Source organism: Salvelinus alpinus, chromosome 29, assembly GCF_045679555.1.
Source record: "Salvelinus alpinus chromosome 29, SLU_Salpinus.1, whole genome shotgun sequence".
NCBI lineage: Eukaryota > Metazoa > Chordata > Actinopteri > Salmoniformes > Salmonidae > Salvelinus > Salvelinus alpinus.
This window is the reverse complement of record NC_092114.1, coordinates 24,011,804-24,078,171: the sequence shown is the minus strand read 5'-3', so window position 1 is coordinate 24,078,171 and position 66,368 is coordinate 24,011,804. Positions and strand designations below refer to the sequence as shown.

The window sequence follows — 66,368 nt, the reverse complement described above, 5'->3', positions numbered from 1 at the left end:
CTAATCTGAAAACAAAACTCCCTAAATTCTATCAGCATATCGATTGTGCTACCAGGGCTGGTAAAACCCTAGATCATTGTTATTCTAACTTCCGCGACGCATATAAGGCCCTCCCCCGCCCTCCTTTCGGAAAAGCTGACCACGACTCCATTTTGTTGCTTCCAGCCTACAAACAGAAACTAAATCAAGAAGTTCCCGCGCTCAGGTCTGTTCAACGCTGGTCCGACCAATCTGATTCCACGCTTCAAGACTGCTTCGATCACGTGGATTGGGACATGTTCCGCATTGCGTCCAACAACAACATTGACGAATACGCTGATTCGGTGAGCGAGTTCATTAGAAAGTGCATCAGTGACATAATACCCACAGCAAAGATTAAAACATTCCCAAACCAGAAACCGTAGATTGATGGCAGCATTCGCACGAAACTGAAAGCGCAAACCACTGCTTTTAACCAGGGCAAGGTGACCGGAAACATGACCGAATACAAACAGTGTAGCTATTCCCTCCGCAAGGCAATCAAACAAGCTAAGTGCCAGTATAGAGACAAAGTAGAATCGCAATTCAACAGCTCAGACACAAGAGGTATGTGGCAGGGTCTACAGTCAATCACGGATTACAAAAAGAAAACCAGCCCTGTCGCGGACCAGGATGTCTTGCTCCCAGACAGACTAAATAACTTTTTTGCTCGCTTTGAGGACAATACAGTGCCACTGACACGGCCCGCTACCAAACCCTCCTTCACTGGAGCCGAGGTGAGTAAAACATTTAAACGTGTTAACCCTCGCAAGGCTGCAGGCCCAGACGGCATTCCCAGCCGCGTCCTCAGAGCATGTGCAGACCAGCTGGCTGGTGTGTTTACGGACATATTCAATCAATCCTTATCCCAGTCTGCTGTTCTCACATGCTTCAAGAGGGCCACCATTGTTCCTGTTCCCAAGAAAGCTAAGGTAACTGAGCTAAAAGACTACCGCCCTGTAGCACTCACTTCCGTCATCATGAAGTGCTTTGAGAGACTAGTCAAGGACCATATCACCTCCACCCTACCTGACACCCTAGACCCACTCACATTTGCTTACCGACCCAATAGGTCCACAGACGACGCAATCGCAACCACACTGCACACTGCCCTAAACCCTCTGGACAAGATGAATACCTATGTGAGAATGCTGTTCATCGACTACAGCTCAGCATTTAACACCATAGTACCCTCCAAACTCGTCATTAAGCTCGAGACCCTGGGTCTCGACCCCGCCCTGTGCAACTGGGTACTGGACTTCCTGACGGGCCGCCCCCAGGTGGTGAGGGTAGGTAACAACATCTCCACCCCGCTGATCCTCAACACTGGGGCCCCACAAGGGTGCGTTCTGAGCCCTCTCCTGTACTCCCTGTTCACCCACGACTGCGTGGCCATGCACGCCTCCAACTCAATCATCAAGTTTGCGGACGACACTACAGTGGTAGGCTTGATTACCAACAACGACGAGACGGCCTACAGGGAGGAGGTGAGGGCCCTCGGAGTGTGGTGTCAGGAAAATAACCTCACACTCAACGTCAACAAAACAAAGGAGATGATTGTGGACTTCAGGAAACAGCAGAGGGAGCACCCCCCTATCCACATCGACGGGACAGTAGTGGAGAGGGTAGTAAGTTTTAAGTTCCTCGGCGTACACATCATGGACAAACTGAATTGGTCCACCCACACAGACAGCGTGGTGAAGAAGGCGCAGCAGCGCCTCTTCAACCTCAGGAGGCTGAAGAAATTCAGCTTGTCACCAAAAGCACTCACAAACTTCTACAGATGCACAATCGAGAGCATCCTGTCAGGCTGTATCACCGCCTGGTACGGCAACTGCTCCGCCCACAACCGTAAGGCTCTCCAAAGGGTAGTGAGGTCTGCACAACGCATCACCGGGGGCAAACTACCTGCCCTCCAGGACACCTACACCACCCGATGTCACAGGAAGGCCATAAAGATCATCAAGGACAACAACCACCCGAGCCACTGCCTGTTCACTCCGCTATCATCCAGAAGGCGAGGTCAGTACAGGTGCATCAAAGCAGGGACCGAGAGACTGAAAAACAGCTTCTATCTCAAGGCCATCAGACTGTTAAACAGCCACCACTAACATTTAGTGGCTGCTGCCAACATACTGACTCAACTCCAGCCACTTTAATAATGGGAATTGATGGAAATGTATGTAAAAATATATCACTAGCCACTTTAAACAATGCCACTTAAAATAATGTTTACATACCCTACATTACTCATCTCATATGTATATGTATATACTGTACTCTATATCATCTACTGCATCTTGCCATCTTGATGTAATACATGTATCACTAGCCACTTTAAACTATGCCACTTTATGTTTATATACCCTACATTACTCATCTCATATGTATATACTGTACTCTATACCATCTACTGCATCTTGCCTATGCCGTTCTGTACCATCACTCATTCATATATCTTTATGTACATATTCTTTATCCCTTTACACTTGTGTGTATAAGGTAGTAATTGTGGAATTGTTAGGTTAGATTACTCGTTGGTTATTACTGCATTGTTGGAACTAGAAGCACAAGCATTTCGCTACACTCGCATTAACATCTGCTAACCATGTGTATGTGACAAATACATTTTTATTTTATTTTATTTTATTTTAAAAGTTGATATTGTCAGTCAGTAAAGTTGCCAATGCAGTTGAAGCAAAGCAAGACTGCAAAATATAGGTCGGTCATTCCTGTTATGTGGTGCCTTTTCTGTCCCCAGGAAATAACACCTTATTTATTGTAAAATGTGGATCCCAAAGGTCTTAAAATATAAACTTAGATGCCCCTTACCATAAAAACACAAAGATATGGATCTCAAAGGGAATTTGATGCATTTTTACCATGTAGCCGGGTGCTATTCATCGACTACGAGAAATAAGCCATTAATTAATACAATTTTCAAAATATTTATTCATTATTTTATAGTCCTACTTAAAATATCTGTCATCAATACTTTTTTTCATGATTATTGTATTTATTGTTACTGTATTTAAGATTTTCTGTGTTTCCCTGATTTCACTTTCCACCCTGTTAGTTTGTAGTAATACCCCTTCAAAAAACAGCCCCTGTCAATCATTTTTTTGGAGAGATAACAACCGTTTTAAAAAATGTAACCTTTATAGGCAAGTTAGTTAAAAACGAATTTTTATTTTACAATGACGGCCTACGCCAGCCAAACCTTCCCCAAACCAGGACGACGCTGGGCCAATTGTGCACCGCCCTATGGGACTATGAAATAACACATATGGAATCATGTAGTAACCCAAAAAGTTTTAAAGAAATGAAAATATATTTTAGATTCTTCAAAGTAGCCACCCTTTGCCTTGATGACAGCTTTGCACACTCAAATCAAATCCATTTTTATTTGTCACATGCGCCAAATACAACAGCTGTAGACCTTTACAGTGAAATGCTTACAAGCCCTTAACCAACAATGCCGTTTTAAGAAAATACAAAAAAACAAAAAAAAGTAAGTCTCTTCTTCTTATTGGTGTCCTTTAGTAGTGGTTTCTTTGCAGCAATTTGACCATGAAGGCCTGATTCACGCAGTCTCCTCTGATCAGTTGATGTTGAGATGTGTCTGTTACTTGAACTCTGTGAAGCATTTATTTGGGCTGCAATCTGAGGTGCAGTTAACTCTAATGAACTTATCCTCTGCAGCAGAGGTAACTCTGGGTCTTCCATTCCTGTGGCGGTCCTCATGATAGCCAGTTTCATGATAGCGCTTGATGGTTTTTGCGACTGCACTTGAAGAAACTTTCAAAGTTCTTGAAATTTTCCGCATTGACTGACCTTCATGTCTTAAAGTAATGATGGACTATTGTTTCTCTTTGCTTATTTGAGCTGTTCTTGCCATAATATGGGCTTTTTTTAACAAATAGGGCTATCTTCTGTTTACCACCCCTACCTTGTCACAACACAACTGATTGACTCAAACGCATTAATAAGGAAAGAAAATCTACAAATGAACAAGGCACACCTGTTAATTGAAATGCATTCCAGGTGACTACCTCATGAAGCTGGTTGAGAGAATGCCAAGAGTGTGTAAAGTTGTTATCAAGGTAAAGGGTGGCTACTTTTGAAGAATCTCAAATATAAAATATATTTTGATTTGTTTAACACTTTTTTTGGTTACTACATGATTCCATATGTTTTATTTAATAGTTTTGATGTCTTCACTATTATTCTACAATGTGGAAAATAGTCTAAATAAAGAAAAACCCTGAAATGAGTAGGTGTGTCCAAACTTTTGACTGGTACTGTATATATCTATAAATGTCCTCTCACTGTCAACTGCATTTATTTTCAGCAAACTTAACATGTGTAAATATTTTTATGAACATAACAAGATTCAAGAGACATAAACTGAACAAGTTCCACCGACGTGACTAACAAAAATGGAGTAATCGGTCCCTGAACAAAGGGGGGGGTCAAAATCAAAAGTAACAGTCAGTATCTGGTGTGGCCACCAGCTGCATTAAGTACTGCAGTGCATCTCCTTCTCATGGACTGCACCAGATATGCCAGTTCTTGCTGTGAGATGTTACCCCACTCTTCCACCAAGGCACCTGCAAGTTCCCGGACATTTCTGGGGGGAATGGCCCTAACCCTCACCCTCCGATCCAACAGGTCCCAGATGTGCTCAATGGGATTGAAATCCGGGCTCTTCGCTGGTCATGGCAGAACACTGACATTCCTGTCTTGCAGGAAATCACGCACAGAACGAACAGTATGGCTGGTGGCATTGTCATGCTGGAGGGTCATGTCAGGTGGAGCCTGCAGGAAGGGTACCACATGAGGGAGGAGGATGTCTTCCCTGTAACGCACAGCGTTGAGATTGCCTGCAATGACAACAAGCTTAGACCGAAGATGCTGTGACACACCGCCCCAGACCATGACGGACCCTCCACCTCCAAATCGATCCCGCTCCAGAGTACAGGCCTCGGTGTAACGCTCATTCCTTCGACGATAAACGTAATCCGACCATCACCCCTGGTGAGACAAAACCGCGACTTGTCAGTGAAGAGCACTTTTTGCCAGTCCTTTGTGGTCCGGCGACGTTGTTGCTGGTGATGTCTGGTGAGGACCTGCCTAACAACAGGCCTACAAGCCCTCAGTCCAGCCTCTCTCAGCCTATTGCGGACAGTCTGAGCACTGATGGAGGGATTGTGCGTTCCTGGTGTAACTCGGGCAGTTGTTGTTGCCATCCTGTACCTGTCCCGCAGGTGTGATGTTCGGATGTACCGATCCTGTGCAGGTGTTGTTACACGTGGTCTGCCACTGCGAGGACGATCAGCTGTCCGTCCTGTCTCCCTGTAGCGCTGTCTTAGGCGTCTCACAGTACGGACATTGGAATTTATTGCCCTGGCCACATCTGCAGTCCTCATGCCTTCTTTCAGCATGCCTAAGGCATGTTCACTCAGTTGAGCAGGGACCCTGGGCATCTTTCTTTTGTTGTTTTTCAGAGTCAGTAGAAAGGCCTCTTTAGTATCTTCAGTTTTTATAACTGTGACCTTAATTGCCTACCGTCTGTAAGCTGTTAGTGTCGACCATTCGGGAAACAGTGTTTAAACCCTTTACAAAGAAGATCTGTGAAGTTATTTGGATTTTTACAAATTATCTTTGAAAGACAGGGTCCTGAAAAAGGGACATTTCTTTTTTTGCTGAGTTTATGTCTAAGTTATTAAAACGGTTACATGCATTTGTTAGGGAATGGCACCATCACTCAATGCTCCTGAAATGCAGCGGTGTTACCGAGCACGTAGTGATGCAGACCCAGAGGGACGACAAAAGTACCTTGAGACAGAGATGACAGAGAGACAGCGAAAAAGAGGATAGCAGATATCAGTGAGAGAGAAAAGTGTGTTCTAAGGGAAAAATGGAGAGAGACGAAGAAAGAAGAAAAGACCAGCGCAACAGCCAGGGCATCTTTTCCCCCTCCCCCACACCTCCCCCACTTCCTGAACATGACCCAATGCCAGGGCCCTCAAGGTTAGAGCAAACTTGAAGCTGGGCACTTTAATACTTTATTAGTCAGGATCTATTTGAGCTGTGTTCACAATATTTGTGCTCTATTCTATATTACCAAACATACCCATGTTTTTATTGATTGGTTTATTGGTTCATTCTTTGAATAATTGATTGATTAACTGATTGGTCAATTTGATTTATTTATTAGTTTACTGATTACAATACTAATAGTGCTTACTGTGTTTTAGGCAAAGACATCAAGGTCAAAGAAAGTGTCACAGTCGTGTGTATAGGTGGCAGGGAAGTCAGGCGCAGGAGAATCAAAACTTAGTGGAATGGAGTAGTTTAATAACTAAAACACATAACTCCAAAACCATGAAATACAAATGAAACAAAGTGGGTACGAGGACCCGTCGAGCACCAAAACACGAAAACTGAACATAAAACAATCTCTGACAAAGACATGAGGGGAAACAGGGGGTTAAATACACAACAGGTAATGAATGGGATTGAAACCAGGTGTGTAGTAAGACAAGACAAAACCAATGGAAAATGAAAAATGGATCAATGATGGCTAGAAGACCGGTGACGTCGACCGCCGAGCACCGCCCGAACAAGGAGAGGCTTCGACTTCGGCAGAAGTCGTGACAGAAAAGGCTTATGAAAGAGATCAAAAGAACTTCAAGCCAACTTGGAAAAATAAAAATACGAGACATTCCAATGTGTTAAGGGAAATTCCAAATCTCCTCGCTCAAAACTGATGCCATGCTGAGGCATCATCCTGTCCATCCAACCATTAGAAGAAACCTTCTGTTACACTCATCATTGCTTGAAGACATTAGAACTAAATATCGCAACACCAGAAAAGGAGAGGCAGATGATTGCAAGAGTAACTATTGGGAACATGGTGAATAAGAACCGACTAGGTTTTTCAAAGGAGAGGGCTGGATTGGATGGATATATTTGTACCTTTTGTGTGGATGAAGAGAAACTGGGCAACTGCTGAATCCAAGAAGGGATGATGTGAGTCACATGACTACAGGGAGGAAACAAAATGTCACACGAAACAAACAGAAGATGCAAAAAAGGTCGCTGGCAGACAATGAAGAATCTACCCAGGAAGTTCCTGTCAGAAAGTCAAGATTCCTTCTTCTGCACCTTTAGGCCATTTTGGGTTGTGGCACCAATGTAAACCCACAAGAATCTCCAATTCATGGCTAACGGCCTTTACAGCCGTGGGATTTTCTTGTCCAAAAACTGCAGTGAAAAGCACAATGAAGATGCATCAAGTGAAAAGTGTGTTGACAGGTCAAATCAAAGTTTACTTGTCACGTGCGCCGAATACAACAGGTGTAGACCTTACAGTGAAATGCTTACTTACAGGCTCTAACCAATGGTGCGGGAAAAAAAGGTGTGTGTGTGTGTGTGTGTGTGTGTGTGTGTGTGTGTGTGTGTGTGTGTGTGTGTGTGTGTGTGTGTGTGTGTGTGTGTGTGTGTGTGTGTGTGTGTGTGTGTGTGTGTGTGTGTGTGTGTGTGTGTGTGTGTGTGTGTGTGTAAGTAAAGAAATAAAACAACAGTAAAAAGACATTTGAAAAAAGAGTAGTAAGGCTATATACAGACACCTGTTTGTCAGGCTTATTGAGGTAGTATGTACATGTAGGTATCATTAAAGTGACTATGCATATATGATGAACAGAGAGTAGCAGAAGCGTAAAAAGAGGGGTTAGCGGGTGGTGGGACACAATGCAGATAGCCCGGTTAGCCAATGTGCGGGAGCACTGGTTGGTCGGGCCAATTTTGGTAGTATGTACATGAATGTATAGTTAAAGTGACTATGCATATAAGATAAACAGAGAGTAGCAGCAGTGTAAAAGAGGGGTTGGGGGGGCACACAATGCAAATAGTCTGGGTAACCATTTGGTCACCTGTTCAGGAGTCTTATGGCTTGGCGGTAAAAACTGTTGAGAAGCTTTTTTGTCCTAGACTTGGCACTCCGGTACCGCTTGCCATGCGGTAGTAGAGAGAACAGCCTATGACTGGGGTGGCTGGGGTCTTTGACAATTTTTAGGGCCTTCCTCTGACACCGCCTGGTGTAGAGGTCCTGGATGGCAGGCAGCTTAGCCAAAGTGATGTACTGGGCCGTACGCACTACCCTCTGTAGTGCCTTGCGGTCGGACGCCGAGCAATTGCAGTACCAGGCAGTGATGCAACCGGTCAGGATGCTCTCGATGTTGCGGCTGTAGAACCTTTTGAGGATCTCAGGACCCATGCCAAATCTTTTTAGTTTCCTGAGGGGGAATAGACTTTGTCGTGCCCTCTTCACAACTGTCTTGGTGTGTTTGGACCAATCTAGTTTGTTGTTGATGTGGACACCAAGGAATTTGAAGCTCTCAACCTGCTCCACTACAGCCCCGTCGATGAGAATGGGGACGTGCTCGGTCCTCCTTTTCCTGTAGTCCACAATCATCTCCTTAGTCTTGGTTACGTTGAGGGATAGGTTGTTATTCTGGCACCACCCGGCCAGGTCTCTGACCTCCTCCCTATAGTCTCGTCATTGTCGGTGATCAGGCCTACTACTGTTGTGTCGTCAGCAAACTTAATGATGGTGTTGGAGTCGTGCCTGGCCATGCAGTCGTGGGTGAACAGGGAGTACAGGAGGGGACTGAGCACGCACCCCTGGGGAGCTCCAGTGTTGAGGATAAGCATGGCGGATGTGTTGCTACCTACCCTCACCACCTGGGGGCGGCCTGTCAGGAAGTCCAGGATCCAGTTGCAGAGGGAGGTGTTTAGTCCCAGGTTCCTTAGCTTGGTGATGAGCTTTGAGGGTACTATGGTGTTGAACGCTGAGCTGTAGTCAATGAACAGCATTCTCACATAGGTGTTCCTTTTGTCCAGGTGGGAAAGGGCAGTGTGGAGTGCAATAGAGATTGCATCATCTGTCGATCTGTTTGGGCGGTATGCAAATTGGAGTGGGTTTAGGGTTTCTGGGATAATGGTGTTGATGTGAGCCATTACCGACCTTTCAAAGCACTTCATGGCTATGGATGTAGTCTGTAGTCATTTAGGCAGGTTGCCTTTGTGTTCTTGGGCACAGGGACTATGGTGGTCTGCTTGAAGCATGTTGGTATTACATACTCAATCAGGGACATGTTGAAAATGTCAGTGAAGACACCTGCCAGTTGGTCAGCACATGCCCGGAGCACACGTCCTGGTAATCCGTCTGGCCCCGCAGCCATGTGAATGTTGACCTGTTTAAAGGTCTTACTCACGTCGGCTATGGAGAGCGTGATCACACAGTCGTCCGGAGCAGCTGATGCTCTCATGCATGCCTCAGTGTTGCTTGCCTCGAAGTGATTTAGCTCGTCTGGTAGGCTCGTGTCACTGTGCAGCTCGCGGCTGTGCTTCCCTTTGTAGTCTGTAATAGTTTGCAAGCCCTGCCACATCCGATGAGCATCGGAGCCAGTGTAGTATGATTCAATCTTAGCCCTGTATTGACGCTTTGCCTGTTTGATGGTTCGTCGCAGGACATAGCGGAATTTCTTGTAAGCTTCCGGGTTAGAGTCCCGCACCTTGAAAGCGGAAGCTCTACCCTTTAGCTCAGTGCGAATGTTGCCTGTAATCCATGGCTTCTGGTTGGGATATGTACATACAGTCACTGTGGGGACGACGTCCTCAATGCACTTATTGATAAAGCCAGTGACTGATGTGGTGTATTCCTCAATGTCATCGGAAGAATCCCGGAACATGTTCCAGTCTGTGATAGCAAAGCAGTCCTGTAGTTTAGCGTCTGCTTCATCTGACCATTTTTTTTATAGACTGAGTCACTGGTGCTTCCTGCTTTAATTTTTGCTTGTAAGCAGGAATCAGGAGGATCGAGTTGTGGTCGGATTTTTTACCAAATGGAGGGCGAGGGAGAGCTTTGTACACGTCTCTGTGTGTGGAGTACAGGTGATCTAGAATTTTTTTTTCCCTCTCGTTGCACATTTAACATGTTGATAGAGATTTGGTAGAACTGATTTAAGTTTCCCTGCATTAAAGTCTCCGGCCACTAGGAGCGCCGCCTCTGGGTGAGTGGTTTCCTGTTTGCTTATTTCCTTATACAGCTGACTGAGTGCGGTCTTAGTGCCAGCATCTGTCTGTGGTGGTAAATAAACATCCACGAAAAGTATAGCTGAGAACTCTCTAGGCAGGTAGTGTGGTCTGCAATTTATCACAATATACTCTACTTCAGGCGAGCAAAATCTAGAGACTTCCTTAGATTTCGTGCACCAGCTGTTGTTTACAAATATGCACAGACCGCCCCCCCTCGTCTTACCGGAGTGTGCTGTTCTATCCTGCCGGTGCAGAGTGTAACCCGCTAGCTGAATATCCATGTCATCATTCAGCCACGATTCCATGAAGCATAATATATTACAGTTTTTGATGTTCCGTTGGTAGGATATTCGTTATCGTACCTTGTCTAGTTTATTGTCCAATGATTGCACTTTGGCGAGTAATATTGACGGTAATGGCAGCTTTCCTAGTTGCCTTCTGCGGGTCTGGACGAGGCATCCGGCTCTTCGTCCTCTGCGTCGCTTCCTTTTGCGAATAATTGGGATATCTGCGGGGTGTTTGGAGTGGGGTGTTTGGAGAATATCGTGTGAGTCCTGCCTGTTGTTGTTGTTGTTGAAGAAATCTTTGTCTAATCCGAGGTGAGTGATCGCTGTCCTGATATCCAGAAACTCTTTTCTTCCGTAAGATACGGTTGCAGAAACATAATGTACAAAATAATTTACAAATATCGCGGGGGAAAAACACATAATAGCACAGAGACATAACCTGTCTCTGCCAAAGAGATGAGGGGGTCATGGCCTGTCCCTGCTTTGAGTTTATATTTTATTTATTTAACTAGGCAAGTCAGTTAAGAACACATTTTTATTTACAATGACAGCCTATCCCGGCCAAACCCGGACGACGCTGGGCCAATTGTGCGCCGCCCTATGGGACTCCCAATCACAGCCGGATGTGATACAGCCTGGATACAAACCAGGGACTGTAGTGATGCCTCTTGCACTGCAGTGCCTTAGACCGCTGCGCCACTTGGGAGCCCACAGAAGCAACTCTAGAAGCTCATGATGCTCCAAGATCTGTGTGCAGCATTGAAACCCCGTGGTGACCAGAGGCCATTCACTCTCACCATATTGGTCAGTGGTGTGTGGTGTCCTATGACAATGAGCCATACCCAGGAATCTTAACAGATGTACATGAGGATAACATCCAGGTCAAGTGCATGCACTGTAATGGAATAAACAAATTATTCAGGCCAAGCCCACGCAAAGTACGCTGACCACCAGGTAGTATGCCTGAGCCCAGAGCTTGGAGGTACATAAAAGGTACATAAAAGATCACTTTGGAAACCATTTAGCTACAACTGGAGCAAAGGGACTTGCAGTGGAGGGGGGATGGAGTAGAGTGGAGAAAAGGCGATAGGGGTGGAGTGGGAAGGGTTTTGGAAGGGAGTGAAGTGGAGGAGAGGTGAGAGGGAAGAAGGGGAGGGGGGGGACTTTTTAAAGGTTCATGTATCTTTCTATGTATCAGATATTTTATAAATGCTGTTAAGCTTTTTGAATAACCATTTTATTAAGCTTGAACCGTGAGCCCAGAATTGATAGGAGCAAAATGTGTAGGGCTGTTTATCATAAAATGCCTGATTAGTGTTAATAAAGTTGAACTAACAGTGATTTTCAAATGCAATCCAATTGTTTTACATGTAGCTATGTTGTTCTAATGGAATACTTGTGTTTTAATAATATGTTTTTGTTGTTTTACAAACTTAGGTTGACAATGTTTTTAAAAAGACAAAAGTAAATTGAAAATTAAATAAAAAGAAAGTGGTTCTAATTATAAATGTAATGTTTTTTTTAACCATTTCACAGATTTCAAAGTTCATAAAATATCTTTAATTGTTTCAATATTTTGTTCATTATTGTTGTTAGTTCCACCCTGTTATTGCTTTCCACCCTGTTATGCTTCATTCCACCCTGTTAGGTCAGTGTAAAAAAAAAATCATAATTGAATAATATCATCAAATGTTATGTATATCTTTGTGGTAACTTGTAGAAATAGAAGGGGTCAAATACATATGCAAAAATGTTAACCAAATTCTGTTGTTATTCACTCTTATTAGGAAAAATGTGGTGCAAATGAAGCGTTGGTTCCGAAAATAACACACGTTTCGCTCAATAATCATTGATGTATAATTATTTGAAGAAAATAAATTAACGTAATAGAGTAAGGGACTTTGAATGTCTTAAATCTAAATCTAGATATGTACATGCATTGTTAACACTTTCAGACAGTTAGGTGTATGTCCCTAACAGGGTGGAAATATCCCATGGTCCATGTGTGAACAATAAATCCTAATATATATGGCGATAAGTGCCTGAGCTTGACCAATATGTTTTTCTAAAAGTCAAACATGTCATTTTTCTGATAGAATACAAAACAAATTTTAAAAAATATACTTTTTTTCACAAAAGTTATGTGGTCCAAAACGCACCGCATAGTAGGAATGACCCAGGTGGGATACTAATATTTACTAGCTATGTGCCACATTGTAAATTAGTAACAGTAGAATGTGTGAAAGTACACACTTTTAACTTGCACAATTTACATTGAATAGCATTTTGCGGAAGGAATTGAGTAACAAAAAGTGATATCAACCTACAGTACCAGCACAGACAAGACCTTGCTTGCATTGGTACTCTGGTGTTATCTTATCATCCAAGAAAACCCTGTCCACAGTCAAGACCGTATTGCTATCTGAACAACATGTATAATCTCTGTAGATCCTCCAGGCCCTAAACAGTGACCCGGTGGACATTGAGACCCTGCGGAGGGCGGCCATCAGCGAGGGAGGCCTTCTAACAGACGAGATCAGGAGGGAAGTCTGGTCCAAGCTGGGCGTCAACGTCTACAAGTTGCCTGCTAAACCTAGTGAGTGAGATGTTTCAATGTGAGGTCCTGGATGTCCATCGTTGCGTTTGGCCATTGCCCTGAGACGTGGCTGTAGACTACTACGACCATTACACTGTGTCAGTATGCCTCTAGCTGTCTATAGTCTGTTGATGTATGTTGATTGAATGTAGCCTACTGTAACTTCATCAAATTCAGGTGACTTTTGTCAACATTGATTCATTCTGTATTCTTCAATACTGTGCAACAACGGAATGTAAACGAGCAACATTCAGGGCCTTTGGCAGCAGCACTGTTTAAATATGTTCAACTGAAAACAATGGTTGAGGGGGGGGGGGGGGGGGGGGTTGTTGTTTTGATTCTAGCTAAGGATGTCAGAGAGAACCACAAGCAGGTGCTGCTTGACTTCAGGGGGTCCTTGAAACGTTTCCCAAGAGGTAACTCACTCACTGTGCCATTGATCTAATTTACTCATTGTGTCATTGATATAATAGAATAGAGTTAACTCAGTCTGTCATTGATAGAAAAGAGTTAACTCACTCACTGTGTCATGAATAGAATAGAGTTAACTCACTCACTGTTGTCACGTTCTGACCTTAGTTCCTTTGTTTTGTCTTTTGTTTTAGTTGGTCAGGGCGTGAGTTGGGTGGGTAATCTATGTTTTCTATTTCTGTGTTGGTTTTCTGTGTTTGGCCTGATATGGTTCTCAGAGGCAGCTGTCAATCGTTGTCCCTGATTGGGAACCATATTTAGGTAGCCTGTTTTCTGTTGGGTTTTGTGGGTGGTTGTCTTCAGTCTTTGTGTGTCTGCACCAGATAGAACTGTTTCGGTTTTCACTTTGTTGTTTTTGTATTTTGAGTTGTTCACTTTCATTAAATAAGATGAACAATTACCACGCTGCGCATTGGTCCTCCGATCCTTCAAACTTCTCCTCCTCAGACGAGGAGGAAGACGACAGCCGTTACAACTGTGTCATTGATAGGATAGAGTTAACTCATGCACTGTCATGAATAGAATAGATTTAACTCACTCACTGTGTCATTGATAGTTTAATGGCACAGGCGGGGAGCCCAGCCAACAGCGAGTTGCAGTAATCCAGACGGGAGATGACAAGTGCCTGGATTAGGACCTGCGCCGCTTCCTGTGTGAGGCAGGGTCGTACTCTGCGAATGTTGTAGAGCATGAACCTACAGGAACGGGTCACCGCCTTGATGTTAGTTGAGAACGACAGGGTGTTGTCCAGGATCACGCCAAGGTTCTTAGCACTCTGGGAGGTGACACAATGGAGTTGTCAACCGTGATGGCGAGATCATGGAACGGGCAGTCCTTCCCCGGGAGGAAGAGCAGCTCCGTCTTGCCGAGGTTCAGCTTGAGGTGGTGATCCGTCATCCACACTGATATGTCTGCCAGACATGCAGAGATGCGATTCGCCACCTGGTTATCAGAAGGGGGAAAGGAGAAGATTAATTGTGTGTCGTCTGCATAGCAATGATAGGAGAGACCATGTGAGGATATGACAGAGCCAAGTGACTTGGTGTATAGCGAGAATAGGAGAGGGCCTAGAACAGAGCCCTGGGGGACACCAGTGGTGAGAGCACGTGGTGCGGAGACAGATTCTCGCCACGCCACCTGGTAGGAGCGACCTGTCAGGTAGGACGCAATCCAAGCGTGGGCCGCGCCGGAGATGCCCAACTCGGAGAGGGTGGAGAGGAGGATCTGATGGTTCACAGTATCAAAGGCAGCCGATAGGTCTAGAAGGATGAGAGCAGAGGAGAGAGAGTTAGCTTTAGCAGTGCGGAGCGCCTCCGTGACACAGAGAAGAGCAGTCTCAGTTGAATGACTAGTCTTGAAACCTGACTGATTTGGATCAAGAAGGTCATTCTGAGAGAGATAGCAGGAGAGCTGGCCAAGGACGGCACGTTCAAGAGAAAAGAAAGAAGTTTTGGAGAGAAAAGAAAGAAGGGATACTGGTCTGTAGTTGTTGACATCAGAGGGATCGAGTGTAGGTTTTTTCAGAAGGGGTGCAACTCTCGCTCTCTTGAAGACGGAAGGGACGTAGCCAGCGGTCAAGGATGAGTTGATGAGCGAGGTGAGGTAAGGGAGAAGGTCTCCGGAAATGGTCTGGAAAAGAGAGGAGGGGATAGGGTCAAGCGGGCAGGTTGTTGGGCGGCCGGCCGTCACAAGATGTGAGATTTCATCTGGAGAGAGAGGGGAGAAAGAGGTCAAAGCACAGGGTAGGGCAGTGTGAGCAGAACCAGCGGTGTCGTTTGACTTAGCAAACGAGGATCGGATGTCGTCGACCTTCTTTTCAAAATGGTTGACGAAGTCATCCGCAGAGAGGGAGGAGGGGGGAGGGGGAGGAGGATTCAGGAGGGAGGAGAAGGTGGCAAAGAGCTTCCTAGGGTTAGAGGCAGATGCTTGGAATTTAGAGTGGTAGAAAGTGGCTTTAGCAGCAGAGACAGAAGAGGAGAATGTAGAGAGGAGGGAGTGAAAGGATGCCAGGTCCGCAGGGAGGCGAGTTTTCCTCCATTTCCGCTCGGCTGCCCGGAGCCCTGTTCTGTGAGCTCGCAATGAGTCGCCGAGCCACGGAGCAGGAGGGGAGGACCGAGCCGGCCTGGAGGATAGGGGACATAGAGAGTCAAAGGATGCAGAAAGGGAGGAGAGGAGGGTTGAGGAGGCAGAATCAGGAGATAGGTTGGAGAAGGTTTGAGCAGAGGGAAGAGATGATAGGATGGAAGAGGAGAGAGTAGCGGGGGAGAGAGAGCGAAGGTTGGGACGGCGCGATACCATCCGAGTAGGGGCAGTGTGGGAAGTGTTGGATGAGAGCGAGAGGGAAAAGGATACAAGGTAGTGGTCGGAGACTTGGAGGGGAGTTGCAATGAGATTAGTGGAAGAACAGCATCTAGTAAAGATGAGGTCAAGCGTATTGCCTGCCTTGTGAGCAGGGGGGGAAGGTGAGAGGGTGAGGTCAAAAGAGGAGAGGAGTGGAAAGAAGGAGGCAGAGAGGAATGAGTCAAAGGTAGACGTGGGGAGGTTAAAGTCACCCAGAACTGTGAGAGGTGAGCCATCCTCAGGAAAGGAACTTATCAAGGCGTCAAGCTCATTGATGAACTCTCCAAGGGAACCTGGAGGCCGATAAATGATAAGGATGTTAAGCTTGAAAGGGCTGGTAACTGTGACAGCATGGAATTCAAAGGAGGCGATAGACAGATGGGTCAGGGGAGAAAGAGAGAATGTCCACTTGGGAGAGATGAGGATCCCAGTGCCACCACCCCGCTGACCAGAAGCTCTCGGGGTGTGCGAGAACACGTGGGCAGACGAGGAGAGAGCAGTAGGAGTAGCAGTGTTATCTGTGGTAATCCATGTTTCCGTCAGTGCCAAGAAGTCGAGGGACTGGAGGGAAGCATAGGCTGAGATGAACTCTGCCTTGTTGGCCGCAGATCGGCAGTTCCAGAGGCTGCCGGAGACCTGGAACTCCACGTGGGTCGTGCGCGCTGGGACCACCAGGTTAGAGTGGCAGCGGCCACGCGGTGTGAAGCGTTTGTATGGCCTGTGCAGAGAGGAGAGAAGAGGGATAGACAGACACATAGTTGACAGGTTACAGAAGAGGCTACGCTAATGCAAAGGAGATTGGAATGACAAGTGGACTACACGTCTCGAATGTTCAGCAAGTTAAGCTTACGTTGCAAAAAATCTTATTGACTAAAATGATACAGTACTGCTGGCTGGCTGGTGAAGTAGGCTAGCTAGCAGTGTGACTACGTTACTACCTAGCAAGCTCACTACTCGCCCAACCCGGATCCTCGCGGCACGAAATAGCTGGCTAGCTAACCTCGATAATTACTCTAAACTACACAATTATCTTAGATACAAAGACAGCAAAGACAACTATATAGCTAGCTAACACTACACTAATCAAGTCGTTCCGTTGTAATGTAATAGTTTCTACAGTGCTGCTATTCGGTAGGAGTTGGCTGCTAGCTAGCTGGCTAGCTGGCTAGCTAGCAGTGTTGACTACGTTAGAAGGACGAAAATAGCTGGCTAGCTAACCTCGATAATTACTCTAAACTACACAATTATCTTTGATACAAAGACGGCTATGTAGCTAGCTAAGAAAAAAATGCTAAGATCAAACAAATCAAACCGTTGTACTGTAATGAAATGAAATGAAATGAAATGTAATACTACCTGTGGAGCGAAGCGAAATGCGACTACTCGCTCCAACCCGGAAGTAACTAACTGGGTTCTAGGACAAGTAGAATGCTTCTAGGACAGGTAGAATGCTTCTAGGACAGGTAGAATGCTTCTAGGACAAGTAGAATAGATTTATCTCACTCACTGTGTCATTGATAGAATAGAGGTAAAATGGCTCCGGGAGAAATGCGGCAGTATATATAAAATGGCGCCGGAAGAAAATGGCAGCAGTTTTACGGGGGCCCAACCAATTGTGCTATTATGTGTTTATTTTCGCGTTATTTGTAACTTATGTTGTACATAATGTTTCTGCAACCGTATCTTACAGCAAAAAAAAGATTCTGGATATCAGGACAGTGATCACTCACAATTATTTTTTTCTTCAACAAGCAGGACGCACAGGACATTCTCCGAACACCGACAAGGCCAACATCCCAGTTATTTGCAAGAGGAAGAGACGCAGGTACAGAGGACACAGAGCGGGATGCTTCGTAAGGATCCGCAGAAGGCGAGTGGGAAAGCTGCCATTACCGTCAATATTACTCGCCAACGTGCAATCATTGGACAATAAATTAGACGAGGTACGATCACAAATATCCTACCGATGGGACATCAAAAACTGTAATATCTTATGTTTCACGGAATCGTGGCTGAATGATGACATGGATATTCAGCTGGATATACGCTGCACCGGCAAGATAGAACAGCACACTCCGGTAAGACGAAGGGGGGCGGTCTGTGCATATTTGTAAACAACAGCTGGTGCACGAAATCTAAGGAAGTCTCTAGATTTTGCTCGCCTGAGGTAGAGTATCTTGTGATAAATTGCAGACCACACTACTTGCCTAAAGAGTTCTCAGCTATACTTTTCGTGGCTGTTTATTTACCACCACAGACGGATGCTGGCACTAAGACCACACTCAGTCAGCTGTATAAGGAAATAAGCAAACAGGAAACCACTCACCCAGAGGCGGCGCTCCTAGTGGCCAGATACTTTAATGCAGGGAAACTTAACACAGTTCTACCTAATTTCCATCAACATGTTAAATGTGCAACCAGAGGGAAAAAAATCTATATCACCTGTACTCCACACACAGGGACGCGTACAAAGCTCTCCCTCGCCCTCCATTTGGTAAATCCGACCACAACTCTATCCTCCTGATTCCTGCTTACAAGCAACAATTAAAGCAGGAAGCACCAGTGACCCGGTCTATAAAAAAGTGGTCAGATGAAGTAGAGTAAACTGCAGGACTGTTCTGCTGTCACACACTGGAACATGTTCTGGGATTCTTCCGATGGAATTGAGGAGTACACCACATCAGTCACTGGCTTTATCAATAAGTGCATCGAGGACATCATCCCCACAGTGACTGTACGTACATACCCCAACCAGAAGCCATGGATTACAGGCAATATTCACACTGAACTAAAGGGTAGAGCTTCCGCTTTCAAGGTGTGGGACTCTAACCCGGAAGCTTATAAGAAATCCTGCTATGCCCTCCGACGAACCATCAGACAGGCAAAGCGTCAATACAGGGCTAAGATTGAATCATACTACACTGGCTCCGACGCTCGTCTTATGTGGCAGGGCTTGCAAACTATTACAGACTACAAAGGGAAGCACAGCCGCGAGCTGCCCAGTGACACAAGCCTACCAGACGAGCTAAATCACTTCTATGCTTGCTTTGAGGCAAGCAACACTGAGGCATGCATGAGAGCATCAGCTGTTCCGGATGAATGTGTGATCACGCTCACCGTAGCCGATGTGAGTAAGACCTTTAAACAGGTCAACATTCACATGGCTGCGGGGCCAGATGGATTACCAGGACATGTGCTCTGGGCATGTGCTGACCAACTGGCAGGTGTCTTCACTGACATTTTCAACATGTCCCTGATTGAGTCTGTAATACCAACATGTTTCAAGCAGACCACCATAGTCCTTGTGCCCAAGAACACAAAGGCAACCTGCCTAAATGACTACATACCCGTAGCACTCACGTCCGTAGCCATGAAGTGCTTTGAAAGGTCGGTAATGGCTAACATCAACACCATTATCCCAGAAACCCTAGACCCACACCAATTTGCATACCGCCCAAACAGATCCACAGATGATGCAATCTCTATTGCACTCCACACTGCCCTTTCCCACCTGGACAAAAGGAACACCTATGTGAGAATGCTATTCATTGACTACAGCTCAGCGTTCAACACCATAGGACACTCAAAGCTCATCACCAAGCTAAGGATCCTGGGACTAAACACTTCCCTCTGCAACTGGATTCTGGACTTCCTGACGGGCCGCCCCCAGGTGGTGAGGCTAGGTAGCAACATATCTGCCATGCTGATCCTCAACACTGGAGCCCCCCAGGGGTGCGTGCTCAGTCCTCTCCTGTACTCCCTGTTCACCCACAACTGCATGGCCAGGCATGACTCCAACATTATCATTAAGTTTGCAGATGACACAACAGTGGTAGGCCTGATCACCGACAACGACAAGCCTATAGGGAGGAGGTCAGAGACCTGGCCGGGTGGTGCCAGAATAACAACCTATCTCTCAACGTAATTAAGACTAAGGAGATGATTGTGGACTACAGGAAAAGGAGGACCGAGCACGCCCCCCATTCTCATCGACTGGGCTGTAGTGGAGCAGGTTGAGAGCTTCAAGTTCTTTGGTGTCCACATCACCAACAAACTAGAATGGTCCAAACATAGCAAGACAGTCATGAAGAGGGCACGACAAAGCCTATTCACCCTCAGGAAACTAAAAGATTTGGCATGGGTCCTGAGATCCTCAAAAGGTTCTACAGCTGCAACATTGAGAGCATCCTGACTGGTTGCATCACTGCCTCGTACGGCAATTGCTCGGCCTCCGACCGCAAGGCACTACAGAGGGTAGTGCGTACGGCCCAGTACATCACTTTGGCTAAGCTGCCTGCCATCCAGGACCTCTACAGCAGGCGGTGTCAGAGGAAAGCCCTAAAAATTGTCAAAGACCCCAGCCACCGCAGTCATAGACTGTTCTCTCTACTACCGCATGGCAAGCGGTACCGGAGTGCCAAGTCTAGGACAAAAAGGCTTCTCAACAGTTTTTACCCCCAATCCATAAGACTCTTGAACAGGTAACCAAATGGTTACCCGGACTATTTGCATTGTGTGCCCCCCCCCAACCCCTCTTTTACGCTGTGCCCCCGCACATTGGCTAACCGGGCTATCTTCACTGTGTCCCGCCACCCGCCAACCCCTCTTTTACACTACTGCTACTCTCTGTTTATCATATATGCATAGTCACTTTAACTATACATTCATGTACATACTACCTCAATTGGCCCGACCAACCAGTGCCCCCGCACATTGGCTAACCGGGCTATCTTCACTGTGTCCCGCCACCCACCACCCGCCAACCCCTCTTTTACGCTACTGCTACTCTCTGTTTATCATATATGCATAGTCACTTTAACCATATCTACATGTACATACTACCTCAATCAGCCTGACTAACCGGTCCCTGTATGTAGCCTCGCTACTGTTATAGCCCCGCTACTGTATATAGCCTCGCTACTGCTATTTTTCACTGTCTTTTTACTGTTGTTTTTATTTCTTTACTTACCTATTGTTCACCTAATACCTTTTTTTCACTGTTGGTTAGAGCCTGTAAGTAAGCCTTTCACTGTAAGGTCTACACCTGTTGTATTCGGAGCACGTGACAAATCAACTTTGATTTGAATTGAACTCACTCACTGTGTCATTGATATAATAGAGGTAACTCACTCACTGTGTCATCGATAGAATAGAATGGAGGTAACTCACTCACTGTGTCATTGATAGAATAGCGGTACCTCACTCACTGTGTCATTGATAGAATAGAGGTAACTCACTCACTGTGTCAGTGATAGAATAGAATAGAGGTAATTCACTCACTGTGTCATCGATAGAATAGAATAGAGGTTACTCACTCAGTGTGTCATCGATAGAATAGAATTGTGAACTCACTCAGTGTGTCATTGATAGAATAGAATTGTGAACTCACTCAGTGTGTCATTGATAGAATAGAATTGTGAACTCACTCAGTGTGTCATTGATAGAATAGAATTGTGAACTCACTCAGTGTGTCATTGATAGAATAGAATTGTGAACTCACTCAGTGTGTCATTGATAGAATAGAATTGTTAACTTACTCAGTGTGTCATTGATATAATAGAATTGTGAACTCACTCAGTGTGTCATTGATAGAATAGAATTGTTAACTCACTCAGTGTGTCATTGATAGAATAGAATTGTTAACTCACTCAGTGTGTCATTGATAGAATAGAATTGTTAACTCACTCAGTGTGTCATTGATAAAATAAAATTGTGAACTCACTCAGTGTGTCATTGATAGAATAGAATTGTTAACTCACTCAGTGTCATTGATAGAATTGTTAACTCACTCAGTGTGTCATTGATATAATAGAATTGTGAACTCACTCAGTGTGTCATTGATAGAATAGAATTGTGAACTCACTCAGTGTGTCATTGATAGAATAGAATTGTGAACTCACTCAGTGTGTCATTGATAGAATAGAATTGTGAACTCACTCAGTGTGTCATTGATAGAATAGAATTGTGAACTCACTCAGTGTGTCATTGATAGAATAGAATTGTTAACTCACTCAGTGTGTCATTGATATAATAGAATTGTTAACTCACTCAGTGTGTCATTGATAGAATAGAATTGTTAACTCACTCAGTGTGTCATTGATAGAATAGAATTGTTAACTCACTCAGTGTGTCATTGATAGAATAGAATTGTGAACTCACTCAGTGTGTCATTGATATAATAGAATTGTTAACTCACTCAGTGTGTCATTGATAGAATAGAATTGTTAACTCACTCAGTGTGTCATTGATAGAATAGAATTGTTAACTCACTCAGCGTGTCATTGATAGAATAGAATTGTGAACTCAGTCAGCGTGTCATTGATAGAATAGAATTGTGAACTCACTCAGTGTGTCATTGATAGAATAGAATTGTGAACTCACTCAGTGTGTCATTGATAGAATAGAATTGTGAACTCACTCAGTGTCATTGATAGAATAGAATTGTGAACTCACTTAGTGTGTCATTGATAGAATAGAATTGTGAACTCCCTCTCTGTGGCATTGATCTGATCAGGGGTAAGCTGATAGGTCACTGTCTGTCCTCCCTCTCAGTTAACTCAGGGCCTTACCCATCATGGGGGGCATCTCAATATTGTGTTCAGTGGCATCCTTAACCATGTCCTTCTCATTAACTTATCTCAGTCCCTTTATGATGACCACTGATAAAAGAATACTAATGTGGTGGAAACAGAATACAATCCAATCCTTCTGTCGACCAGAGATGGGCAGTGTGTATCAGTGTCTAGACAGTGCTCTTGAAGTAAAGTAGATGATGAAAGCAAGCTATTGCCAAGTATTGAGACACTGACATCTAGACACAAGTATCTGAAACCTTTGTGATTGCAGCTTGCTTTGGTTGTTCGTAAATGTATTGCATCAGCGCAATAGATTTTGTGGCTATCTCTTCAGACACAGTTTTGCTCTCTCCCCCTCTCCTCAGGCATGCGTGTGGACGAGAAGCACGTATTACAGGAACAGCTGATTGATAGCATCCTGATTGTCCCACAGAAGAACCCTGTGTTGCACTACTACCAGGGTTACCATGACATCATGGTCACCTTCCTACTGGTGGTAGGGGAGCGCATGGCCTTCGCCATGGTGGAGACCCTCTCTAACCACCACCTCAGGTCGATATGAGGAAATCGGCACACTTACTATGAGACTCTTTATGAATACATAAGGGCACAGACCTCCAGACCTGGGTTCAAGCAGTTATTTTAAATATTCCCAAAATACTTTGAGCATTTGCTTGAGCCTGCCTGTAGTGCCACATGGCAGGCTTGGCAATTTTGAAACTCTTCCATTGTACCAGGCAAGCTCAATCAAACACAGCTCAAATATTATTTGAACCCAGGTCTGTTAGGTAGCCTAGTGGTTAGAGTGTTGGGCCAGTAACCGAAAGGTTGCTAGATCGAATCCCCGAGCTGACAAGGTAAAAATCTGTTGTTCTGAACAAGGCAGTTAACCCACTGTTCCTAAGCCATCATTGTAAATAAGAATTTGTTCTCAACTGACTTGCCTAGTTAAATAAAAGTTAAATAAATACAATAAAAATTATATCACCAAACAATAAATGATCTGACATGATTGTTCTTTAAGTCTCTCCCGACCATTTCCCACATTCTTTGTGTTCGGAATATTGTTTAATTTTCCACTTTTGGATGTTGTAGTTTTGGCGGGAAGAATCTCCTTGTAACAAAAGGGTTCTTCCCTTTAAATACTGCATGGCCAGGGAGAGACAGTTCCTGCAAGGTATTTACGACCATCATAAAACTGGCCAACTCCCCCCAGGAGAGGGGAGTCTTGAAACTGTTGGTTAGCCAGCACCTTTGACCTCCATCCAGGAGGGCAAGTCATGACAGTTATGGCAAACCTGAATAAGTTCAGTAGTAAAAATGTGCTTAACAAGTCACATAATAAGTTGCATGGACTTACTCTGTGTGCAATAATAGTGTTTAACATGATTTTTTAATGACTTGAATGACTCATCTCTGTACCCCACACATACAATTATCTGTAAGGTCCCTCAGTGGATCAGTGAATTTAAATCACAGATTCAACCACAAAGACCAGGGAGGGCAGCTATTGGTAGATGGATACAAATAAAAAAAGCAGACATTGAATATTCCTTTGAGCATGGTGACGTTGCTCTTTTGATGGTCTATCACTACAACCAGTCACTACAAAGATACAGGCGTCCTTCCTAATTCAGTTGCTGGAGAGGAAGGATAATGCATGGATCAACAACATTGTAGTTACTCCACAATACTAACCTAAATGACAGAGTGAAAAGAAGGAAGCCTGTACAGAATAAAAAAATATCCTGTTTGCAACAAGGGACTAAAGTAAAACTGCAAAAAATGTGGCAATGAAATGAACTTTGTCCTAAATACAAAGTGTTATGTTTGGGGCAAATCCAATACAACACATCACTGAGTACCACTCTTCATATTTTCAAGCATGGTGGTGGCTGTATCATGTTATGGGTATGCTTGTCATTGGTCAGGTCTAGGGAGTTTTTTTAGGATAAAAAGAAAAACGGAATACAGCTAAGCACAGGCAGGAAATTCTGGTTGTCTGCTTTCCAACAGACATTGGGAGGCAAATTTACCTTTCAGCAGGACAATAACTTAAAACACAAGGCCAAAGATACACTGGAGTTGCTTACCAAGACAACATTGGAATGTTCCTGAGGTACGGCTTGAAAACTCTATAGCAAGACTTGAAAATGGCTGTCTAGCAGAGATCAACAACGAATTTAAAAAGAATGTGCAAATATTGTAAAATCCAGGTGTGGAATGCTTTTAGAGACTTACACAGAAAGACGCACAGATGTAATCGCTGACTCGGGTGTGAATACTTATGTGATTCGGAAAGTATTTCGACCCCTTCATTCCTTTGCACTTGTGTGTATAAGGTAGTTGTTGTGAAATTGTTAGGTTAGATTACTTGTTAGATATTACTGCAATCAATAGATTGAGATAAAACTGTCCAGTTTGAGTGTTTGTTGCAGCTCTTTTTCCATATTTTGTTATGCTACCGCCTTATTCTAAAATGTATGAAATATTTTTCCACCTCATCAATCTACACACAATTCCCCATAATGACAAAGCAAAAACAGAAACTTGTTTTGCAAATTTGTTAAAAATATAAAACAGAAATATCACATCTACATAAGTATTCAGACCCTTCACTCAGTACTTTGTTGAAGCCCTTTGGCAGCGATTACAGCCTCAAGTCTTATTGGGTATGACACTACAAGCTTGGCACACCTGTATTTGGGGAGTTTCTCCCATTCTTCTCTGCAGATCCTCTTAAGCTCTGTCAGGTTGGATGGGGAACGTTGCCGCACAGCTAATTTCAGGTTTCTCCAGAGATGTTCGATCGAGTTCAAGTCCGGGCTCTGGCTGGACCCCTCAAGGACATTCAGAGACTTGTCCTGAAGCCACTCCTGAGTTGTCTGTGCTTAGGGTTGTTGTCCTGTTGGAAGGTGAACCTTCACCCCAGTCTGAGGTCCTGAGTGCTCTGGAGCAGGTTTACATCAAGGATCTCTCTCTACTTTCCTCCGTTCATCTATCCCTTTTATTTAACCTTTATTTAACTAGGCAAGTCAGTTAAGAAATAGTTCTTATTTACAATGACGGCCTACCAAAAGGCAAAAGGCCTGGGATAAAGAGGCCTGGGATAAAAAATTAAATAAAAAATACAATATAAATATAGGACAAAACACACATCACAACAAGAGAGACAACACCACACTACATAAAGAGAGACCTAAGACAACAACATAGCAAGACAGCAACACATGACAACACATCATGGTAGTAACACAACATAACAACAACATGGTAGCAACACAACATGGTGGCAGCACAAAACATGGTACAAACATTATTGGGCACAGTCAACAGCGCAAACGTCAAGAAGGTAGATACAACAATACATTACACAAAGCAGCCACAACTGTCAGTAAGAGTGTCCATAATTGAGTCTTCGAATGAATAGATTGAGATAAAACTGTCCAGTTTGAGTGTTTGTTGCAGCTCGTTACAGTCTAGCTGCAGCGAACTGAAAAGAGGAGTGACCCAGGGATGTGTGTGCTTTGGGGACCTTTAACAGAATGTGACTGGCAGAACGGGTGTTGTTTGTGGAGGATGAAGGCTGCAGTAGATATCTCAGATAGGGGGGAGTGAGGCCGAAGTGGGTTTTATAAATAAGCATCAACCAGTGGGTCTTGCGACGGGTATACAGAGATGACCAGTTTACAAATCAAATCAAATTTTATTTGTCACATACACATGGTCAGCAGATGTTAATGCGAGTGTAGCGAAATGCTTGTGCTTCTAGTTCCGACCATGCAGTAATATCTAACAAGTAATCTAACCTAACAATTTCACAACAACTACCTTATACACACAAGTGCAAAGGAATGAATAAGAAGAATATGTGCATCAAAATATATGAATGAGTGATGGCCGAATGGCATAGGCAAGATGCAGTAGATGGTATAGAGTACAGTATATACATATGAGATGAGTAATGTAGGGTATGTAAACATTATATGAAGTGGCATTGTTTAAAGTGGCTAGAGTTGAGTCAGTATGTTGGCAGCAGCCACTCAATGTTAGTGATGGCTGATGGCCTTGAGATAGAAGCTGTTTTTCAGTCTCTCGGTCCCCGCTTTGATGCACCTGTACTGACCTCGCCTTCCGGATGATAGCGGGGTGAACAGGCAGTGGCTTGGGTGGTTGTTGTCCTTGATGATCTTTTTGACCTTCCTGTGACATCGGGTGGTGTAGGTCTCCTGGAGGGCAGGTAGTTTGCCACCGGTGAGGCTTTGTGCAGACCTCACTACCCTCTGGAGAGCCTTACGGTTGTGGGTGGAGCAGTTGCCTTACCAGGCGGTGATACAGCCCGACAGGATGCTCTCGAATTGTGCATCTGTAAAAGTTTGTGAGTGTTTTTGGTGACAAGCCAAATTTCTTCAGCCTCCTGAGGTTGAAGAGGCGCTGCTGCGCCTTCTTCACCACGCTGTCTGTGTGGGTGGACCATTTGAGTTTGTCCATGATGTGTACGCCGTGTGGGTTGACCATTTGAGTTTGTCCGTGATGTTTACGGACATATTGAATATGTCCGTAAACACACCAGCCAGCTGGTCTGCGCATGCTCTGAGGACGCGGCTGGGGATGCCGTCTGGGCCTGCAGCCTTGCGAGGGTTAACATGTTTAAATGTTTTACTCACTTCGGCTGCAGTGAAGGAGAGTCCGCAGGTTTTGGTAGCGGGCCATGTCAGTGGCACTGTATTGTCCTCAAAGCGAGCAAAGAAGTTGTTTAGTTTGTCTGGGAGCAAGACATCGTGGTCCGCGACGGGGCTGGTTTTTCTTTTGTAGTCCGTGATTGACTGTAGACCCTGCCACATACCTCTCGTGTCTGAGCCGCTGAATTGCGACTCTACTTTGTCTCTATACTGACGCTTAGCTTGTTTGATTGCCTTGCGGCGGGAATAGCTACACTGTTTGTATTCGGTCATGTTTCCGGTCATCTTGCCCTGATTAAAAGCAGTGGTTCGCGCTTTCAGTTTTGCGTGAATGCTGCCATCAATCCACAGTTTCTGTTTGGGGAATGTTTTAATAGACGCTGTGGGTACAACATCACCGATGCACTTGCTAATTAACTCGCTCACCGAATCAGCGTATTCATCAATGTTGTTGTTCGACGCTATGCGGAACATATCCCAGTCAACGTGATCGAAGCAATCTTGAAGCGTGGAATCCGATTGGTCGGACCAGCGTTGAACAGACCTGAGCACGGGTGCTTCCTGTTTTAGTTTCTGTCTTTTGGCTGCGAGGAACAAAATGGAGTCGTGGTCAGCTTTTCCGAAAAGAGGGCGGGGGAGGGAAGCGTTGCGGAATTTAGAGTAACAATGATCCAGGGTTTTGCCAGCCCGGGTTGCGCAATCGATATGCTGGTAAAATTTAGGGAGCCTTGTTTTCAGATTAGCCTTGTTAAAGTCCCTAGCTACAATAAATGCATCCTCAGGATATGTGGTTTCCAGTTTACATAGAGTCAAATGAAGTTCCTTCAGGGCCGTCGATGTGTCTGCTTGGGGGGGAATACATACGACTGTGATTATGATCGAAGAGAATTCTCTTGGTAGATAATGCGGTCGGCATTTGATTGTAAGGAATTCTAAGTCAGGTGAACAAAAGGACTTGAGTTCCTGTATGTTGTTATGATCACACCACGTCTCGTTAATCATGAGGCATACACCCCCACCCTTCTTCTTACCAGGGAGATGCTTGTTTCTGTCGGCGCGATGTGTGAAGAAACCAGGTGGCTGTACCGACTCCGATAGCGTGTCTCGAGTGAGCCATGTTTCCGTGAAACAAAGAACGTTACAGTCTCTGATGTCTCTCTGGAAGGCAACCCTTGCTCGGATTTCGTCTACCTTGTTGTCAAGTGACTGGACATTGGCAAGTAGTATGCTCGGGAGCGGTGCGCGATGTGCCCGTCTACGGAGCCTGACCAGAAGACCGCTTTGTCTGCCCCTTCTGCGGCGCCGTTGTTTTGGGTCGCCGGCTGGGATCCGATCCATTGTCCTGGGTGATGGACCAAACAGAGGATCCGCTTCGGGAAAGTCGTATTCCTGGCCGTAATGTTGGTGAGTTGACATTGCTCTTATATCCAATAGTTCCTCCCGACTGTATATAATAAAACCTAAGATTTCCTGGGGTAACAATGTAAGAAATAATTGCATAGTTTCCTAGGAACGCGAAGCGAGGCGGCCATCTCAGAGGAGTATAGAATATAGAGTGCAGTGATGTGTCCTATAAGGAGCATTGGTGGCAAATCTGATGGCCGAATGGTAAAGAACATCTAGCCGCTCTAGAGCACCCTTACCTTCATATCTATGAATTACTTCTCCATAATCTAGCATGGGTAGGATGGTCATCTGAATCAGGGTTAGTTTGGCAGCTGGGGTGAAAGAGGAGCGATTACGATAGAGCAAACCAAGTCTAGATTTAACTTTAGCCTGCAGCTTTGATATGTGCTCAGAGAAGGACAGTGCACTGTCTAGCCATACTCACAAGTACTTGTATGATGTGACTACCTCAAGCTCTAAACCTTCAGAGGTAGTAATAACACCTGTGGGAAGAGGGGTATTCTTCTTGATCCTGACTAGTCTCACAGTCCCTGGCAATGAAAAACATCCCCACAGCATGATGCTGCCACCATGCTTCACTGTAGGGATGGTGCAATGTTTCCTCCAGATGTGACACTTGGCATTCAGGCCGAATAGTTCAATCATGGTTTCATCAGACCAGAGAATCTTGTTTCTCATGGTCTGAGAGTCTTTAGGTGCCTTTTGGCAAACTCCAAGAGGGCTGTCATGTGCCTTTTACTGAGGAGTGGCTTCCGTCTGGCCACTGTACCATAAAGGCCTGATTGGTGGAGCGCTGAAGAGATGGTTGTTCTTCTGGAAGGTTCTCCCATCTCCACAGATGAACTCTGGAGCTCTGTCAGAGTGACCATCGGGTTGTTGGTCACCTCCCTGACCAAGGCCCTTCTCCCCCGTTTGCTCAGTTTGTCCGAGTGGCCAGCTCTAGGAAGAGTCTTGGTGGTTTCAAATTTCTTCCATTTAAGAATGATGGAGGCCACTGTGTTCTTGGGGACCTTCAATGCTGCAGACATTTTTCAGTACCCTTCCCCAGATTTGTGCCTCGACACAATCCTGTCTCGGATCTCTACGGACAATTCCTTTCACCTCATGGCTTGGTTTTTGCTCTGACATGCACTGTCAACTGTGGGACCTTATATAGACAGGAGTGTGCCTTTCCAAATCATGTCCAATCAAATTAATTTACCACAGGTATACTCCAATCAAGGTGTATAAACATCTCAAGGATGATCAATGGAAACAGGATGCACCGGAGCTCAATTACGAGTCTCATAGCAAAGGGTCTGAATACTGTAGCGACCCGCACAGACAGATGTGTGTTAAGTGTTAGGCTATTAGTTGGTTGTGTTGTACTTACCAGTGTTCGCGGGGTCCGACATGCCAATCAACCTGCTATCTGCCAATCACGGGAATGCCTGGAATGTTCTGATGCCGGGCATCCTGGTGGTTGGCGGAGTGTCGTGGAGGGGGGTTGGGCAGGGGGATGGAGCATTGGAAATTAAGACCAGGTTTAGCCATTGTTCTTCTCTTACGTCTGGCCTTCACAAGAGAAGGTCACGGTTGGTTTGTGGGGTATCTTTCATTTATTTGGCGTGGGCTACGGCCAAACAGTAGCCTGTGTAAAGTTGGGTTAATAAACCGTCAATTTGTAAACTCAAACCTCTGTCTGGACAATTGTCCCTTTATGATCTAGTCAGGTCATTACATTGGTGTCAGAAGTAAAAACATTGATAAACGTTAGCCAGCTAGCTAGCTGACTTCTGTGGCTAGCTACCGTAGGTGAGAACGGGGGTTGAAAAAGCTTTGAGGGAATACGAAAGTGAAGGTGGAGGTAGGGGATGATTATGGCCAAGGAGGTGCGTGTGCATGGACGTCTGAGGATCTGGCTGAGGAGATCGCCAGGGCGTTGGAGCCCAGAGGTCGCTTGAGGGAGGATGTTAGAGTGATGGCGGCTGAAGCGGGCATGAGTGCTTCGTCGACTGTGCTTTGCGCGGATTCTGGTGGATCAGTGGATCAGTGAATTTAAATCACAGATTCAACCACAAAGACCAGGGAGGGCAGCTATTGGTAGATGGATACAAATAAAAAAAGCAGACATTGAATATTCCTTTGAGCATGGTGACGTTGCTCTTTTGATGGTCTATCACTACAACCAGTCACTACAAAGATACAGGCGTCCTTCCTAATTCAGTTGCTGGAGAGGAAGGATAATGCATGGATCAACAACATTGTAGTTACTCCACAATACTAACCTAAATGACAGAGTGAAAAGAAGGAAGCCTGTACAGAATAAAAAAATATCCTGTTTGCAACAAGGGACTAAAGTAAAACTGCAAAAAATGTGGCAATGAAATGAACTTTGTCCTAAATACAAAGTGTTATGTTTGGGGCAAATCCAATACAACACATCACTGAGTACCACTCTTCATATTTTCAAGCATGGTGGTGGCTGTATCATGTTATGGGTATGCTTGTCATTGGTCAGGTCTAGGGAGTTTTTTTAGGATAAAAAGAAAAACGGAATACAGCTAAGCACAGGCAGGAAATTCTGGTTGTCTGCTTTCCAACAGACATTGGGAGGCAAATTTACCTTTCAGCAGGACAATAACTTAAAACACAAGGCCAAAGATACACTGGAGTTGCTTACCAAGACAACATTGGAATGTTCCTGAGGTACGGCTTGAAAACTCTATAGCAAGACTTGAAAATGGCTGTCTAGCAGAGATCAACAACGAATTTAAAAAGAATGTGCAAATATTGTAAAATCCAGGTGTGGAATGCTTTTAGAGACTTACACAGAAAGACGCACAGATGTAATCGCTGACTCGGGTGTGAATACTTATGTGATTCGGAAAGTATTTCGACCCCTTCATTCCTTTGCACTTGTGTGTATAAGGTAGTTGTTGTGAAATTGTTAGGTTAGATTACTTGTTAGATATTACTGCAATCAATAGATTGAGATAAAACTGTCCAGTTTGAGTGTTTGTTGCAGCTCTTTTTCCATATTTTGTTATGCTACCGCCTTATTCTAAAATGTATGAAATATTTTTCCACCTCATCAATCTACACACAATTCCCCATAATGACAAAGCAAAAACAGAAACTTGTTTTGCAAATTTGTTAAAAATATAAAACAGAAATATCACATCTACATAAGTATTCAGACCCTTCACTCAGTACTTTGTTGAAGCCCTTTGGCAGCGATTACAGCCTCAAGTCTTATTGGGTATGACACTACAAGCTTGGCACACCTGTATTTGGGGAGTTTCTCCCATTCTTCTCTGCAGATCCTCTTAAGCTCTGTCAGGTTGGATGGGGAACGTTGCCGCACAGCTAATTTCAGGTTTCTCCAGAGATGTTCGATCGAGTTCAAGTCCACAGTCAACAGCGCAAACGTCAAGAAGGTAGATACAACAATACATTACACAAAGCAGCCACAACTGTCAGTAAGAGTGTCCATAATTGAGTCTTCGAATGAATAGATTGAGATAAAACTGTCCAGTTTGAGTGTTTGTTGCAGCTCGTTACAGTCTAGCTGCAGCGAACTGAAAAGAGGAGTGACCCAGGGATGTGTGTGCTTTGGGGACCTTTAACAGAATGTGACTGGCAGAACGGGTGTTGTTTGTGGAGGATGAAGGCTGCAGTAGATATCTCAGATAGGGGGGAGTGAGGCCGAAGTGGGTTTTATAAATAAGCATCAACCAGTGGGTCTTGCGACGGGTATACAGAGATGACCAGTTTACAAATCAAATCAAATTTTATTTGTCACATACACATGGTCAGCAGATGTTAATGCGAGTGTAGCGAAATGCTTGTGCTTCTAGTTCCGACCATGCAGTAATATCTAACAAGTAATCTAACCTAACAATTTCACAACAACTACCTTATACACACAAGTGCAAAGGAATGAATAAGAAGAATATGTGCATCAAAATATATGAATGAGTGATGGCCGAATGGCATAGGCAAGATGCAGTAGATGGTATAGAGTACAGTATATACATATGAGATGAGTAATGTAGGGTATGTAAACATTATATGAAGTGGCATTGTTTAAAGTGGCTAGAGTTGAGTCAGTATGTTGGCAGCAGCCACTCAATGTTAGTGATGGCTGATGGCCTTGAGATAGAAGCTGTTTTTCAGTCTCTCGGTCCCCGCTTTGATGCACCTGTACTGACCTCGCCTTCCGGATGATAGCGGGGTGAACAGGCAGTGGCTTGGGTGGTTGTTGTCCTTGATGATCTTTTTGACCTTCCTGTGACATCGGGTGGTGTAGGTCTCCTGGAGGGCAGGTAGTTTGCCACCGGTGAGGCTTTGTGCAGACCTCACTACCCTCTGGAGAGCCTTACGGTTGTGGGTGGAGCAGTTGCCTTACCAGGCGGTGATACAGCCCGACAGGATGCTCTCGAATTGTGCATCTGTAAAAGTTTGTGAGTGTTTTTGGTGACAAGCCAAATTTCTTCAGCCTCCTGAGGTTGAAGAGGCGCTGCTGCGCCTTCTTCACCACGCTGTCTGTGTGGGTGGACCATTTGAGTTTGTCCATGATGTGTACGCCGTGTGGGTTGACCATTTGAGTTTGTCCGTGATGTTTACGGACATATTGAATATGTCCGTAAACACACCAGCCAGCTGGTCTGCGCATGCTCTGAGGACGCGGCTGGGGATGCCGTCTGGGCCTGCAGCCTTGCGAGGGTTAACATGTTTAAATGTTTTACTCACTTCGGCTGCAGTGAAGGAGAGTCCGCAGGTTTTGGTAGCGGGCCATGTCAGTGGCACTGTATTGTCCTCAAAGCGAGCAAAGAAGTTGTTTAGTTTGTCTGGGAGCAAGACATCGTGGTCCGCGACGGGGCTGGTTTTTCTTTTGTAGTCCGTGATTGACTGTAGACCCTGCCACATACCTCTCGTGTCTGAGCCGCTGAATTGCGACTCTACTTTGTCTCTATACTGACGCTTAGCTTGTTTGATTGCCTTGCGGCGGGAATAGCTACACTGTTTGTATTCGGTCATGTTTCCGGTCATCTTGCCCTGATTAAAAGCAGTGGTTCGCGCTTTCAGTTTTGCGTGAATGCTGCCATCAATCCACAGTTTCTGTTTGGGGAATGTTTTAATAGACGCTGTGGGTACAACATCACCGATGCACTTGCTAATTAACTCGCTCACCGAATCAGCGTATTCATCAATGTTGTTGTTCGACGCTATGCGGAACATATCCCAGTCAACGTGATCGAAGCAATCTTGAAGCGTGGAATCCGATTGGTCGGACCAGCGTTGAACAGACCTGAGCACGGGTGCTTCCTGTTTTAGTTTCTGTCTTTTGGCTGCGAGGAACAAAATGGAGTCGTGGTCAGCTTTTCCGAAAAGAGGGCGGGGGAGGGAAGCGTTGCGGAATTTAGAGTAACAATGATCCAGGGTTTTGCCAGCCCGGGTTGCGCAATCGATATGCTGGTAAAATTTAGGGAGCCTTGTTTTCAGATTAGCCTTGTTAAAGTCCCTAGCTACAATAAATGCATCCTCAGGATATGTGGTTTCCAGTTTACATAGAGTCAAATGAAGTTCCTTCAGGGCCGTCGATGTGTCTGCTTGGGGGGGAATACATACGACTGTGATTATGATCGAAGAGAATTCTCTTGGTAGATAATGCGGTCGGCATTTGATTGTAAGGAATTCTAAGTCAGGTGAACAAAAGGACTTGAGTTCCTGTATGTTGTTATGATCACACCACGTCTCGTTAATCATGAGGCATACACCCCCACCCTTCTTCTTACCAGGGAGATGCTTGTTTCTGTCGGCGCGATGTGTGAAGAAACCAGGTGGCTGTACCGACTCCGATAGCGTGTCTCGAGTGAGCCATGTTTCCGTGAAACAAAGAACGTTACAGTCTCTGATGTCTCTCTGGAAGGCAACCCTTGCTCGGATTTCGTCTACCTTGTTGTCAAGTGACTGGACATTGGCAAGTAGTATGCTCGGGAGCGGTGCGCGATGTGCCCGTCTACGGAGCCTGACCAGAAGACCGCTTTGTCTGCCCCTTCTGCGGCGCCGTTGTTTTGGGTCGCCGGCTGGGATCCGATCCATTGTCCTGGGTGATGGACCAAACAGAGGATCCGCTTCGGGAAAGTCGTATTCCTGGCCGTAATGTTGGTGAGTTGACATTGCTCTTATATCCAATAGTTCCTCCCGACTGTATATAATAAAACCTAAGATTTCCTGGGGTAACAATGTAAGAAATAATTGCATAGTTTCCTAGGAACGCGAAGCGAGGCGGCCATCTCAGAGGAGTATAGAATATAGAGTGCAGTGATGTGTCCTATAAGGAGCATTGGTGGCAAATCTGATGGCCGAATGGTAAAGAACATCTAGCCGCTCTAGAGCACCCTTACCTTCATATCTATGAATTACTTCTCCATAATCTAGCATGGGTAGGATGGTCATCTGAATCAGGGTTAGTTTGGCAGCTGGGGTGAAAGAGGAGCGATTACGATAGAGCAAACCAAGTCTAGATTTAACTTTAGCCTGCAGCTTTGATATGTGCTCAGAGAAGGACAGTGCACTGTCTAGCCATACTCACAAGTACTTGTATGATGTGACTACCTCAAGCTCTAAACCTTCAGAGGTAGTAATAACACCTGTGGGAAGAGGGGTATTCTTCTTGATCCTGACTAGTCTCACAGTCCCTGGCAATGAAAAACATCCCCACAGCATGATGCTGCCACCATGCTTCACTGTAGGGATGGTGCAATGTTTCCTCCAGATGTGACACTTGGCATTCAGGCCGAATAGTTCAATCATGGTTTCATCAGACCAGAGAATCTTGTTTCTCATGGTCTGAGAGTCTTTAGGTGCCTTTTGGCAAACTCCAAGAGGGCTGTCATGTGCCTTTTACTGAGGAGTGGCTTCCGTCTGGCCACTGTACCATAAAGGCCTGATTGGTGGAGCGCTGAAGAGATGGTTGTTCTTCTGGAAGGTTCTCCCATCTCCACAGATGAACTCTGGAGCTCTGTCAGAGTGACCATCGGGTTGTTGGTCACCTCCCTGACCAAGGCCCTTCTCCCCCGTTTGCTCAGTTTGTCCGAGTGGCCAGCTCTAGGAAGAGTCTTGGTGGTTTCAAATTTCTTCCATTTAAGAATGATGGAGGCCACTGTGTTCTTGGGGACCTTCAATGCTGCAGACATTTTTCAGTACCCTTCCCCAGATTTGTGCCTCGACACAATCCTGTCTCGGATCTCTACGGACAATTCCTTTCACCTCATGGCTTGGTTTTTGCTCTGACATGCACTGTCAACTGTGGGACCTTATATAGACAGGAGTGTGCCTTTCCAAATCATGTCCAATCAAATTAATTTACCACAGGTATACTCCAATCAAGGTGTATAAACATCTCAAGGATGATCAATGGAAACAGGATGCACCGGAGCTCAATTACGAGTCTCATAGCAAAGGGTCTGAATACTGTAGCGACCCGCACAGACAGATGTGTGTTAAGTGTTAGGCTATTAGTTGGTTGTGTTGTACTTACCAGTGTTCGCGGGGTCCGACATGCCAATCAACCTGCTATCTGCCAATCACGGGAATGCCTGGAATGTTCTGATGCCGGGCATCCTGGTGGTTGGCGGAGTGTCGTGGAGGGGGGTTGGGCAGGGGGATGGAGCATTGGAAATTAAGACCAGGTTTAGCCATTGTTCTTCTCTTACGTCTGGCCTTCACAAGAGAAGGTCACGGTTGGTTTGTGGGGTATCTTTCATTTATTTGGCGTGGGCTACGGCCAAACAGTAGCCTGTGTAAAGTTGGGTTAATAAACCGTCAATTTGTAAACTCAAACCTCTGTCTGGACAATTGTCCCTTTATGATCTAGTCAGGTCATTACATTGGTGTCAGAAGTAAAAACATTGATAAACGTTAGCCAGCTAGCTAGCTGACTTCTGTGGCTAGCTACCGTAGGTGAGAACGGGGGTTGAAAAAGCTTTGAGGGAATACGAAAGTGAAGGTGGAGGTAGGGGATGATTATGGCCAAGGAGGTGCGTGTGCATGGACGTCTGAGGATCTGGCTGAGGAGATCGCCAGGGCGTTGGAGCCCAGAGGTCGCTTGAGGGAGGATGTTAGAGTGATGGCGGCTGAAGCGGGCATGAGTGCTTCGTCGACTGTGCTTTGCGCGGATTCTGGTGGGCGGACCGAAGGGGTGATTTCGACGCAGCGGGACTAGGAATCTGGGGCTCAGGATGTAAACAAACATGGCGGCGCCCAGTTCCCGGCTGCGTCCGTATCTGTTAAGACCCCGAAGTATTCCGGTAAGGCGGATTGGGAAGCTTTTCATGCTCAGTTTGAACTGTTAGCTCATTTTAGGGGGTGGTCGAATGAAGATAGGGCACTGCAGTTGGCTTTATGCCTCACGGATGATGCTCTGGCCTGTTTGATATTGATTAGCCACAAGGATAGATGTGATTATGGTGCTTTAGTGGGAGCACTGAGGAGGCGCTATGGACAGTTTGTACAGGCCGGGCTGCTGCGCTCCAAACTGAGTAATAGACACAGGCAGCCTGGAGAGCCTCCACAGGTGCTAGCTAATGACATTGAGAGCCCCCCCAGGGGCATATGCTCACATGCCCCCCTCCGTGCAGAGCGAGCTAGCACGCGACAAGTTCATACAGGCACTTTCTCCTACGGAGCTGTGCATACAGACCCAGCTGGCTCATCCTGAGTCATTGCAGATAGCCTTGGAGATGGCGTTGAAGAGGGAGCTGGTGTGGGCTGGGGCTTCAGCTGGGGCTTTGGTGGGGGTGCAGGGAGACAGACCCTCTGTGCGAGCTGGAGGGCAGAGCAGCCCAGAGCCGGAAAAGCCTGCATGGGTGGCTGAAATGACAGAACTAATTTGTGCTGTGTCGCTATAGGCGGCACGAAACACACGCCCTGGTCCCAGGGTCCGCTGGGGTTGTGGCCAGCCAGGCCATCTGCGCCGGGATTGCCCCATGTCCCCCAGAGCTCAGGGAAACTGCTCGGGGTCCGCATAGACTGGGTAGTGCGGACCCCTGGCTTTCTTTCCCAACCATCATCTTCTTCAGGAGGAGCCCCCAGAAGCAGATGAGGGCAAGCGGATGGAGCCTGTTGTTGTGGTGGGCCGGACCTGTGTTGGGGACTTTTGTCATGTCCCTGTCACTGTGGAGGGGGTGCCCTGCTCTGCCCTGGTGGACACTGGGTCCACAGTAACCCTGGTGAGGCCAGATATTGTGCCAGGTTGCACTCAGTGTGAGCCCACAACTGTGCAGCTCCGCACAGTCACAGGTGAGCTGGCACCCATGAAAGGGAAGGGAATAATGACTCTGACAGTAGGGGGCAGGTCTGTGCGTCATCCTGTGTGGGTGGCGGCTGTGCAGGACCCTTGTATCCTGGGGTTAGACTTTCTTAGGAGCACAGGCTGCCAGTTAGACCGAAATGGGGGCACACTGAGCTTCCAGGGAGGGCCGGCAGTCACCATGCCCCCCCTAATGTCACATTCACTCAACCCAACAAACCCTTTGCTCCAACAGTTAAAGCAGCAGAGACTCATGGCTGCCACCCCCCCATATCTGTGTGTGACTTTTCCCCAGCCCCCCTGTCACCTACGGCTGTGTGTTACATTCCCCCAGCTACCTCCACGACACAGCCCTCCTTGAGCCCGGGCCGCGCCCCCCCAGCCCAGCTACCCCAGATGGGAGAGGAGAGGACACTGTCTGCAGTGAGGGAGATATGGGGGAGGAACTGTGTTGGTCTTGACCCGCCGTATCCCGCTAGCACCCCAGGAGGCGGCAGCCAAGGCTGTGTTTGAGATGCAGCGGGCAGACTTCATCGAGCCCTCAGACAGCCCCTGGGCGGCGCCAGTCATCATGGTTCCTAAGAAGGGGGGCAAGCTGAGGTTCTGTGCGGACTACAGGCGGCTGAATGAGGTAACCAGGAAGGACTCATACCCCATACCACGTATCGATGAGTCGCTGGACCTGGTTAGGGGGTCCTCCTGGTTCTCCTCACTAGACCTCCACAGTGGCTACTGGCAGGTGCCCCTCTCCCCAGAGGCCAGAGCCAAAACTGCGTTCTCCACTAACAGAGGACATTGGCAGTTCAAGGTCCTGTGCTTCGGCCTGTGCAACGCTCCAGCTACTTTTGAGCGTTTGATGAACAGGGTGCTGGATGGCATCCCCCGACAGCGGTGTCAGGTATACATCGATGACATCCTGGCCCATGGCAGCTCCTTCCAGTCAGCCCTGGTGGCGCTACGGCGTGTGCTGGAGCGGGTGGCTGCCTTAGGTCTGAAGCTCCACCCCGAGAAGTGCCACTTCATGAGGAGAGAGGTGTCCTTCTTGGGCCACCGAATGGGGAAGGAGGGGATCAGCACCATGGAGGACAAGGTGGGGGCTGCCCGAGACTGGCCCACCCCCACCGACCAGCGCCAGCTGAAGAGCTTCCTGGGCCTGGCCTCGTACTACAGGAGGTTTGTAAGGGGCTTCTCAAGCGTCGATGCTCCCCTGAACCGCCTGCTGCCGAAGGACAAGGCTTTCACTTGGACAGTGGAGTGTGAGGAGGCCTTCAACACCCTCAAACGTGCACTGATCGAGGCCCCCGTGCTCTCCCCCCCTGACCTCACCTTGCCCTTTATCCTGGACACAGACGCAAGCAATGTGGGCATGGGTGGGGTGCTGGCACAGGTGGGGCCAGAGGGGGAGAGAGTGGTGGCGTACTTCAGCAAAGTACGTGTGGCTTCTGTCAAACTCTTCAAGTACTACCTGGGTGGCCTGCCCTTTACTGTAAGGACTGACCACTCTGCTCTCCAGTGGCTCATGTCTTTCAGAGAGCCAGAGGGGCAGGTGGCACGTTGGTTGGAGGAGCTTCAGCCGTATGACTTCACAGTGGTGCAGAAGGCAGGGGCACGCCACTCCAACACCGACGCCATGTTCCGTCGACCCTGTAGTACAGACGGCTGCCGCCACTGTGAGCGGAGAGAGGGACGGGAGAGAGAGCTGTGTGCAAAAGAGGGGGTCTGTGCCACAGTGTGTCGGGCGAGCGGGCCTGTCTGCTGTGAGCTGCAGACTGTCAACTTGGCTGAATGGGAGCAGCAGCAGGGACGGGACACAGACCTACAGCCAGTGCTACAGTGGGTAGAGGCGCAGGTGAGGCCACCATGGGAAGAGGTGACAGCGCTCTCTCTCGCGACCAAAGTGATCAAATCAAATGTATTTATATAGCCCTTCTTACATCAGCTGATATCTCAAAGTACTGTACAGAAACCCAGCCTAAAACCCCAAACAGCAAGCAATGCAGGTCTAGAAGCACGGTGGCTAGGAAAAACTCCCTAGAAAGGCCAAAACCTAGGAAGAAATTTAGAGAGGAACCAGGCTATGAGGGGTGGCCAGTCCTCTTCTGGCTGTGCCGGGTGGAGATTATAACAGAACATGGCCAAGATGTTCAAATGTTCATAAATGACCAGCATGGTCAAATAATAATACTCACTGTAGTTGTCGAGAGTGCAGCAAGTCAGCACCTCAGGAGTAAATGTCAGTTGGCTTTTCATAGCCGATCATTAAGAGTATCTCTACCGCTCCTGCGGTCTCTAGAGAGTTGAAAACAGCAGGTCTGGGACAGGTAGCACGTCCGGTGAACAGGTCAGGGTTCCATAGCCGCAGGCAGAACAGTTGAAACTGGAGCAGCAGCACGGCCAGGTGGACTGGGGACAGCAAGGAGTCATCATGCCAGGTAGTCCTGAGGCATGGTCCTAGGGCTCAGGTCCTCCGAGAGAGAGAAAGAAAGAGAGAAAGAGAGAAAGAGAGAATTAGAGAGAGCATACTTAAATTCACACAGGACACCGGATAAGACAGGAGAAGTACTCCAGATGTAACAAACTGACCCTAGCCCCCCGACACATAAACTAATGCAGCATAAATACTGGAGGCTGAGACAGGAGGGGTCAGGAGACACTGTGGCCCCATCCGATGATACCCCCGGACAGGGCCAAACAGGCAGGATATAACCCCACCCATTTTGCCAAAGCACAGTGGGATACCACTAGAGGGATATCTTCAACCACCAACTTACCATCCTGAGACAAGGCCGAGTATAGCCCACAAAGATCTCCGCCACGGCACAACCCAAGGGGGGGCGCCAACCCAGACAGGAAGATCACGTCAGTGACCCAACCCACTCAAGTGACGCACCCCTCCTAGGGACGGCATGAAAGAGCACCAGTAAGCCAGTGACTCAGCCCCTGTAATAGGGTTAGAGGCAGAGAATCCCAGTGGAGAGAGGGGAACCGGCCAGGCAGAGACAGCAAGGGCGGTTCGTTGCTCCAGAGCCTTTCCGTTAACCTTCACACTCCTGGGCCAGACTACACTCAATCATATGACCCACTGAAGAGATGAGTCTTCAGTAAAGACTTAAAAGTTGAGACCGAGTCTGCGTCTCTCACATGGGTAGGCAGACCATTCCATAAAAATGGAGATCTATAGGAGAAAGCCCTGCCTCCAGCTGTTTGCTTAGAAATTCTAGGGACAATTAGGAGGCCTGCGTCTTGTGACCATAGCGTACGTGTAGGTATGTACGGCAGGACCAAATCGGAAAGATAGGTAGGAGAAGCCCATGTAATGCTTTGTAGGTTAGCAGTAAAACCTTGAAATCAACCCTTGCCTTAACAGGAAGCCAGTGTAGGGAGGCTAGCACTGGAGTAATATGATACAATTTTGGGGTTCTAGTCAGGATTCTAGCAGCCGTATTTAGCACTAACTGAAGTATATTTAGTGCTTTATCCGGGTAGCCAGAAAGTAGAGCATGGCAGTACTCTAACCTAGAAGTAACATAAGCATGGATGAATTTTTCTGCATCCTTTTTGGACAGAAAGTTTCTGATTTTTGCAATGTTACGTAGATGGAAAAAAGCTGTCCTTGAAACAGTCTTGATATGTTCGTCAAAAGAGAGATCAAGGTCCAGAGTAACGCCGAGGTCCTTCACAGTTTTATTTGAGACGACTTTACAACCATCAAGATTAATTGTCAGATTCAACAGAAAATCTCTTTGTTTCTTGGGACCTAGAACAAGCATCTCTGTTTTGTCCGAGTTTAAAAGTAGAACGTTTTCAGCCTTCCACTTCCTTATGTCTGAAACACAGGTTTCTAGCGAGAGCAATTTTGGGGCTTCACCATGTTTCATTGAAATGTACAGCTGTGTGTCATCCGCATAACAGTGAAAGTTAACATTATGTTTTCGAATGACATCCCCAAGAGGTAAAATATATAGTGAAAACAATAGTGGTCCTAAAACGGAACCTTGAGGAACACCGAAATGTACAGTTGATTTGTCAGAGGACAAACCATTCACAGAGACAAACTGATATCTTTCTGACAGATAAGATCTAAACCAGGCCAGAACTTGTCCGTGTAGACCAATTTGGGTTTCCAATCTCTCCAAAAGAATGTGGTGATCGATGGTATCAAAGGCAGCACTAAGGTCTAGGAGCACGAGGACAGATGCAGAGCCTCGGTCTGACGCCATTAAAAGGTCATTTACCACCTTCACAAGTGAAGTCTCAGTGCTATGATGGGGTCTAAAACCAGACTGAAGCATTTCGTATACATTGTTTGTCTTCAGGAAGGCAGTGAGTTGCTGCGCAACAGCTTTTTCTAAAATCTTTGAGAGGAATGGAAGATTCGATATAGGCCGATAGTTTTTTATATTTTCTGGGTCAAGGTTTGGCTTTTTCAAGAGAGTGTGTGCTTTATTACTGCCACTTTTAGTGAGTTTGGTACACATCCGGTGGATAGAGAGCTGTTTATTATGTTCAGCATAGGAGGGCCAAGCACAGGAAGCAGCTCTTTCGGTAGTTTAGTTGGAATAGTCTGTCTGGACAATTGTTCCTTTATGATCCAGTCAGGTCATTACAATACTTATGTAAATAAGATATTTCAGTTTTTATTTTTAATAAATTAGCTAACTTTCTAAAACCCTGTTTTCATTTTGTTATTGTGGGGTATTGTGTGTAGATTGATGAGGATTTTATTTGATCCATTTTAGAATAAGGCTGTAACGTAACAAAATGTGGAGAAAGTCAAGGGGTCAAAAGTTTAGTGTTTGGTCCCATATTCCTTGCACACAATGACTACATCAAGCTTGTGACTCTATAAACTTGTTGAATGCATTTTCTGTTTGTTTTGTCTGCACTTTCACCTCATAGTCATTGTATAATTTCAAATCCGAAGAGTACTGAGCCAAAACAACAAAACATTTGTCACTCTCCCAATACTTTTGTAGCTCACTATATTTGCATTTGCGACTAATTATCGGTGTCCATATTCATGAAGGCTCTGAGTAGGAGTGCTGATCTAGGATCAGGTCCCCCCTGTCCATGTAATCTTGTTCATGTTGATCCAAAATAAATAACTGATCCTAGAGCAACACCTATTCTGTAACACTTTATTAATACATGCCCTGCTTCCCACTCTTTTCTCCTGAAGGGGGCAGTAAGAGTCTGTATGTTCTTCTTGGAAAGGTAGGTTGTCGCAGCCAGGATATACAATTGAGTCAAACTAATAGATATGGAGTAAAAATCCACCAGATCGATTGCTTCTATCTCTCTCCACCTGCCTTGCCATCAGCTAGGCTACTGTACCCCTGAGCCAGCTGGACTAGTGTGTAGTATGAGACTACAGAACTGAGGGAGAAAGGATGGAAGACTGTGTATTTCTTATTTATCACAGAGATTTTTTGGGGCTCCTGATGCATTTGTATAATTGATGGTCTGACAAGAATGTATGCTGTGAGATTTAATTGGGAAGACTTTGAGTTAAAAAGCGGGCCCTGGTTTCCTGTCTCCACAGCTAACTGTCAGCCAGTCCAAGGATTCCACCGCCTTCCGCTGTGCTGTCACTTTGCTCTCTGTTTTCTCAATGTCACATTGGGTCTTGTTTGTCAACCTTCTTAAGATGTCTCCACGTCAATATGATTGCTGCACTGACAAGTCACTATGAGCATGGTTGAGGACTCTTTTTGTACGCTAGGCATGTTTTTCATCCATCTCCGAGGAGAAATGGAACTCAGCAGACAAGGAACGATATTTTGACTCGAACTGAAGCAGTGTTTTATTTGACTGCTCGTCAAAGTTGTGTGACTATATCCCTCTAAAACTCCAGCATTGTGTCAAGGCTGTTGAAAACACACTACCATGGTATGAGATATTCTCCTAGTCTTATTATACACTGTGTCCTGGGTGTGTGTTGTGTTGAAATTGTATGGGGTAAGCTGAAGCACATAAATCTCTCTCTCTCTCTCTCTCTCTCTCTCTCTCTCTCTCTCTCTCTCTCTCTCTCTCTCTCTCTCTCTCTCTCTCTCTCTCTCTCTCTCTCTCTCTCTCTCTCTCTCTCTCTCTCTCTCTCTCTCTCCCTCTCTCCCTCTCTCCCTCTCTCCCTCTCTCTCTGTGTTGCGTGCAGTTCCTCCCCAGTTCTTGATAAAATAAAGTTATTTTTGATAGCGGCGCCATGTAAAATGTAGAGAATAAGAGGGCTAGTGATAAATATTGAATATGGGTGCGTCTTGGAAGGCCTCTTGGAAGTAGTGCACTAGGGTGCTATTTGAGACAGAGCTAAGGAGATGGAAGCTCACAGGTATAATGGTGTTGCTCACTGCTTTTAGGCTACCTTAAGACTGCTGAGGAAATGTTCAGGAAACTATTTGACGCTAGAACGGTTATATAGCCTAGTTTTTACAAATAGGCCCTACTTCATTTGAACAAAATTAAAGTTTTACAAAGGCAAGTCATTTGACAACACAATGACTGTTGCTGTTGTGGTTGCCATCCTAAATGTTCAGTTAGCTATAGAGTTGCCTATGGATGTTACAAATTGGTGATTTTTGTGAGCGGCACTCGAGTGCTTTGTCCAAGGAGTTTACTCCTGCAAAGCCCACAAATAATAACTCAAATAGATCTGCATTAACCGTTGCAGTCCAAAGGGTTTCTGTAGTGAACCATGCCTAATGCCTTGCCTTTAGAACTGGTCTCTCTGTATTCTGTAATTACACCGTCCTTACTCACAGAAACTGGCATAAGCATAACTTGCCTGTGTCCCAAATGGCACCCTATTCCCTATATAGTGCACTACTTTTAACGAGAGCCCCATGTATGGGATGTACTCGTAGCCCTTGTTATATTCACTCATTTCTCTCAGACTTGCATCCCCCACTTTGCAGGCTAATGCAGGTTAAGTGCTGGGCTGTCCTGCGGTCATCATGACAGAATAAGGAGATTGGGTTTACTGTACATCAACTAGTGGGACGTCAACGGATGTATTTTAATTAGCCAGTGTAAAAATGAGCTGTTGAGCAATGTAGTTGTTGCTGTTTATTCCCTCTGTAAAGTGTATGGAGACTCTGTGACGATGCACTTTAAATCAAATGTGACTTGACCTGTTCATAATGGCATAGGGTGGTCAAGTGGTCTAAGTCGCTGCCTCCAGATCTCATATACCGCTGCAGTATGGGTTTGAATACGGCCCACTGCTATTTCAGCACACTCTCTCCTCTAGCTCTACCTCTGTCCTATCCTATAAACAAGCACAGAAAATAATAATAACTGACTAACTTGTTCATATGTGTTGCAGGGCCGAGGTGGGAACCATCTTTGCTCTGAGCTGGCTCATCACATGGTACGGCCACGTCCTTTCTGAGTTCCGTCATGTTCTCAGGCCATATGACTTCTTCCTGGCTTCACACCCACTCATGGCCGTCTACTTCGCTGCCGTGGTAAGAACCAATATTTAAGCTGTGACCTCTCTGTTTATAGAATAGAGTAATGTGGAATAAAATACTAGAATAGAATGGATAGGTTATTGTCCATTTTGTAAGGAATAGAAATGTGTCTTGTGCCATACTCTGTACTTAAATCCTTGTTTTCAGAGCATCTCTCTCTCATCTGCTTCCAAGTTGTCTGCTGGACATAATTCTTTTTGGGGGGCAGTATGTATTTTCTATAAGTGAGCGACAGTCATTTGGGCATTTTACAATCTGAAGTGAATTTAGAGATGCATTGTTATTTGTGGGACAGTAGTTGCTAATGAACAACAAAACACTCATTAGTCTGCACATTCCACTAAGCGCTTATTAGATGGTATTGGGGAAACGATATCTCGCCAAACTTCAAACGTGTGTTTCTCGCTCGGCCCTTTGTAAATGGAGTTGTTTTGTGACTACTTGTCAGCAGCAACGGAAAACAAAACAAAAAGTTTCTTAAAAAGGCAAGGATTTCTCTTTTCTTACGTGCACAACACACACACACACACACACACACACACACACACACACACACACACACACACACACACACACACACACACACACACACACACACACACACACACACACACACACACACACACACACACACACACACACACACACACACACACACACACACACACACACACACACACACACACACACAGAGGAATCCAGGGCACTTTGTTGTAGCTAGACCAGTTAATTAAACAACTCTAATGAACTCACCAGAGGTTTGGTGTGGAGTACTGGCTGTGTTTGTGCTAGATTGCTTTAAATGGCCCCTTTCTTCTACTTCCATAAGCCTATCCCCTGCTAGATACTGGAGCTGCACACAAACCAAAGGGGGCCGAGGCCTTTTGAAGTCGGGATAACAAGGCAGTCAGGAAATGTAGTTCATCCTGCCTCTTATGTTACTAGACACAGGGAGGCTTAACCCTTTCAGTCTGCGCCGTGCCAAAACCCTGTACCGTTACTCACCGGGCTAAAACCCTATACCATTACTCACCCGTCTAAAACCCTGTACCGTTACTCACCCGTCTAAAACCCTGTACCGTTACTCACCGGGCCTAAACCCTGTACCGTTACTCACCGTGCTAAAACCCTGTACCATTACTCACCCGTCTAAAACCCTGTACCGTTACTCACCGGGCCTAAACCCTGTACCGTTACTCACCCGTCTAAAACCCTGTACCGTTACTCACCGTGCTAAAACCCTGTACCATTACTCACCCGTCTAAAACCCTGTACCGTTACTCACCGGGCCTAAACCCTGTACCGTTACTCACCCGTCTAAAACCCTGTACCGTTACTCACCGGGCCTAAACCCTGTACCGTTACTCACCGGGCCTAAACCCTGTACTGTTACTCACCGGGCCTAAACCCTGTACCGTTACTCACCGGGCCTAAACCCTGTACCGTTACTCACCTGTCTAAAACCCTGTACCATTACTCACCGGGCCTAAACCCTGTACCGTTACTCACCGGGCCTAAACCCTGTACCGTTACTCACCGGGCTAAAACCCTGTACCATTACTCACCGGGCCTAAACCCTGTACCGTTACTCACCCGTCTAAAACCCTGTACCATTACTCACCGGGCCTAAACCCTGTACAATTACTCACCGCACATCTCCTGGAACAGAAAAGAGTCTGGGGTATGAGTCTGCTGAGGTAGATGGTAGATTTACATTTTAGTCATTTGGCAGACGCTCTTATCCAGAGTGACTTACAATTAGTGCACTCATCTTAAGATATTTAGTTCAGACAACCAGTACTTATCAGCAAAGTCAGTGCTAGTAGGAAAAGTGCATTTAAAAAATATATATAATTGGTATGTTGGTCTACTATGTATGTCGATTTGAAACATCTTAACTAAGGATATACAGTGGGGAGAACAAGTATTTGATACACTGCCGATTTTGCAGGTTTTCCTACTTACAAAGCATGTAGAGGTCTGTAATTTTTATCATAGGTACACTTCAACTGTGAGAGACGGAATCTAAAACAAAAATCCAGAAAATCACATTGTATGATTTTTAAATAATTAATTTGCATTTTATTGCATGACATAAGTATTTGATCACCTACCAACCAGTAAGAATTCCGGCTCTCACAGACCTGTTAGTTTTTCTTTAAGAAGCCCTCCTGTTCTCCACTCATTACCTGTATTAACTGCACCTGTTTGAACTCGTTACCTGTATAAAAGACACCTGTCCACACACTCAATCAAACAGATTCCAACCTCTCCACAATGGCCAAGACCAGAGAGCTGTGTAAGGACATCAGGGATAAAATTGTAGACCTGCACAAGGCTGGGATGGGCTACAGGACAATAGGCAAGCAGCTTGGTGAGAAGGAAACAACTGTTGGCGCAATTATTAGAAAATGGAAGAAGTTCAAGATGACGGTCAATCACCCTCGGTCTGGGGCTCCATGCAAGATTTCACCTCGTGGGGCATCAATGATCATGAGGAAGGTGAGGGATCAGCCCAGAACTACACGGCAGGACCTGGTCAATGACCTGAAGAGAGCTGGGACCACAGTCTCAAAGAAAACCATTAGTAACACACTACGCCGTCATGGATTAAAATCCTGCAGCGCACGCAAGGTCCCCCTGCTTAAGCCAGTGCATGTCCAGGCCTGTCTAAAGTTTGCCAATGACCATCTGGATGATCCAGAGGAGGAATGGGAGAAGGTCATGTGATCTGATGAGACAAAAATATAGCTTTTTGGTCTAACTCCACTCGCCGTGTTTGGAGGAAGAAGAAGTATGAGTACAACCCCAAGAACACCATCCCAACCGTGAAGCATGGAGGTGGAAACATCATTCTTTGGGGATGCTTTTCTGCAAAGGGGACAGGACGACTGCACCGTATTGAGGGGAGGATGGATGGGGCCATGTATCGCGAGATCTTGGCCAACAACCTCCTTCCCTCAGTAAGAGCATTGAAGATGGGTCGTGGCTGGGTCTTCCAGCATGACAACGACACGAAGCACACAGCCATGGCAACTAAGGAGTGGCTCCGTAAGAAGCATCTCAAGGTCCTGGAGTGGCCTAGCCAGTCTCCAGACCTGAACCCAATAGAAAATCTTTGGAGGGAGCTGAAACTCCGTATTGCCCAGCGACAGCCCCGAAACCTGAAGGATCTGGAGAAGATCTGTAGGGAGGAGTGGGCCAAAATCCCTGCTGCAGTGTGTGCAAACCTAGTCAAGAACTACAGGAAACGTATGATCTCTGTAATTGCAAACAAAGGTTTCTGTACCAAATATTAAGTTCTGCTTTTCTGATGTATCAAATACTTATGTCATGCAATAAAAGGCAAATTAATTACTTAAAAATCATACAATGTGATTTTCTGGATTTTTGTTTTAGATTCCGTCTCTCATAGTTGAAGTGTACCTATGATAAAAATTACAGACCTCTACATGCTTTGTAAGTAGGAAAACCTGCAAAATCGGCAGTGTATCAAATACTTGTTCTCCCCACTGTATATACAGTGGGGAGAACAAGTATTTGATACACTGCCGATTTTGCAGGTTTTCCTACTTACAAAGCATGTAGAGGTCTGTAATTTTTATCATAGGTACACTTCAACTGTGAGAGACGGAATCTAAAACAAAAATCCAGAAAATCACATTGTATGATTTTTAAATAATTAATTTGCATTTTATTGCATGACATAAGTATTTGATCACCTACCAACCAGTAAGAATTCCAGCTCTCACAGACCTGTTAGTTTTTCTTTAAGAAGCCCTCCTGTTCTCCACTCATTACCTGTATTAACTGCACCTGTTTGAACTCGTTACCTGTATAAAAGACACCTGTCCACACACTCAATCAAACAGATTCCAACCTCTCCACAATGGCCAAGACCAGAGAGCTGTGTAAGGACATCAGGGATAAAATTGTAGACCTGCACAAGGCTGGGATGGGCTACAGGACAATAGGCAAGCAGCTTGGTGAGAAGGAAACAACTGTTGGCGCAATTATTAGAAAATGGAAGAAGTTCAAGATGACGGTCAATCACCCTCGGTCTGGGGCTCCATGCAAGATTTCACCTCGTGGGGCATCAATGATCATGAGGAAGGTGAGGGATCAGCCCAGAACTACACGGCAGGACCTGGTCAATGACCTGAAGAGAGCTGGGACCACAGTCTCAAAGAAAACCATTAGTAACAGACTACGCCGTCATGGATTAAAATCCTGCAGCGCACGCAAGGTCCCCCTGCTCAAGCCAGCGCATGTCCAGGCCCGTCTGAAGTTTGCCAATGACCATCTGGATGATCCAGAGGAGGAATGGGAGAAGGTCATGTGGTCTGATGAGACAAAAATAGAGCTTTTTGGTCTAACTCCACTCGCCGTGTTTGGAGGAAGAAGAAGTATGAGTACAACCCCAAGAACACCATCCCAACCGTGAAGCATGGAGGTGGAAACATCATTCTTTGGGGATGCTTTTCTGCAAAGGGGACAGGACGACTGCACCGTATTGAGGGGAGGATGGATGGGGCCATGTATCGCGAGATCTTGGCCAACAACCTCCTTCCCTCAGTAAGAGCATTGAAGATGGGTCGTGGCTGGGTCTTCCAGCATGACAACGACACGAAACACACAGCCATGGCAACTAAGGAGTGGCTCCGTAAGAAGCATCTCAAGGTCCTGGAGTGGCCTAGCCAGTCTCCAGACCTGAACCCAATAGAAAATCTTTGGAGGGAGCTGAAAGTCCGTATTGCCCAGCGACAGGCCCGAAACCTGAAGGATCTGGAGAAGATCTGTAGGGAGGAGTGGGCCAAAATCCCTGCTGCAGTGTGTGCAAACCTAGTCAAGAACTACAGGAAACGTATGATCTCTGTAATTGCAAACAAAGGTTTCTGTACCAAATATTAAGTTCTGCTTTTCTGATGTATCAAATACTTATGTCATGCAATAAAATGCAAATTAATTACTTAAAAATCATACAATGTGATTTTCTGGATTTTTGTTTTAGATTCCGTCTCTCATAGTTGAAGTGTACCTATGATAAAAATTACAGACCTCTACATGCTTTGTAAGTAGGAAAACCTGCAAAATCGGCAGTGTATCAAATACTTGTTCTCCCCACTGTATATATTTTTTAGGGCTACATCAGCTTTAATATTGCAGATAGATTGTACCTTCCATCAATGTAATTGACTGCATCACTTCCAATCTCCAATATATATTTTTTGCAAATATATAGTACCAGTCAAAATATTGTACTTATTTCAGGGTTTTTCTTTATTTTTACTATTTCCTACATTGTAGAATAATAGTGAAGATATCAAAACTATGAAATAACACATGGAATCATGTAGCCATAAACCTATTAAACAAATTAAAATATATTTGAGATTTTTCAAAGTAGCCACCCTTTGCCTCGATGACTGCTTTGCACACTCATGGTAGTCTCTCAACCAGCTTCATGAGGTAGTCACCTGGAATGCATTTCAATTAACAGGTGTGCCTTGTTAAAAGTAATTTCTTTCCTTCTTAATGCGTTTCAACCAATCAGTTGTATTGTGACAAGTTAGGGGTGGTATACAGAAGATAGCCCTATTTGGTAAAAGACCAAGTCCCTATTATGGCAAGAACAGCTCGAATAAGCAAAGAGAAACGACAGTCCGTTACTTTAAGACATGAACGTCAGTCAATCCGGAAAATTTCTTCAAGTGCAGTCGCAAAAACGATCAAGCACCATGATGAAACTGGCTCTCATGATGACTGCCACAGGAAAGGAAGACCCAGCTTCACGGAGTTCAAGTAACAGACACATCTCAAAATCAACTGTTCAGAAGAGACTGCGTGGATCACGCCTTCATAGTCGAAACCGTTACTAAAGGACATCTAATAATAAGAAGAGACTTGCTTGGGCCAAGAAACACGAGCAATGAACATTAGACCGGTGGAAATCTGATCTTTGGTCTGATGAGTCCAAATTTGAGATTTTTGGTTCCAACCGCCTTGTTTTTGTGAGATGCAAAGTAGGTGAACAGATTATCTCTGCAAGTGTTGTTTCCACCGTGAAGCATGGAGGAGGAAGTATGATGGTGTGGGGGTGCTTTGCTGGTGACTCTGTCTGTGATTTATTTAGAATTCAAAAGGCACACTTAACCAACATGGCTACCACAGCATTCTGCAGCGTTATGCCATCCCATCTGGTTTGCGCTTATTGGGACTATCATTTGTTTTTCAACAGGACAATGACCCAACACACCTCCAGGCTTTGTAGGGGCTGTTTGACGAAGAAGGAGAGTGATGTAGTGCTGCGTCAGATGACCTGGCCTCCACAATCACCCAATTGAGATGGTTTGGGATAAGTTGGACCCCAGAGCGAAGGAAAAGCAGCCAACAAGTGCTTAGCATATGTGGGAACTTCTTCAAGGCTGTTGAAAAAGCAGTTGAAGCTGGTTGAGAGAATGCCAAGAGTGTTTAAAGCTGTGATCAATTCAAAGGGTGGCTTACTTTGAAGAATCTCAAATATATTTTGATTTGTTCAACACTTTTTTTTGGTTACTACATAATTCGATATATGTTATTTCATAGTTTTGATGGCTTCACTATTATTCTACAAGGTAGAAAATAGTAAAAATAAAGAATAACCCTTGAATTAGTCGGTGTGTTCAAACTTTTGACTGGTACTGTACATGCATGCATACAGTTGAAGTCGGAAGTTTACATACACTTAGGTTGGAGTCATCAAACACTACACTAATTTCTTGTTAACAAACTATAGTTTTGGCAAGTCGGTTAGGACATGTACTTTGTGCATGACACAAGTCATTTTTCCAACAATTGTTTAAGGCTACAAGAAACGTTTGACCCAAGTTAAACAATTTAAAGGCAACACTACCAAATACTAGTTGAGTGTATGTAAACTTCTGACCCACTGGGAATGTGATGAAAGAAATAAAAGCTGAAAGAAATAATTCTCTCTACTATTATTCTGACATTTCACATTCTGAAAGTAAAGTGGTGATCCTAACTGACCTAAGACAGGGAATTTTTACTGGGATTAAATGTCAGGAATTGTGTAAAACTGAGTTTAAATGTATTTGGCTAAGGTGTATGTAAACTTCTGTACATACATACATAGATACGTACATACATACATACATACATACATACATACATACATACATACATACATACATACATACATACATACATACATACATACATACATACATACATACATACATACATACATACATACAGTTGAAGTCGGAAGTTTACATACACGTAGGTTGGAGTCATTAAAACTTGTTTTTCAACCACTCCACACATTTCCTATTAACGAACTATAGTTTTGGCAAGTCGGTTAGGACATCTACTTTGTGCATGACACAATTAATTTTTCCAACAATTGTTTACAGACAGATTATTTCACTTATAACTCACTGTATCACAATTTCAGTGGGTCAGAAGTTAACATACACCAAGTTGACTGTGCCTTTAAACAGCTTGGAAAATGAGTCAATTGGAGGTGTACCTGTGGATGTATTTCAAGGTCTACCTTCAAACTCAGTGCCTCTTTGCTTGACATCATGGGAAAATCAAAAGAAATCAGCCAAGACCTCAGAAGAAAAATGGTAGACCTCCACAAGTCTGGTTCATCTTTGGGAGCAATTTCCAAACGCCTGAAGGTACCACATTCATCTATACAAACAATAGTACGCAAGTATAAACACCATGGGACCATGCAGCCATCATACCACTCAGGAAGGAGATGCGTTCTGTCTCCTAGAGATGAATGTACTTTGTTGCGAAAAGTGCAAATCGATCCCAGAACAACAGCAAAGGACCTTGTGAAGATGCTGGAGGAAACAGGTACAAAAGTATCTATATCCACAGTAAAATGCATTCTATATCGACATAACCTCAAAGGCCGCTCAGCAAGGAAGAAGCCACTGTTAAAAAAACGCCATAAAAAAGCCAGACTACGCTTTGCAACTGCACATGTGGACAAAGTTTGTACTTTTTGGAAAAATGTCCTCTGGTCTGATGAAACAAAAATAGAACTGTTTGGCCATAATGACCATTGTTATGTTTGGAGAAAAAAGGGGGAGGCTTGCATCATCATGTTGTGGGGGTGCCTTTCTGCAGGAGGGACTGGTGCACTTCACAAAATAGATAGCATCATGAGGAGGAAAATTATGTGGATATATTGAAGCAACATCTCATGACATCAGTCAGGAAGTTAAAGCTTGGTCTCAAATGGGTCTTCCAAATGGACAATGACCCCAAGCATACTTCCAAAGTTGTGGCAAAATGGTTTAAGGACAACAAAGTCAAGGTATTGGAGTGGCCATCACAAAGCCCTGACCTCAATCCTATAGAACATTTGTGGGCAGAACTGAAAAAGCATGTGCGAGCAAGGAGGCCTACAAACCTGACTCAGTTACACCAGCTCTGTCAGGAGGAATGGGCCAAAATTCACCCAACTTATTGTGGGAAGCTTGTGAAAGGCTACCCGAAACGTTTGACCCAAGTTAAACAATTTAAATGCAATGCTACCAAATACTAATTGAGTATATGTAAGCTTCTGACCCACTGGGAATGTCATGAAAGAAATAAAAGCTGAATTAAATATTTCTCTCTACTATTATTCTGACATTTCACATTCTTAACATAAAGTGGTGATCCTAACTGACCTAAAACAGGGAATTTTTACTTGGATTAAATGTCAGGAATTGTGAAAAACTGAGTTTAAATGTAACTTCCGACTTCAACTGTACATACAGTGAGGGAAAAAAGTATTTGATCCCCTGCTGATTTTGTACGTTTGCCCACTGACAAAGAAATGATCAGTCTATAATTTTAATGGTAGGTTTATTTGAACAGTGAGAGACAGAATATCAACAAAAAAATCCAGAAAAACGCATGTCAAAAATGTTATAAATTGATTTGCATTTTAATGAGGGAAATAAGTATTTGACCCCTTCTCAATCAAAAAGATTTCTGGCTCCCAGGTGTCTTTCATACAGGTAACGAACGGAGATTAGGAGCACACTCTTAAAGGGAGTGCTCCTTATCTCAGTTTCTTACCTATATAAAAGACACTTGTCCACAGAAGCAATCAATCAATCAGATTCCAAACTCTCCACCATGGCCAAGACCAAAGAGCTCTCCAAGGATGTCAGGGACAAGATTGTAGACCTAAACAAGGCTGGAATGGGCTACAAGACCATCGCCAAGCAGCTTGGTGAGAAGGTGACAACAGTTTCTGTGATTATTCGCAAATGGAAGAAACACAAAAGAACTGTCAATCTCCCTCAGCCTGGGGCTCCATGCAAGATCTCACCTCGTGGAGTTGCAATGATCATGAGAACGGTGAGGAATCAGCCCAGAACTACACAGGAGGATCTTGTCAATGATCTCAAGGCAGCTGGGACCATAGTCATCAAGAAAACAATTGGTAACACACTATGCCGTGAAGGACTGAAATCCTGCAGCGCCCGCAAGGTCCCCCTGCTCAAGAAAGCACATATACATGCCCGTCTGAAGTTTGCCAATGAACATCTGAATGATTCAGAGGACAACTTGGTGAACGTGTTGTGGTCAGATGAGACCAAAATGGAGTTCTTTGGCATCAACCCAACTTGCCGTGTTTGGAGGAGGAGGAATGCTGCCTATGACCCCAAGAAACCATCCCCACCGTCAAACATGGAGGTGGAAACATTATGCTTTGGGGGTGTTTTTCTGCTAAAGGGACAGGACAACTTCACCGCATCAAAGGGACGATGGACGGGGCCATGTACCGTCAAATCTTGGGTGAAAACCTCCTTCCCTCAGCCAGGGTATTGAAAATGGGTCGTGGATGGGTATTCCAGCATGACAATGACCCAAAACACACGGCCAAGGCAACAAAGGAGTGGCTCAAGAAGAAGCACATTAAGGTCCTGGAGTGGCCTAGCCAGTCTCCAGACCTTAATCCCATAGAAAATCTGTGGAGGGAGCTGAAGGTTCGAGTTGCCAAACGTCAGCCTCGAAACCTTAATGACTTGAAGAAGATCTGCAAAGAGGAGTGGGACAAAATCCCTCCTGAGATGTGTGCAAACCTGGTGGCCAACTACAAGAAACGTCTGACCTCTGTGATTGCCAACAAGGGTTTTGCCACCAAGTACTAAGTCATGTTTTGCAGAGGGGTCAAATACTTATTTCCCTCATTAAAATGCAAATCAATTCATAACATTTTTTACATGCGTTTTTCTGGATTTTTTTGGTGATATTCTGTCTCTCACTGTTCAAATAAACCTACCATTAAAATTATAGACTGATCATTTCTTTGTCAGTGGGCAAACGTACAAAATCAGCAGGGGATCAAATACTTTTTTCCCTCACTGTACATACATACATACATACATACATACATACATACATACATACATACATACATACATACATACATACATATATGTACACATCTATTTTTAAAAATATATTTAAATGTTTTTACCTTCTAGCCCGACGACCCCTCCCCTAATTTGAGTAAACCAGTGAACAACAACGCTTAGGCTTCAACTTCCAGCGTATACATACTATATACATTTTACGGGCACAGTCTATTTTACAATAGTTGTATTTTGTTTGTTTTTACTCCTGCCCTTCCTCTAGCCTCAACCTCTCACATCTTTTTCTTTCACTAACGTTCTGAACCTATATACGTTTTACGGACACAGTAGCTTTTACATTAGTTATCTTGCTATTAGTTGTTATTATTCCCAACTTTCAGCTCCATTCAACCCCTCCCATCTATCTCTTAACACCATCCATATCGGATTTCTATTTGCTATATATTTTTGAACTGTGCTGTGATGTTTCACAAAAGTTCTGATCCTTTCTATTTTCATCATTTCTTCAGATTGTATATAATTCTTGCTAAAAGTATTATTAGATTATTGATCAATTGACTATGACTTTTCAGATCATCCAGCAGTGCTATTTGCAGAGATCCGGGTAAATGCTCCAGGTAAATGTTGCAATTCTTCAGCCATTCCTGGACCTGTGACCAAAAACAAACCACATATGGACAGTACCAAAACAAATGATCTAATCATTCTGTCTCTTCGCAGCAAAATCCGCAGAGCTGAGAAGGTCTTCAACAGTTAGAAAAAAAGTGTAGCTAGACAAACTGTAACTACTGAATGGTTGAATGGGACAACGCTAATATAATAACCTGCTAATATTCGGTATTGTTTATAGATCGTCCTGCACAGGGAGAAAGAGGTGAAGCAAACCGAGTGTAACATGGCCATGGTGTACCACATCCTGTCCCAGATCCCCCAGGACCTGCCCTACGAGGAGCTCATCACCCAGGCCCACTGCCTCTTCACCCTCTACCCTCCCTCCCTGTTGGCCAAGCGAGCTGCTCTGCAGTCTCACAAGAGGTGAGTGGGTCAGGGTCTCCCTGCATAATTTACCATACAATTTACCTTGGGGGGGGGGGGGGGGACTGTGCTTCAACTAAATCCAGTGTTGTGACTACTGTTGCCAGGAGGACTTGTGAGCTAAAGAATAGCGGCTGCTATTACATCAGAACATGGGGAGATGTGGACCATGCCAGTCACATAATACAGGAGGAGGAGATATTACATGGTAGAGGATGTAACACAGTTAGATTGGGCTTGCAGACAGTGTTAACATTATCTGCAGTGTAGCCACAGCAGGGGGTTCCAGCCATCCTGCAGACTCTTGGATGTCTGTCTTTTGCAAAGGACGGGTGTTTTACTATGCAGGCCATGGATCCTCTAGACCCCTCAAACTCAACTCTGGACCTTGAAGGCAGTTCCACTGCTTTTTTCATTGTTCCCCTCTTATCAGGGACTGATTTAGACCTGAGGCACCAGGGCAGGTGGGTGCAATTAATTATCAGGTAGAACAGAAAACCAGCAGTGCTCCGGACCTTGTAGGGTAAGACTTGAATACCCCTCCCGTAAACTACAATGCTCAATATTTGAATAAAATGTATAATCAGCTTCAAGTCTGAACTGGCCTGAAACAGGGAATGTGAGGAGAGATAGTCCTCTCTGTAGTATTAGCAGTAGATCCAACTTTGTTCAGACAGAGCAGAGGTAGCGCAGAGGTAGCGCAGAGGTGGAGGACTCTTGTGGTCCTTTGGGATTTGTTTTTCCACATGTCCAGCAGGTGGGGCTGTTGAGCAGCAAGTCCCCCAGCCCACACAACAGAGCGGCTCCCTATGCTGCTGGAGCTGATCCTCTTCCTCCTTAGTGTCTATTGTGATGTGGCTGACGTTCAGTCCTGCCTGTCTGCATCTCAGCCCTTTGTATGTAAACGGTATCTGTCAGTCTACGAGATCTGCTAGGCTCACATTTATGATGCTATCAACACCAGTGGGAGGTTATGAATACCTTTCCCACAAGAGCAATGTTGTTCTCCCTCTATTCATGTCTCCCTCCTGAGCAGAAATGCCATCTAAATCGGACAGAAATCTGGTTCATTTTAGATCTTACAGCATTTCTGATTCTCTCGCTGTCTTGTCAGAAAAGGTTGCCTAGAGCGATGGGGTGGTTAGTACGGTGGCCCTGGGTTTGGGGTGTCTTCTCCTCTTTTTAATGTCACACTCGTCACATCACGGCAAGAGAGATTTTATTTAAAAAAAATTGGAGGCCCCTTGTGCTATCTAATAAATAAGCCTCATCCCTAGGTAATTATGGGCTGTTTGATTTTGCATGCGGATTCCCCCCCTCTGCACCCCCCCGCTTTTAAGCATCTGTGGCCCCCGAGGAAAGATGGGGGGGGGGGCTCCGTGTCACGTGGTACATACCCTACTGTATTGTTCTGAAGACAGAGATGAGATGAGCAGCCCTCACTGCACTCCAACCCCTGGCTTCTGGCTCTATTTGTCTGACTGACCTTAGACTGGGCTGCAACGGGAAAAATGTAGCAATGTAGAGGTTTCCCTCAAGAGGCAGGGGGATGGAGGTGAGGGTGACCCCCAAATGTTCTTCACAAAGGATGCACCCCCCCCCCCCCCCACGTACTGTAGGCTCTTTTCCCCCAATCTGCTCATAGTTGCAGGCCTATGTGCTTTGGATGAGATTTAAAATACATGTCAGATCTTTTACAGGTTTTCTTTTTAATATCAGCTTCTTTTCAGGCCTTTTCAGTGATTTTCTTAGGATTAAGAAACATCGTGATATATCACAATCAAATCAAATCAACAGAGTGAAACCCTTTAAAAACAGAATATACCACTTCCTTACTGCAGAAGCCGCCACCTGTAACCCAACCAGTGCATCAGCTCCTCCAGCAGCGGTTGGTTGGCTGGTTGGGGGGCCTACTGGGTTTGGTGTGTGAGGTGGCTGGCCCAGCAGGACTGTGTTGTAGCCGGCTGGGCCTCCACTGAGGCTGAGGTGGGGGACTGTGATATCACCTCAGGCACATCTTTGAGCTCTGAGCCAGGCGGTGGGGGGTTTGAGGGGGTTGGAGTGGGGGCCGGCTCGGTGGCGGTTTCTGCGCAGCGACAGCGAGCATGCTGGGAAGCACAGAGGCGTTGGAAACGGATTAGCCAGTTAGACCTTGTGCACAATCACCTCTGAAAGTGCTCCCTCAGACGAGAAATGAACAAATGCCTCTGCACTCATTTTTCCTTCCTCTCTCATATTCAGTATAAAAGCAGTAGCTTCATACGCAAAGGCAACGTATGATGGTGAACAAGTCAGTGTGTAAACCTCTTTAAGGTTTAATTTTTCTCATCCATTTTTACCTCTCTGGCTGATATACATGCCCCTTTCAAGCCCCTGATTGGCAGATTTTTCGGCAATTGAGAAATTGGTGCATTGCCTCGGTTAAACAGGCCAAATCAAACGACTTCCTTTGCGCTATGACAGACTGTTAGTGATCATTCTAAATTCTGTAAAATCGTTAATTCACTGAAGTGGGATTAATTCCTCTACATCCCTGCCTATGCAAGTCGTTTTGGACTCCTACATCATTGCTGAAAAAGTTCAGATTTGTGATTATTTTAATCAGCGTTTTATCTGATTTCCTATTTGAAAGAAGAAAGCTAAGGTAACTGAGCTAAACGACTACCGCCCCGTAGCACTCACTTCCGTCATCATGAAGTGCTTTGAGAGACTAGTCAAGGACCATATCACCTCCACTCTACCTGACAACCTAGACCCACTCCAATTTGCTTACCTCCCCAATAGGTCCACAGACGACGCAATCGCAACCACACTGCCCTAACCCATCTGGACAAGAGTTCCTGGACTTCCTGACGGGCCGCCCCCAGGTGGTGAGGGTAGGTAACAACATCTCCACTCCGCTGATCCTCAACACTGGGGCCCCACAAGGGTGCGTTCTCAGCCCTCTCCTGTACTCCCTGTTCACCCACGACTGCGTGGCCATGCACGCCTCCAACTCAATCATCAAGTTTAGACAACACTACAGTGGTAGGCTTGATTACCAACAACGACGAGACGGTCTACAGGGAGGAGGTGAGGGCCCTCGGAGTGTGGTGTCAGGAAAATAACCTCACACTCAACGTCAACAAAACAAAGGAGATGATCGTGGATTCAGGAAACAGCAGAGGGAGCACCCCCCTATCCACATCGACGGGACAGTAGTGGAGAGGGTAGTAAGTTTTAAGTTCCTCGGCGTACACATCACGGACAAACTGAATTGGTCCACCCACACAGACAGCGTGGTGAAGAAGGCGCAGCAGCGCCTCTTCAACCTCAGGAGGCTGAAGAAATTCGGCTTGTCACCAAAAGCACTCACAAACTTTTACAGATGCACAATCGAGAGCATCCTGTCGGGCTGTATCACCGCCTGGTACGGCAACTGCTCCGCCCACAACCGTAAGGCTCTCCAGAGGGTAGTGAGGTCTGCACAACACATCACCGGGGGCAAACTACCTGCCCTCCAGGACACCTACACCACCAGATGTCAAAGGAAGGCCATAAAGATCATCAAGGACAACAACCACCCGAGCCACTGCCTGCTCACCCCGCTATCATCCAGAAGGCGAGGTCAGTACAGGTGCATCAAAGCAGGGACCGAGAGACTGAAAAACAGCTTCTATATCAAGGCCATCAGACTGTTAAACAGCCACCACTAACATTGAGTGGCTGCTGCCAACATACTGACTCAACTCCAGCCACTTTAACAATGTAAAAATTGATGAAAAAATGTATCACTATTTATTTATTTTATTTATTTTTTATTTTATATAGCCCTTCGTACATCAGCTAATATCTCGAAGTGCTGTACAGACACCCAGCCTAAAACCCCAAACAGCTAGTAATGCAGGTGTAGAAGCACGGTGGCTAGGAAAAACTCCCTAGAAAGGCCAAAACCTAGGAAGAAACCTAGAGAGGAACCAGGCTATGAGGGGTGGCCAGTCCTCTTCTGGCTGTGCCGGGTGGAGATTATAACAGAACTATGCCAAGATGTTCAAAAATGTTCATAAGTGACAAGCATGGTCAAATAATAATCATGAATAATTTTCAGTTGGCTTTTCATAGCCGATCATCAAGAGTTGAAAAACAACAGGTCTGGGACAGGTGGCGGTTCCATAACCGCAGGCAGAACAGCTGAAACTGGAATAGCAGCAAGGCCAGGCGGAAGGCAGAACAGTTGAAACTGGAATAGCAGCAAGGCCAGGCGGACTGGGGACAGCAAGGTGTCATCATGCCCGGTAGTCCTGACGTATGGTCCTAGGGCTCAGGTTCTCAGAGAGAAAGAGAGAACGAGAGAATTAGAGAGAGCATACTTAAATTCACACAGGACACTGGATAAGACAGGAGAAGTACTCCAGGTAACCAACTGACCCTAGCCCCCCGACACAAACTACTGCAGCATAAATACTGGAGGCTGAGACAGGAGCGGTCAGGAGACACTGTGGCCCCATCCGAAGAAACCCCCGGACAGGGCCAAATAGGAAGGATATAACCCCACCCACTTTGCCAAAGCACAGCCCCCGCACCACTAGAGGGAAATCCTCAACCACCAACTTACAATCCTGAGACAAGGCCGAGTATAGCCCACAAAGGTCTCCACCACAGCACAAACCAAGGGGGGGCGCCAACCCAGACAGGAAGATCACGTCAGTAACTCAACCCACTCAAGTGACGCACCCCTCCTAGGGACGGCATGAAAGAGCACCAGCAAGCCAGTGACTCAGCCCCTGTAACAGGGTTAGAGGCAGAGAATCCCAGTGGAGAGAGGGGAACCGGCCTGGCAGAGACAGCAAGGGCGGTTCGTTGCTCCAGAGCCTTTCCGTTCACCTTCACACTCCTGGGCCAGGCTACACTCAATCATATGACCTACTGAAGAGATAAGTCTTCAGTAAAGACTTAAAGGTTGAGACCGAGTCTGCGTCTCTCACATGGGTAGGCAGACTGTTCCATAAAAATGGAGATCTATAGGAGAAAGCCCTGCCTCCCGCTGTTTGCTTAGAAATTCTAGGGACAATTAGGAGGCCTGCGTCTTGTGACCGTAGCGTACGTATTGGTATGTACGGCAGGACCAACTCGGAAAGATAGGTAGGAGCAAGCCCATGTAACGCTTTATAGGTTAACAGTAAAACCTTGAAATCAGCCCTTGCCTTAACAGGAAGCCAGTGTAGGGAAGCTAGCACTGGAGTAATATGATCAAATTTCTTGGTTCTAGTCAGGATTCTAGCAGCCGTATTTAGCACTAACTGAAGTTTATTTAGTGCTTTATCCGGGTAGCCGGAAAGTAGAGCATTGCAGTAGTCTAACCTAGAAGTAACAAATGCATGGATTAATTTTTCTGCATCATTTTTGGACAGAAAATTTCTGATTTTTGCAATGTTACGTAGATGGAAAAAAGCTGTCCTTGAAACAGTCTTGATATGTTCGTCAAAAGAGAGATCAGGGTCAAGAGTAACGCCGAGGTCCTTCACAGTTTTATTTGAGACGACTTTACAACCATCAAGATGAATTGTCAGATTTAACAGAAGATCTCTTTGTTTCTTGGGACCTAGAACAAGCATCTCTGTTTTGTCCGAGTTTAAAAGTAGAATCACTAGCCATTTTAGACAATGCAACTTCATATAATGTTTACATACCCTACATTACTCATCTCATATGTATATACTGTACTCTATACCATCTACTGCATCTTGCCATCTTGATGTAATGTATCACTATCCACTTTAAACAATGCCACTTTTATATGTTTACATACCCTACATTACTCATCTCATATGTATATACTGTACTCTATACCATCCACTGCATCTTGCCTATGCCGTTCTGTACTATCACTAATTCATATATCTTTATGTACATATTCTTCATTCCTTTACACTTGTGTGTGTGGATATGGTAGTTGTTGTGAAATTGTTAGGTTAGATTACTCGTTGGTTATTACTGCATTGTCGGAACTAGAAGCACAAGCATTTCGCTACACTCGCATTAACATCTGCTAACCATGTGTATGTGACAAATAAAATTTGATTTGATTTGGATGATAAGTCAACCTCATGTGACTTGGGAAATGGTAGTCAGGTTTTTTTATATTTTTGGCAAACTTAAGTTCTTGCTGCCTTGTTAGCTATTGACACCAAGTCATTAGGGGCTGACAATATGGACCCGTCTTTGCTTAAGTATGCTGCACTCCTCATAGCTGGCTCAGTAACACAAATGTTTTATTTAACTTTAGTATCAGGAAATATTCCAAAAGTGTGGAAAGCAGCTTGTGTGCTACCACTCCATAAGGGAGGGGATAGTAGTAATCTTGATAATAATCTATCCATTTCCAGGCTCCCTTGCTAAAATACTAGAATCATTGGCCAACAAACGGCTACGTTATTATCTATCTGTAAATGGTATTCTTAATGTCAATCAATCCAGATTAGAGGTCGACCGATTAATCGGCATGGCCTATTATTTAGGGCCGATTTCAAGTTTTCATAACAATCGATAATCGGCATTTTTGGACTCCGATTATGGCCGATTACATTGCATTCCACGAGGAAACTACGTGGCAGGCTGACCACCTGTTACGCGAGTGCAGCAAGGAGCCAAGGTAAGTTGCTAGCTAGCGTTAAAATGATCTTATAAAAAACAATCAGTCTTCACATAATCACTAGTTAACTACACATGGTTGATGATATTACTAGGTTAACTTGCTTGTCCTGCGTTGCATATAATCAATGTGGTGCCTGTTAATTTATCATCGAATCACAGCCTACTTTACCAAACGGGGGATGATTTAACAAAAGCACATTTGCGAAAAAAGCACAACCGTTGCACGAATGTACCTAACCATAAACATCAATGCCTTTCTTAAAATCAATACACAGAAGTATATATTTTTTTAAACCTGCATATTTAGTTAAAATAAATGAATGTTAGCAGGCAATATTAACTGGGGAAAATGTGTCACTTCTCTTGTGTTCATTGCACACAGAGTCAGGGTATATGCAAGAGTTTGGGCCGCCTGGCTCGTTGCAAACTAATTTGTCAGAATTTTACATAACTATGACATAACATTGAAGGTTGTGCAATGTAACAGCAATATTTAGACTTAGGGTTGCCACCCGTTCAATAAAATACGTAACGGTTCCGTATTTCACAGAAAAAAATCACGTTTTTTTTCCCGAAATGATAGTTTTCGGATTTGACCATATTAATGACCAAAGGCTCATATTTCTGTGTTTATTATATTATAATTAAGTCTATGATTTGATATTTTATAGAGCAGTGTGACTGAGTGGTGGTAGGCAGCAGGAGGCTCGTAAGCATTCATTCAAACTTTACTGCGTTTGCCAGCAGCTCTTAGCAATGCTTGCTTCACAGCGCTGTTTATGACTTCAAGCCTGTCAACTCCTGAGATTAGGCTGGCAATACTAAAGTGCCTATTAGAACATCCAATAGTCAAAGGTACAGTATATGAAATACAAATGGTATAGAGAGAAATAGTCGACGCGTCATAATTCCTATAATAACTACAACCTAAAACTTCTTACCTGGGAATATTGAAAAACTGGGAATATTGAACCACCAGCTTTCATATGTTCTTAGCAAGGAACTTTAACATGAGCTTTTTTACATGGCACATATTGCACTTTTACTTTCTTCTCCAACACTGTGTTTTTGCATTATTTAAACCAAATTGAGCATGTTTCATTATTTATTTGAGACTAAATAGATTTTATTTATGTATTAAATTAAAATAAAAGTGTTCATTGTTCATTCAGTATTGTTGTAATTGTCATTATTACAAATGTAAATATATATATATATATATACTGTATATATATATATAAAAATCGTCCGATTAATCGGCATTGGCTTTTTTTTGGGTCCTTAATCGGTATCGGCGTTGAAAAATCATAATCGGTCGACCTCTAATCCAGATTAAGACCTAAACATAGCACCGCTATGGCTACCATGCTTGTTTTTAAATTATATTGCAAATCCCTTGGATTAGAGAAATAATTGTGATGCCTTGTTTGTAGACTTGTCAAAAGCTTTTGATACTGTAGATCATGTTCATCTTTTGAATAAGCTGTTCTTGATATGATTGGTACAAATCAAATCAAAGTTTATTTGTCACGCCGAATACAACAGGTGTAGACCTTACAGTGAAATGCTTACTTACAGGCTCTAACCAACAGTGAAAAAAGGTATTAGGTGAACAATAGGTATGTAAAGAAATAAAAACAACAGTAAAAAGACAGTGAAAAACGTACAGATGCTTGCAGATGGTTTCATAATTATCTCAAAGACAGAACTCAGGTCATCAAGGTAGATGGGATCAAGTCTGAGTTCCTTGAGTTACGTAAAGGGGTGCCCCAAGGTTTGATACTCGGCCCACTACTTTTTACAATCGATATAGATAACATTGTTAATGCTGTAAATGCAGATGTATGCAGATGATACTGTGTTGTATTCTATTGCTCCATCGGTTGGCCAAGCCTTTTCACATTTGAAGTCTAATTTTATAACACTGCAGAGGTCACTATTGGATCTAAAGTTACTGCTAAATTCAAACAAAACTAAATGCATGATTTTTTCTAGGTCTCATAACCCAGATTTAAATGAATTTGTAATGACTAGTTTGAACGGTACACAGATTGAGTGAGTTCCATCCTACAAACATCTTGGTATCTGGCTTGATGACAAACAGTAATTTAAAAAACATGTCACTGAGCTGGTGAAGAAGTTGAAGATCAAGGTTGGTTTATTTTACAAAAACAAAGCATGTCTGACTTTTGTTAATAGGTAGGTAATTGTCCAGGCCACTTTTATGTCTATTTTAGATTTTGGGGACATTACCTATATGCATGCAGCAGCATGTACACTTAAACCACTAGGTGCTATTTTCCATTGTACCCTTAGGTTTATTACTGGTGATGCTTATAGAACTCACTATTGTGTTTTTTATTCAAAAGTGGTTTGGGCCTCTGCAAAACACTTATGCAAAAACGTCCTATGTATCTATCATCATTAATAAAATGTAGACGTACAAATGACCAAACCCGGTCTCAGGCTTGGATAACACTGGAGGCCCCTTCGGTCTCCACAGAGTAGGGTAAAGCTGATTTTAGTTTTTTTGCACCCTTTATGTGGAACAACTTCCAGAGCTCTCTGAAATTGTACTGAACAAAAAAAAGGCAACATGCAACAATTTCAAAGATTTAACTGAGTTACAGTTCATATAAGAAAGTCAGTCAATTAAAATAAACAAATTAGGACCTAATCTATGGATTTCACATGACTGGGAATACAGGTATGCATCTGTTGGTCACAGATACCTTTAAAAAAGTAGGGGCGTGGATCATAAAACCAGTCAGTATCGGGTGTGACCACCATTTGCCTCATGCAGCGTGACACATCTCCTTCACAAAGAGTTGATCAGGCTGTTGATTGTGGCCTGTGGAATGCTGTCCCACCCCTTCAATGGCTGTGCAAAGTTGCTGGATATTGGGGGGAACTAAAACATGCTGTCGTACACGTCAACCCAGAGCATCCCAAACATGCTGAATGGGTGTCATGTCTGGTGAGTATACAGGCCATGGAAGAACTGGGACATTTTCAGCTTGAAGGAATTGTGTACAGATCCTGGTGACATTGGGCCGTGCATT

General features: G+C 44.9%; 1 long non-coding RNA gene across 1 annotated transcript; it reads left to right on the top strand.

Moving 5' to 3' along the window:
- The first annotated feature begins 9,936 nt into the window (after positions 1-9,936).
- On the top strand, positions 9,937-23,390 carry LOC139559351 (uncharacterized). The gene is made up of 3 exons (XR_011671743.1): positions 9,937-10,721; positions 12,858-13,005; positions 22,757-23,390. It is a non-coding gene; the product is annotated as an uncharacterized lncRNA (long non-coding RNA).
- The last annotated feature ends 42,978 nt before the right edge of the window (positions 23,391-66,368 follow it).